Source organism: Lycium ferocissimum, chromosome 11, assembly GCF_029784015.1.
Source record: "Lycium ferocissimum isolate CSIRO_LF1 chromosome 11, AGI_CSIRO_Lferr_CH_V1, whole genome shotgun sequence".
NCBI lineage: Eukaryota > Viridiplantae > Streptophyta > Magnoliopsida > Solanales > Solanaceae > Lycium > Lycium ferocissimum.
This window is the reverse complement of record NC_081352.1, coordinates 44,461,533-44,533,621: the sequence shown is the minus strand read 5'-3', so window position 1 is coordinate 44,533,621 and position 72,089 is coordinate 44,461,533. Positions and strand designations below refer to the sequence as shown.

Sequence of the window (72,089 nt, the reverse complement as noted above, 5' to 3'; positions counted from 1 at the left end):
ACTATCCTGCTAATTTATTAAAATTCATCTGAGTTAAGTAAACAAAACAAAATAAAAGGTTAGTTGCGTGATATAAGTTAAGGACACACAATAGAAATAATAAAAAAAAAAAAAGGCAAATAATATCAAATGGACCAGCCCGTTTCGGGACTGCATGGATTTATTTGCTGTTGGGCTTCGGCCCAACAATAATGCTGCTGCTGATCTGTTACTGCAGATGGGCCTCGGCCCAGCAGAAGTTTTATGCCCAAAAGGCTACTGCGGATAGGCTGGATGCGGAGACGATTTCGTTGGGCTTTTAGCCCAACACCGAATATAGGAGACGAACGAGTCCCTCGGACTCGTATGCGGTGATCATGCAAAAATGAAAAGAAAAGGATTAGTACCTAATCAATGAAAAGTCAAATATATAAAATGTAAACTTAAGACAATTCAAAAGATTATGTACATATATCGTATATTCAAGTATACCTCATGTATATACATCCATAAGGATGTATAAAAGGTCAATATCGGAAAGCTTTTGCCCCCGTTTTCCAGATGTCGCACAAGTTCCAAGGGATTTCCTGAATCCCAGGCATGGCTAACACCGGGGAGGGCTCAAGCGTGATCCGTAATGACCAATCTGACCTCCCTATTAATGTATTCTCATGAATATACTTTAAAATGCACGGTTAGACAACCTCACTGCGTGCAAGATTTAAACATTTATAAGTGTATTGAAAATGTTACAACCAATCGACTATGCCAAACATAGAAATTCAATTCTGGAAACGTCGAAACGGTAACAGCTAGGCTTAACATTGCAGCATCTGTTATTAAAAAAACCGATGATTTCCTAAATATAGTCTCAACGTTACATTACAGCAACCCATGATTACAAAGGAGCAGGCACAATGTTCGAAACAGCACTGTAGCATAGGGAGTTCTTACAACATTAAACATGACTCCAAACAGACATAATAACCAAGCAGACAGGCAGCACAGCAAAATTCATACTCGTGTACTTTCCAGAATTCAAACACAACTTTGGAGCATAATAATGGCCTAAAGACACTTAAATAAAGCTATAAACAAGAAGAAATATCAGTTTGAATGAGAAGATGTCGCTAAACTAAAGAAGTGTGATTATGCTAAAATGAATCATTAATTAATAAGTCCATTATCTAGGCCACTTAAGGAATGATCGCGACCGGACCGATATGCATAGTTATTTTCGGCATACTGATCTTGACAAGTATTAGACTCAACAGTGCATGGGTTTTAACTCATTTTAACCTATTTAAGACGTAATTCATAGACATACCAGAAAGTAATCTACAAGAAGGTTGTCATGCCCAGCAAACAGCCAACCAACTGTCTTGGTGAATTCATATTAGGCATGATACACATTGGATAATCAGGAATGATAAAGACCACACCAGAAACAAGAAGCAGCACAATGGGAGGTGCATACAACAGTCAAGATTTCCAGTTAAAACAACAAGGATGAGAGGCCAATGGTCTTTAGTATACACTTAGAGAATAGAGGGTTTCACATTTTATATCCTAATATAAATATCGTACAGCCCCATCTAATGATGTTTTGACGTGGTTCAAACGATGACGTAGTAAGTCTAATGGGTTTTCAGGAGAACCAAATCGGATATCGACTTGTCGTTATAACTGAAGCAAACTGCCTAACTATACGTTCAAGTGTGAGAGAAGAACAAACAGAATTTAACCCCTTTAAGCATGTAGGAATATGAACTACTAGTTCCGAAATGAAGAATATTTAAGTTAGATGGCTTAACTCATTTAACAATTTTGACAGGATCATGAGGGATAAAATAGACAGAATTCCTTTTATTTCAGCTTCGCAAGCTTATTAGCCACTAGTTCGTACTTGAATCATTGATCAGACTAGACATACCAATGCACCAACGAAAAGTGAACCGTACAATATGACAAGTGACATCAGTTAAGCAAGAGTTAAACAAGACCCAACTGTAAACACATGGACAGCGTCTATGAACTCAGGGCTAAACAACAGTTCAAACTAAACAAATTTGTAAGCAGACCAACAATTAACAATTAACTGACTGATTTCGTGAAAACTAATAGATTGACCAGTTACTTGAACATATGGTAAATGACCAAACTAATTAGGCATATTCATGTGAACTAACACCAATCATCAGACAAACCAGTTAATCCACACCATGGTCAACAACCAACAATTTAACCACAATAATTAAGCCTAAAGCAGATTCATTGAGACTAATCGTAAACTAATCTAAACAGACACAACCAAAACATTAAACATGCCGACATAAACACTAAATTAAAGGCATTGTACTAAAAAGAGGAAAGTTTACCTTCTTTGGGTGCAGCGAAGTGAGGCTCGAGCTTCCGATATACCTCGAAACACTTCGAGGTTCGAATTTGTGTATGTTCGGACTCAAACGAACAACCAAAACTAAAACAGAACAGGATTTAGCACTTTAGGGCGATATTCAGAAAATTAACAACTAACATTTTCAAAGGGGATTTAAGCAGCTAGAGAAACTTGTTTTAGGGGGGTTTCAAACTTTGATTTATGGGGAATTCTTGCGGCTACAAAGACCTAATATTGGAGGATTCAAGGCGGCTCAAAAACAGATCCCTTTTCAACTAACTCGAAACGACTATTTATAGGAGGAACATCTAGGGTTTTGCTAGGTTTTAAAAATTGAAAATTGGGCGGGATCTGTGTCTCAGTTAACAACGTTCGATCAGAGACCCGAAGAAGAAGACAACACTCATAAAAGCTTTTGTACCCGAAAATAATTAAAAAAAACTGATAAAGCGAGATTTGCTTCACAACGGACGAAGCCCATTAAAAATCTTCAGATTTGAACGCAGATAGTCAGAGAAAAGAACAAGCGTCCAAACTGACCTCTGAATCGAGGGGTGTGAAACATTAATTGCCTTCCCCAAATCGACCATGCACGGTCTGGGGAAGGCGAAAATCGACTGTCAAATTGCCGTTTCAGGTTGAGGATCGTGGGAGAGAGAGAGACTGAGTAGAAGAGAGAAGAGGGAGAAAGAGGGAGGAGAGAGGAAGGAGGCGGATGAAAGGGGAAACGAAAAGGAAACCTAATGGTTTCCTTTAGACAAAGAAATGGGCCGGGGCGGGTTCTTTGATTTGAAAATATGGGCTGGTCATTAATGGACTGGTCCAAAACACTTGTAAATTGCTTGGGACGGATGGTCCCCAAAATATATTTCTTATACTGCTTTGGGCCTCTAATCTAAATAAAGATCCCTTTTAATTAACTCTATACTAACGTGTGCTAAAATATATAAACGTATGTAATTATTATTGCTCAGATGATAGAATTACATGACGTTGTAATAGCCGTGCAATAATACTAGTAAATGAGCGCTATTATTTAATTGCACGATCATAAATGCGATGCGTGTGCATAAGGTGGTAAAAATGCTGAAATGATAAAAAGCGTGAATTGTAATAATACTGGTAACAACAATAAATAATAATAATAATAATAATAATAATAATAATAAAAATAATAATAATAATAATAATAGTGGTAGTAGTAACGGTAATAAAATAACAGTAGTGACTATAACAGGATGATGAAACGTCGGTATCAATAAAAGCTAGTAAATATAAATAGCTAATAATTTTTTTTTTTTAAATGCCAAAAAATACTAGAAATGTAAATAAATATTTAGGGAAGGCGGGACAAAATTGGGTGTCAACAATAGATCCAAAACATCACTTTTCCAAATGAAACAAAATATACTTGAATTGCGTATTTTATTATTATATCTGTCCACGTTCTTTAATAGATTTGAATTCAAGATCCTCGTCACCATTTATAACGTTGAGCTCTACATTGTATCAACGATACCATCGACGGTCAGTTCACATCAGTTTCAATGCAACATAATTTATCGAGATCTCTTCACTTTTCATCATTTTTAGGTACCTGAACCTTTCCCAAGATTTTATGAAGTATTATGTCGTGGTGCTCTTTTAAAGCACTTGCCTCATTATTATGACCATCTTGATCATTTGCTCCTCTCCTTCTTCAAGGAGTTTTACCTTTGGAACCGATTGGTCTATCGCCATAGACTCATCCTTTAAGGACTTTAATTCTAATTGGAGCATTTGCAGCGAAAATATAATATTTACTTTTGGGTCAGCAAATGCGTATGGCAATTCACTTGAATTATCTTTTAAATGAGGATCATATCAGTGATATTTCATCAAGTAAAACATATTTTCCAGCTGCTTATCATCTCTTCCCCTAATGTTAGAAAATCTAACATTTACCTCCCAACCTTATTTGGGGACCCACCTTTGTGCGTTGTGGTGGACCAATATAATTAACTCATATACCACACATTCAAAATTTCAGATGGAAATTATTTGGTTCCTGACCCTGAACCAATTATGACTGGGGAACTTCATAACTTGTTGGCTTGATAAGTACAAGCGTGGCTTCATATTAAATAACATATCTCATCCCAAAAAAATTTTTTTGGGAGTTTTGTTCTCATAATCGTTTAGCTATAATTGGAGGCATATAATTTCTGCTAAACCAACTTTGATATAAATCAGCATTATCGACATAATTTCATAGTTTGAAACTGTGCTCTTAATAGAACAACTTGAGCAAACAATCTTGCAAAAACCAAATTGCAAGTTGATACCAAATGCACATGTGACCATAACATAGATGCATCTATTAAAACCATATAATAGTATGCTTGGTCCACATGGCGGTGGCGGGCCCATATATATATATATATATATATATATATATATATATATATATCACCTTTTATACGTTCCAAAAATCAGGGGATACAATCCCTACCGTTGCTGGTATAATAATCAATTTGGCATCACGAGAACAAGCAACACAAGAGAATTCGTGAAGAATTTTCTATTTCTTCAATATATAACCACATGAATTCTCAATAATTTTCACATCACATTTGAACCGGGATGGCCAACCGGTCAAGACAACTTGTATAGCATGTGATTCCATCATGCTTGTATTTATGTGGTACAAATTCAAAGGAAAAACGGGCAACATTTCACATACATTTTGTTTACCCGCGTAGTTGTAGTAACTATGAAGATATTAAACCTTCCCGTAATTTATAGTCTCAATATAATTCATATATTGTCAATGCCTTTGAAACTTAAAATGTTTCTTTTGAGACTTACTACAATACTAATATTATGAACAATTACATTCGTCCAGGTAGTAACAAAGTAGCTTTTCCAGAGCTCCCAATTATTATAAACTACCGCATATTTTATAATACCATTCATATGGTGAACATCTCCTTTTAGGGAGTAATTGTCATTATGATCATGGCCAAAACCTTTATAAGCAAGACTTATTTCTTACTTTTAACCTTTGGTAATTAATGATAAGACATACCACAATATTTGTGATGCACTAAAAGTACGTGACCAATGATCGTTTATGTCAAAATACAAATTTTCTTATTTCTCTCAAACCTCCCGTAGAGGTGAGTTGTGGTATTTATTCAACCATACATGAACACGTCCTTAGCCATAATTTTACATAATTCACTTTTACAATAGGCGAGCATTCACGCTGCTTATCACAAGTCACATTCTCTTCAAGGAATGGATTATAATCATATATAAGCGATTCATTAATTTTCATTATAAGCCATTGTCTTTATCATATTCATAGACCCACCTTGACATCACTTTGAAATTGTATTCCTTTCTTTTGATGGAGGATTTATAAAATTTTATCAAATTGGGTCGCACGACAATTGCATGCCCAATGAGCTGTCATACCATATTGATGGCAAAAATTACCTTCTTCTTTAGAAGAACCACTTTGAGAACCCATAATGTTCCTCATCTTATATTACCACAATGATGATTAACATTATTTTGTCATTTGTCACGCCCACTTTCATTCGTTTAACCACTTGTTCTCATTTAGAATTCTTATGCACTGCTACCACATTCCCCTCATGGAATGGAGCATATCAAGTGGGACAGGTTCAAGACTTTTCATCAGCAGCACTTTATTTTGCTTTAGTCATCATTATATCATCACTATGGTGCATTAGGACTTAAACCCAATGTCTTATCCATTTAAAGGCGTTTTAGGCCACAATGTGATGGGACATGAACCCAACATCTTATATTGTCATCATAGTGCACTGGGACTCAAACTCGATATCTTATCCTCTTAATGCGATGGAACTTCAATCCACTGTCTTACCCTCAACCAATGATATAATAGCCAAAATGTAATAGCGCTCGCCCTCGAACCATTGAAATATTACTACTTACGGTGGCCACAACTTTCTTAGTTAATGCATAATTTAAAGCAAGGCAATGGTTGTATTCTTCTGATAAGCTCATGTGCTAATCGAGAAAAAAATAAGGTTAGCAAAATCTTATTTTTCTCAAACCTCGAGGTTCTGGGTATGAACCCCCGCTCAGAAAAAAAAATTCGCAAGGCAAGACTTTGCTGCGGTAGACTTTTTGCAAAGTCTTGCCTTGCGAGTTTTTTTTTAAAATTTTTTTTTATGACTAGGCCAGGATTCGAACCCAGAACCTCGAGTATTTTAGGCGAAGAACAAAAATTAAAGACCAACAATTTGAGGGCAAAAATTAAAGACCATCCCCAACGAAGGACAATCGTGCAAATTGCCCAAAAACCAATACACGTGTTTTACGTAATACGGTGAGAAGTCATGAGGACACAAAGGGAAATCTATGAAATGATGAGGGTATTAAAGAAATGAAAAACTAGCTATATTCTTAATGCAACACATAGTATAATTTTTGCAGCATCCTTCAGAGGAAATGAGATCTCTTGGCATCTTACAATTTGAATAGAAAAAAATGACCTTTTCAAATCTCTTATATGTTTTTTTCAGATCTCTTATGTGTAAAAAATGAAGATCTCTTGTAAAAAATTCATAAAACTAAATAAAATTTGTAAAGTGCTAAAAAATCATTTCTCCTATAGTACTGTAGAAATATATCTGCTAAAAGAACCTCATCACAAAGGTCTGGCTTCATTTGTTTGCACTTAATGAATGTCTTAATTTAATTAGTCAGATCTAAGTCATCAAGTCTATTTGAATTTTAGGTCTGAATGTTAATCATTCGGATCTTATTCATTGAGTGTTTTTTTTAATGTTACAACCTCTTAATAGGTTTGGATAGATCTGAATGATTAAGATATGCAACAGTCTTAATACTATTAATATGTATATTCAAAGCAGTTCATCAATTTCATTCATTTGTTGCTACGGCCATCACTACAACTATTAACTATAGCCGTTGCTGCCCACAATATCAACTACCACCACACACCACCCACCACCCACAACCATCATCTTCAACCACAACTGCTATCAATTACTACAATCTTTCGTCACCACTGCACCACTAGCCGCGATTTACAATCATCACTATCAATCACCACTACTACAACGATCAACAATCACCACCATTAGTCATAACTATATCGGCAACCACCCTTATCATTCACCACCAATATTAGCTATCACTATCATCCACCACAACTATCAACCACTACTGCTAGTCACGACTACCACTAGCTACTACCCACAATACCTTTATTAGCCAACACAATCCCAAATCGACACGCCACCCACAACCACCATCGTTAGCCATCGCCACCACCAACCACCATGTAATTTTAAAAAATATTTATTAATATAATATTAGATTAATTTAGTATTTTATTGAACTTATATTTTTTAACTTTTGAATAAAGTAAATTTTATACATCAAAACCATGAAAAATTAAAAAAGCAGTCTTAATTATTTGCATTCGGATTTTAATATAATGTCTTAATATTCAGGTGTGTATTCAGATCCAGACATCTAAATTTTAATGTACATCTTAAAATGAAAATGTATATTACAATTCAGGCGTGTTAATAAAAAATAAATGTGGACTAAGTAGAGTAGACCATTTTGGATTCTCTTAGATCATTAATGAAATCCCTATGGTTGGACTTACTTGGGATTTTATTACAAAATTCAACCCCCCACCTCCACCCCCAAAAATGAAGGAACAAAAAAGGAAAATAAGGTAGAAACCAAGTAACCCCATCTCACTCCTAGATTGGAAGCTAAATTGACGACTCAATATGCAGACACGGTTTGTAAGATGAGAAGCTTTCTTTCTCCTCGTGGAACATGGTGTAATCCTAGTATACAATTCACTAGACTTATATTATTCAGTCATATCACACTTTAAATAACGCGTAAATTATTGGCACATTTAAGGTTGATAATTTAGCATAAGATAACTACCAGTACTAAAATAAGCTATCAACATATATTTGTTAAAAAGTTCGTCGAGTATCATATCAAAATATAAATTTGATCAATTTAATGAATTTGAACTCTTAAAATTCGTAAAAGGTATTAAAGTTCGTGAAAAGTAAAAACTATGTAACATTGTGTAACAGATAGATTTGTCAAATACTTTGAGAAGTTCCAAGTGACAGAAATTGTGTACGAATATATTTTGGGATTTAGGGAAAAACAAGTTTTTTTCTTAATCCTTATCATTAGGGGTGTACATGGACCGGGTTGGTTCGGATTTTTTAAACACCAAACCAAACCAATTGCATCGGGTTTTTAAATTTACACACCAAACCAAACCAATATAATTCGGGTTTTTCAACCTCGGGTTTTCTCGGGTTATTCGGTTTTCTCGGGTTTTTTCCGCTATAGTCTTGATACAAAACATATAACTTTTACTTCAAATATTTCTTTAGTCCTAGTAAGATACAACTATATAATTAAGGTGTTTCTTAAGAAAACACACAAAATGTGAGAAGAGCGATGACATTGTATTAAAATATTCAACAAAAGCTAATAAAATCGGTTAAAATAAATATTGCTAATTAACAAGCCATAAAGAAAATGACCATAATCTAAAAATATTAAGTCATGCTAAAATAAGTACGGCTAATAAGTATTAATTTCATGACAAAGAAAAAAAAACTTAAGTTATGTATTTTCACTCTCTAAATCAATTATGCAAAACTAAAGAATAGATATCCAACATTATTGTCATTCCTAGTGGTAAATTGGATTTCTTTTGTTAGCATTAGTGTTGAGTTAGTTTTGATTTGGACTTTATTTGAGTTCGTAACATCCATAGGATATAAAACTTATTGACATTCAAATTCTAAGTTCAAGCTTGAATAATATGATAATAGATTAAAAAACTACGAAAAAATTTAAGAAATATTTATAAATTACATTACAAATAAATATTTTTATGTATAAAATATTATAAAAATTGAATACAATGAATGTCGGGTTGGTTTGGTTCGGTTTGACTTTTTTTAGTTAAAACCAAACCAAACCAATTATAGTACGTTTTTTTTTTTTCAACACCAAACCTAAGTCAAACCAAACCACTAGTCGGGTTTTTTTCTCGGTTTGACTCGGTTTATCGGTTTGGTGCGGTTTGTCGGTTTACTTTGTACACCCCTACTTATCATTATGAGTGTCGCAATTCCTTTGTTTAAAATTTGTAATTCATATGTTCTATCTTATATAACACTATTTGCTTTTGGAGAGTCAAACGGTCTCTTCTTTATTTAATCTTTAAAATTTGTGAACTTTGTTGCATTTCTAAACATGTAAATATTTGTCGACAAAGAAAATTATACACAAATTTTAAATGATTCGATCCTCAAACACCAAATCCACCAGTACCGTTGGGACATGGGGAATATTAGCTAGCTAATACTTGTTTAACTGAAAAATATCATTGTATGTATTAACTGATTCTTGAGCCACAAATATGATGCTGAAATGTAGAAACTTAAATTCTACATTAAGCTATCGTTGTCGAATTAGAGAGATTTTTTATTTCTACAAAAATAATGGTGGTAAACATAGTTACTCCCTCGGCCTAAAGCAAAAAATATTACTTTCAAAAATATATGTATATAATTTAAACAAATGGAGTACTATAGGAGGTGGGTTAGGGGTAGGGATGTGGGGTGGTGGAGATGGGGGCTACTGAGATGGAGGTAAATATGAGGTGTTGGAGGGCAGAAAAGACACAATCAATGTGGAATGCTACTTGTAGAAATTGTCTTTCCTGCTTCTATTGGAAAGTTCATTTTCCTCATTTTGAATAAACTTATTTTCTTAATGAAAATGTTTTCCAAAAATTTTGACCAACTAAACATAAAAAAAATTGGAAGTTTTCCTCTATACCATTTACCAAATACACCCTTATTTTAAAACAAGTTTCAAAAGTTTTTATTTTTTATTAAATTTCGTGTCCGTTCAAACAAGACCATATAAATATGGATGGGGGGACTATCTCATGTGAACTTCATAGAAGTTGGGACAAGGTGCACTGGTTCTTAGGTAAAACATTAGTAGAAACAAGAGCAGAGGACTTTGGAAAAGAAATGAAGTTGAATACTGTCCTGGCTGTTGCACTAGTATTCTCATGTTCTTGCTTACCCCTTCTTGCAAGAGGAAATAGTATAAAAGCAGGCAAATCAATCACTGGTAATGAGAAATTGGTTTCAACGAGTGAAAGTTTTGCCTTAGGCTTCTTCACTCCAGGCAATTCTACAGATAGCTACCTAGAAATATGGTACAATACTATCCCTGAACAAGTTGTCATTTGGGTTGCTAATAGAGAATCTCCAATCCCTCAGAATTCTACTGCAGTTTTCACTATTGGTGTTGATGGGAATTTAGTGATATTTGATGAAAAGGGTAAACTCATTTGGTCATCAAATGTTTCATCCACAAGTACAGAGGAATTATTAACTTCAAATTCTACTGTTGGAGCATTGTTAGATAACGGAAATCTTGTTCTCAAACATGGCGAGTACTCCAACATATTGTGGGAGAGCTTTGAACATCCTACCGATACATTAATGCCAGGCATTGAACTTGCATATGTGAAGAAGTAAAGTTGATTTTTTGGAGGTACAAAAAATCCTAGATATTTAGTAAGAGGTCTAGAATAGTCTAGTGTAGGATCTTGGATAATTATCTTAAAGAAAAATCTAGATATTCTAGAGTAGTGTTAGAAGATAAGGCTAACTAGATATTTTGTAGATATACCTAGATAATTCTATCTAGAACCATCCCTAGACAAGTATAAATAGGGTGGCCTTAGTCATTTGTAACCAAGTCAAGTTAACCCAACACAAACTCAATTGAAAATCATTCAAGCCAATTCAATAGAGTCTTCTTCCATTAGCTTCCTCTTCTTTAGTTGAATCTTCCGATCTTAGTTAACGATCTTGGACTAGCAGAAGATTTCCCCGATTGACTTTTCTTCTGCTATATTTCTCTACAACATATAACAGAAAGACTAGCAAACAAATCGTGATCAATTCATGGGCGAGTAAAGATGATCCTCGGCCTGGAAATTTCTCCTTCGGAGTAGACCCTACTGAAGGGAGTACGCATTTTTACATTTGGAAACAGAACAGTAATTATTATAGATTTGACCATAGTGAATATTTCAGAGGGGGGAATACTGTACTAGGAGTTACATGGTATTATTCTTTAGTTTCTAATAGCGATGAAGTATTTCTTAGGTTTGGTCAAACTAAAGGCCCGTTAATAATAAGGATCGTTTTGGATCCTAGTGGGATCTATAAGGCGCTGAAAAGGATTCAGAATAATAGTAATTGGAGTATTAGATATCAGGAGCCAAAAGTTAAGTGTGCAGTTTATGCCTATTGTGGTCCATTTGGCAGTTGCGGGATCAAAAGTGGACAATGCAGCTGTTTAACTGGATTTGAACCAAGATTTCCCATATGTTTGGAAACTGAGAAGTGGAATGGAGTTTGTATGAGAAAAGTAGCATTGGAATGTGATGGTGGGGATGGGTTCTTGAGACGCGAGAATATGAAGTTGCCAGATCATGCTATCTCCTTAGGAATTATGAGCATTAAAGACTGCGAAACGCGGTGCATTAGGAACTGCTCCTGCTCAGCTTATGCTTATTCAGAAAAAGGCTGTTCAATATGGTTTGGTGATTTACTGGATCTTGCAGATCACCTCAATGATGGTAGAGCTCTCTATGTTCGAGTTCCTAGATCTGAGCTAAGTATGTTTACTTTTAATCTTATCAATTCTACTAACAGTCAGTGAACGATTGCTCTAATTAATGTATTTTGTATAGTAGACCAAATTTATTTACTTTTCGATCGTGTTGTAGATGCAGTTACTGGTGGTCTATCTGGAAATTCAGCCCAAAGATACAAAATTCTCATTGCAGAAATTGTATCTGCGTTATCTGCAACCTTGCTTCTTATAAGTATTTTCCTCTTTACCTTCAAAAGAAAGCTCTTGAGGAAAACAGGTGTGTCTAGTATTTTATTTTTTTTCTTATAAATTAGCACAAATTTAGTATGGATTACACTGGTTTGCTTTACTGATTGCTGTTTGAAAGTAGGCTGGAAGAATGGAACTAAAGCTCTCATTGGGTCGGTGTCTAGTTTATAGTCAGTTGAAAAAAGCGATATGAAGTTGCTGCATTACAACCTGCAGAAAATAAGAGAGGCTACTAACAACTTCCATGAAGATAGCAAACTTGGAGAAGGTGGTTTTGGCCCTGTGTTTAAGGTGCAAAATTCGAAGTTTTTATGTTCATATTTAATTTCATTAATATATAGAGAAATGTGGATTTGAATATTAATTCGTTTCAGGGGTTTTTGGCTGATTTCGGAGAAGTAGCCATCAAAAGGTTAAGCAGGAGGTCATCACAAGGACTGGAGGAGTTCATGAATGAGTTGAAGCTAATCGTAAAACTGCAGCACAAAAATCTTGTCAGCCTCTTAGGATGATGTGTTGAAGGGGACGAGAAGATACTTATCTATGAGTATATGCCCAATTGCAGCCTCGATAAATTTCTTTTTGGTTCATCTTCCAATCCTTAATACTCATTAGTATTATTATCTTTGTGAGAATCATAATTTTTGTTTTTGCATTTCCCTTGGCTAATTAGAAATCCATTTTTGTTTTAGACACTTCTCTGAAGGTTACACTAGATTGGAGTACACGTTTGGGGATAATAGAAGGAATTGCTCAAGGAATGCTTTACCTACATAAGTACTCAAGATTAAAAGTCATTCACAGGGACCTAAAAGTAAGCAACATTCTGCTAGATCAAGAGATGATTCCTAAAATATCAGACTTTAATTTGGAATGGCAAGGATTTTCGGGATTGATCAAACACAGGCCAGTACAAACCGAGTGGTCGGAACATAGTAAGTATAGCCCCTAGTGATCTGTAACTAGTTATTACTATGCTGTTGCCTTTTGCGTATCGCTACTGATTTATGCCAATATGGCGTAGTGTTTATATGTCTCCAGAATACGTAGTATATGGCCAATTTTCGGAGAAATCAGATGTATTCAGCTTTGGAGTGTTGCTGTTGGAAATTCTGACTGGAGGACGAAACTCGGACTTCTCCATGCAAGAAATCTCTGTGTCCCTCTTAGGATGGGTCCAATTTGTTGTCCATCTTTGAAAACTGATGAGTCCAATTTGTTCTTTCTTTCTTTATCTTTTTTTCATTTATCTTGCAAATCACGTGGCTTTTTAGGCATACAATAAGTGGAAAGAAGGAAGAATGTTGGAGTTGATTGATCCATCAATTAGGGAAACCTGTGACAGTAACATAGCAACAAGGTCAATTTTGGTTGCTCTTCTTTGCGTTCAAGAAATTCCAACAGATCGGCCAACAATGTCTGATATAGTTGCGATGTTAAGCAACGAAACAGTATCAATCCCTGATCCAAAAGAACCTGCCTTTCGCAGTAGCTGGCAACGTCAAAAGTTAAATGATTCTTCCAAAAATGAGATCACAATTAGTTTGCCCGAACCTCGATAGGAGGAATACGTCCCTATTTCTTATAGTCGGAGGTGGAGCTAACTTTTTAGTTCGTGAGTTTTGGATTTTCGACAAGTCAGCTTATTGGCTTCTGGATAGCTAATGCTATTGAGTTCTGCCGAACGACTAAGCAGAACTATAGCTGCGCCATTGCTTAGAGTAATAAGTTTTCTTGGTCAATAAAGGAGATACACTAGGAGTCCCTTTCTGGAAGGACTTTAATTGTAAGGTAGAGCGTTTTACTTTAATACACTTCAAGTAATTTTACGACTTTCTTACTACACTGTCTGTAGGCTTCGGAAAGACGGACGGACCTTATTTGTCCAATCTCTTAATTAATTCATAATTAAAGATCTTATCCTAAATTGCTAATATAATTTGAAAGGTAAAAACTTATCTTCCCTCGGTATTTATATTATACCAGTGAATGCATGATATGTGTCTTTTATGCACATATTATTCACTTAACTATAGTTAAATGTTGAAACTAAACCAAGATTAGTAATTCAAAATTGTCTAAAATTTGATATTTGCTGGTTTATTTAATTTATCTAAATAGGATTTGTAGGCAAAATCATGTAGAAATAGATTTTCCAGTTCCTAGTCAAATTTGTTTTGTCCTACTATAAATTAGGGTGTTGCTACATATTTTTTTAGGTTGAGAGGTAGCTCAGATGTAGTGAAATTTATGAGCTTATGAGTTATAGATTAATGCCTCTTACCCGTTCTTTCTCTAGTTTGATAAATCTCTTCTATATAGCCATTGTTAAATTATTCTCTTGTGCCTAAATTATTTGGTTGAATATTTTATTTTCTTTCATTAAAATATATACATTTTTATTTTAATTTTTAACTTCTAAGATTAAATTACATGGTTTGATATAAAAATCGGGTGCGAATTTTTATTTACCTAACTAGATATCATAGAATTTAGAACATGTGTGTATAGCTAGTAAAACAGAATCGTCGCACCGGCCAGAAATTCGAACTCTTCGGTCGTAAATATTCATATTACTTAACAGCTTGTTTGGATGGTTATTACCTATTGTATTGTACTGTGTTGTTAGTTTAACTATGATGTTTGTTACTTAAATTTTAATGTATCGTATCGTTAAATTCATCGTTACGTAACGACGAAAAATCCCATTTTATATAAAAACCGATTTTGTGTTATCGCGTCGTTACCTTATCTTTTTCCTCATTTTTATTATCTAATAATTTTATTTTATCATTTATCCTACTTTTTTATGGTAGTTTTATCCCGTACTCTATTTTTTGTAGATTTATTCTTCATATCGCTGATGTGTAAGATTGTGTAACAATGGAAAACAATACAATCTATCCAAACATTATATTAATTAAAACAATACAATACGATACAATCAGCACATTACACTACATTACGATATATTATGAAACAATATATAACAACCATCCAAACAAAGTGTAAGTCTTAGAATCAAGAGAATTTCCAACAAGGCCAGTAGGCCACTTTAAAGACAAGTGATGAATACTCAATTTGTTTTTACATTTAAAGAAAGTTGAATTTTTCTTCGTCTCATTTTGGACTTTTGTAAGCTGATTTTGACTTTTCTTTTGTCTCATTTTGATGCTGAATTTATGTCCGCTAATTAATTCGTTGGACTTGCAAATCATCACCTAAGGGAAAAAACAGTGAAAAGTTCCGCGAGAGACTAATGAAGTTCGTGACATGTGACACACGTGCCTTGTTGTTTGGGTTCTGATTAGTGTTATGCAGGTATCAGAAATGGAGGATTAGTTATATAGTGTTGTAAAGTGGATGCCCATCACATGAACTTGGGCACCAAGACTACTTGGGCACCAAGGATATTTGCCCACCAAATATGTGTGACCACCAAGTTGTTGTCTTATTTCCGCCGATAAATAGGAGTTTACTTGTAGAAATTATAGAGACAATAAAATCTCTCTCTCCCAACTTCTTTGGCTATATCTCTTGTGTCGTATAGTTTTAATATTAGTTCATAACACGTTATCAGCACGAGACTCTGCCTTTTTGAGTATTTAATTTGAAGAGATAATATCCTCTCGCCTCTCGGTATCAATGATTAGATGAACCTGATATTGATTCTATAAAATAATTGTAACCTCGCCACATCAGGTATATTTATCACTTGACTTTGGAAAGGTAAGAAAATTCTATTTCAAGACTTTTGATTTATCTTATTATTGTCGGCAAAGGTGAGCAACATTATTTCCTTATCTCTATCTTAACAAAGTGGGTTCCTTATTGAAGAGCTTTGTTACCAAGCTAATAGGTGCTTATGATTACGTGCCAATTTGTTCATATATCTATTTGCTGGCTCACTTTTAAAAGAAGCAAATTTTGGTTACGTTAAAAGAATTGATGTGATCTTGAGAGTTGTATGGTAAGAAGACACAACCATTCAAGTATTTGGTTTAAAACTATACAATGAAGACGGTATGTCAAGGTGGCTGGAGGTAAAATAATCCAAGCCTTCTTACTGGACAACTATATTTGAAGTAGACCGTGGACACCTGGACCATTATCCAGGTAAGTATAGTGAATTACAGAGTTTGTTCTGTGGCAGTAACATATGGTTAGTAATAAGGATGGCCCACAAGGAAGATATGGCTATCACGAGTTTGCTACTAATAGTACGACTCGTTGGTTCGTTTGATCCACGAGAAACTAATTGGTTCTGGACCATTCATGCCTTAAAGTTGTTCCTGAAGAACAATATTATTACGAGGGATCATGATGTTAAGTTCACATCCCTTAATGGCTAAATGAGAGTTTGTAAGAAATGTATGATTACCAGCTGTGACAATATTCGCTACGTATTATTGTGGCTACAATTGAAGATTTGTTAGAGAAAAATTCTTTACATCATATGTATGCCTCGATTTACTCCTAAAGTAGCAATACCTTAAAAGAGATTGTAAGCTATTACAGTTTGATATAAGGGTGTCAAGTGGGCCGGGCCGGCCTAATAAAGCCGACCCACCACCGGCCCGGCCCAGACCCCACTAAGAGGTGAAAGGGGCTGGGCTAGGTGGGCTTTTTATTGGGGGGGGCCGGACAAGGTGGACGACCCACCGCCCGCCCACCGAGCCCGCGGTGATGGCCCACCGGGCACGCCGGCCCCGCCGATTTCAAATAAATAAATAAATAAATAAAAGATAAGTACTACATTTATTACTAATAATAAGTATTTTAAAAACATTGTATCCCAGTAAATTAGGAGTCTCTTTTTACGGAGCACTTTAGTTTTCTTTAAAATTGTATTTTAAAGCTAGACAATCTTGTTTTCTCAACAAATATACCTTTGATACATTTTCAAGATATAGTATATATTAGATTGTGATAGTACTTATCTCAACAAATATACCTTTGATAAATCATTCGATTCAATTTCATGCCTTTTCACAAGTGTCTACGCAACACACCGGTACCCCCCCCCCCCCCCCCCCCCTAATAGGCTAATACCCGACGCTTCGGACTTGTGGAGATATATGTCACCACAATGTTGACATTTAACATGTTCCTCATTTACTCGCTCAAAATGCATCCACACCGTACTTGAAGTTGATCTTCGAACTCGAGGAGAAGGTGGAGGTGAAGTAATGTACACTAGTTGAATAACAAATTTAGATAAAGAGAGAATTGTGGAAGAATTGTGTGAAAATGAAGAAAATGGAGGGGTATTTATAATTTGAAAATATGACCAAAGTGAAGTTATTCATAAATTTAGGGTTCAATAAAATTAGCAACGACTAGCTTTTTAAATTTACAACGGCCAGCTTTTTGAATTTGACGACGACTAAACTTTTTTTTAGTTTAGCAATTTTATTATTAGATGTAAATGTTAATTTTATTATTATTAGTAAATGTAAATGTCTATTTTTGTATTAGAACTTATAAAAAAAAAAAAAAAAAAAAAAAAAGCCCGGCCCGGTCCGGTTAGCCTGAGGTGTAGCCCCTATCCGGGATGGGCTGGGCCGGACACTCTTTTCCCTCTCCAAGCCCGCCCCCAGCCTGGCCCCCTAACTTACGGCCCGGCCCGGCCGACCCGGCCCACTTGACACCCTTAGTTTGATATGCTTAAGGCACGTTCAAAAAGTTATGTTTTATTCTTGAAGAATGAGAACTTTTAGTAAATATTATAAATATAGATCCATTTCCTGAAGTAAATGTGATAGTATGTAGTAAAGCTTATAAATACGGACGTGCATTTGGTTGTGAAGTTATCACGACTCATCTCGAGAAGAGTTAAAAATAATTGAGAAGAAATATTATTAATATTCTATGTTTTACTCCCGAAGTAGCAAAACTTTGAACTCTACTCCCAAAGTAGTAAATATTCTAAATTCTACTTTCGAAGTAGTAGAACTCTAAAATTTATTCTTGAAGTAGTAACACCTTGAAATTTACTCTCGAAGTAGTAAATCTTTAAACTTTACTCCCGAAGTAGTAAACCTTTAAACTTTACTCCCGAAGTAGTAAACCTTTAAACTTTACTCCCGAAGTGGTATTTTTACTCCCGAAGCGGTAAAACTCTGAGACTTTACTCCTAAAGTAGAAAGAATTGGTAAAATATTTGAAAAATATTCTGAAGCAATGCCTTCTTATGCTTGAGCAAACTAATGACCTATAGATGAACGTGGTATTTCAAGCACATCTGCATAATCAGGTTCCGTTTCCCGAAGTGAATGAATAAATACCACAACCTATCTCCTGGAGAGATACAGTACAAAGAATATACATGTTATTTTTGTGGTATGAAATTAAGGCATTGAAACACGTAACTGTCGTACGTAGAAACATCTTGAATTATTTTATTAAATTATCACTTTAAAGCAAAAGGAAGCATAGTAAAATGCTTTCTACTATAACCACATTGATACATTACAGTTAGTTATATTGATTTCCTTGAAGGAAATAAACATTGATGTATCCCTTCCTGAAGGAGGTAATTACTATGTGGTTGCCGCTTTGATATAAAATATTCAGATGTTAATAGTTAATCTCCTTGAAGGAGATATTTTAAATACTGAAGTTTAGAGCTTAAAGTTTTCTTTTTCGTAATAGATAGTTTGTGTTTAAACTTTCATTTGGTTATTGTTTTCTTTCATGACACCAGTAATGTCGAAATTTGCTTTCATGGTACCAGCAGTATTTAAAAAATATTTGATAATAAAAATTAATGATCAAAGGCTCCAGAAAAGCTAATTATTTATTTACAAGTATCATGACACTAGCAGTGTCCAAATAGTATCTTATTATGATAAATAAATTGAAGTCTCTTGAAAATGTTATATATGATAATACCATTCATCGTAGATCGTAATTGGTACGATCGGCACACTGTAATAGACCTGAAGTTTACTAACAATAAAAATGGTTATCATATTGAGACTACAAATGATCGGAATATTAAATATCTTCAAGTTACTACGGGTAAGCAATACACATGTGAAATGTTACCCGAGCATGATGAGATCACATACCACGATAAACCAGAAGTTTATTGATATACCATTTCATGCAATAGTAAGCTAGATGTCTATTAAAATAAATAGCACTCGTCATGGTAAACTTGAAGTTTACGGGTACACATAATTTTATCAATAGACAGATCATTTTTTATCGTCCTGATTTAAATCTGATATGATAATTGAGTATTAAAAACATATTGAAGAACCAGAAGATTCTTCAAGAATTTGTTTGTGTTGCTTGTTCTTATGATAAGTTGATTACACCAGATAATGTTGGGACTGAATCCCCGAAATTCTGAAAAATATAAAAGGTGAATGTGGGCCCCTTCACCTACAATGTGATGTCTTAAATAGATGCATCTATGAGACGGTCACATGTATGTTTATTGTCAACTGGCAGTTTGACATTTACGAACTTGCTTGCTCAAAATAATTGAGTTGGAAGCACAATTTTCAGAATATGTAATCAAGACAATCATCTTGATGATCTTTGGTTTATATCTAAAATTTGGTTTGGCATTAGATGCCTCCATAATAGAGCTAAACCATTGCTTATGAGAACAGAGATTCAGATGTTGGTCTGAGATATGATATATTGCATACAACAACACTTGTATGCTTCAGATCAATAATTTTTGATAAATTCTCCCCTCATCTTTGGTTCAGGGTCAGGAACTAGATATTTCCATCTTATAGCGTTTGATGTGCGGTATATGATTAATGGATATACCATGATGCACACAGATGGATTTTCCCAAAGAAAATGGGGACATATGTCACTAAAATAAGGGGGAGATAATAAGCAGCTAAGAAATATGTTGTGAATTATCATCAGTATGATCCTCAGATAATTCAAGTCAAATGCTGGAAGCATTTGCTAACCCAACTATTTCATATTTCATCTGCAAAATGCTCTTAATGTCCCTGAAGGACAGAGTCTCTGAGAATGCATGGAGCATGGTAGACCAATCGGTTCGGAATATAATAATCCTTGAAAAAGGGAGGAAAAAATGATCATAATAAGGAGGCAACGTGCTCTTGAAGAGCAACGACATAACACTTCATAAACCTTATGAGAGGTTCGGGTACCTGAAAATAATGAAGTGATGAGCTCTCAGTAAGTTATGTCGAATTGCGAATCGATACGAGACGATATCTCATCGGCGGCATCTTTGATACGGTATGGCGTGCAATATTGTATAAGATTCTGAGGATATGAGTTCTACGTCTCTTAAAGCATCTTTGACGTAGAAATAATTACCAAGTGATATGATGCACCTTGGTAAGCGATTGAACCTGTAGTCCAGACATTAGAAGATGTCACAATTTATAATGATGGAAGTTATCACAACCTATATGGCTTACTTGACAAAATTTATACGAAAATCTCTGAAGGATCCAAAATGCTTGAAGCATATACAAATTCTTGGGAAACTGGTTTATAATCCTTAACTGGATTAAATGAATCAAGGTTGATGTACTGAAATCGCCTTAATGTATACTATGCTTACCCTTGTCTCTTTATGACAGTCAGAACCTTTCATATGAATATTATTGGAGCTCTTGAAGAGTTTACAAAAGCAATACATTATCTCTTTGAAAGAAGTTGAAATAAGAAAATTGAATTGGTCCTGAAGTACTATATCTTTATGCAATTGATGCACTTATATATCTTGCTATAACTACGAGCATGATATAATTTACTCCTATATGGAGATATTGAAATAAGATCAATTGCATACCACTAATGAAAGTATGGCATGAATGTGTTTGTCCTAACAAATATTGTCAAGTGTTTTGGATATACAGGGCATTCATCTGATTGACATAAGAGTTCGATCCAAATATGTTATCTCTTTCCATGAAGGATTTCTGTCAAACCATGTTATTATACATGATAGTCAAACCATAGAATGATAACATCAGATAGATTATGAAGCAAGTCAAGAATGTACTTGACGTGATTTTAACAATATTATATGGTGATGATGCAACTCTATCTAAGGAATGAAGATGCAAATTATCAGCCAGGTCGTTTGACAGATCTGATCACAAACACAGTACCAACCTCAAGATATGATAAGTTGGTAGATACAAGATCGGAGTACATCATCTTCAAGAATTATGTGTATTATTATCAGGGGGAGTTAAATACGCGTTGTACTCTTTTTTTCTTAACCAAGGTTTTGTCCCATTTGGGTTTTCTTGGTAAGGTTTTTAATGAGGCAGCTCTCAAAGCGTATTACTAGATATGTGTACTCTTTTTCCTTCATTTAGGACTTTTTCCCACAGGGTTTTTTTTCTTAAATAAGGTTTTAACGAGGCACATCATCTAATTAGTGGACATCCAAGGGGGGTGTTGTAAAGTGGATGCCCATCACATGAACTTGGGCACCAAGACTACTTGGCCACCAAGGACACCTGCCCACCAAGTATGTGTGGCCACGAAGTTGTTGCCTTATTTCCTCCTATAAATAGGAGTTTACTTGTAAAAATTATAGAGACAATAAAATCTCTCTCTCTCTCTCTCCCAACTTCTATGGCTATATCTCTTGTGTCGTGTAGTTTTAATATTATTTCCTAACACATAGGGATTAGTTAGAGAGTTTATTTATGCACAGATACGTATACTCCCTCCGTCTCAAATTAGTTGTCCACATTACTATAAATATATGTCCAAAATACTTGTTCATTTACAAAATCAAGAGAGAATTAATTAAGTTTTTTCTACTTTGCCCTTAACATTAATTGTTATTTAAAGTAAACAATATTGATTAGAGTACAATTAATTGGAGAGAGATAAGGGTAATGTAGTCAAAATACATTTTTATTTATGATTTCTTAAAGGGCGTGTAAAGAAGAACGTGAACAAGTAATATGGGACGGAGAGAGTATATTATTTAGTTATTTCATATTTTATGTTGCATAAAATAATACATTAATTATCTCATAATTTATACCTATTTTTATTTATTTATATGAGATCGTAAAATGACAATCCATGACCGTACTTTGCCTGCTAATTTCACGTAACATAACTAAAAAGCTACTAACATGATATTAACTATGCTAATTTTACTACATGAACAACTCCTTTCCAATCAAATTCCTAACGAGTTATTCATTTCCAACCACACAACTCCTAATGAAAAAGGGATATTGAATTGGTTTATGAAAAGATGTGGAAATGATGAACATTACATTTTTTTTTTTTTGTCGTTTGCAAAGCGTTCAACTAAAAGAGCAAGAGAGATTGCATATATTTTCAAAATCAATTAAACATACTAGCCTCTCTACCTTTTCAAGGTAAGTGTAAGGCCAACATACACTCTACCCTCTTCAAGGTCCCCATGTAGAATTAAATTAAATTTCTTGTTGTTGTTGTTATTGTTTTTAAATCAAACAAATTGAAAACTACTTTTTATGTATAACACGTATGAAAATTCGGCATGAATGTTATACTTTCAGAATCTACTTGTTTAGGGCTTTCCGTTGATATAGCCCATTAAAAACGAATGAGACGTGATTTTTTGAAATTATGTTGAAATTGTTACAGTTTTTTGAACAATTGTGCACTATAATATAATTTCTGGGATTTTCCTATTCAAATTTACAAAGTGTGATATAGCATTTCAGAATCTACTCATGTAGGGCTTTTCGTTGATATATTATCCATGCAAAATGAATTTAAAACGAGTGAAATATGAATTTTTTAAGTTATCTTTGAAATTGTTACAATCTTCTGAGAAACTGCGACTGTTTTTGTTTCTGGGCATTACACAATTGAGATTACAATGTGTGATATACTTTTCCAGAGTCTCGTTAAAGGCTTTCCATTGATATATTATTCACGTTAAACAGATTAAAAACGAGTGTGTTATGAAGTTCTGTTAATTAAGTTTAGTTATTTTTCTTTTAAAAAAAAAAAATTGCATGTTTTTTGATGTCCCAACAGCCACATCATTACAATGGAATATGACTCTTGAACTTAATTCTCTTCTACGATATAAAGTGGCAAATGTTGTCACATTGAACGGTATAGCCATGCTCTCTATTTTCTTGTTCATGTTTTAGACATGGCTGGATAGAGATAAGCTCGAACTACTCCAAGCAGAAGTTCTCCAAATCAAGCAAGGAGGCACTACAAAAGTGTATGTCATCATATGACATATTCCTGAGGACCTGAAGTCATAGGGAATGATGTCCCGAGAGCGATGCAAAATTTGTTAAGGGATCAAAGTATTGTACGAAGGAAGGAGAGAAGAAATTTAGAGAGTTTTAAACTTTCAAAATGTCTCCTAATGCTTCAGTACCTGAACATGTTGACATTTTTCAGTTAAAACGAGATGAACTGGCTAATTATATTATAATTATGGATTAGGAAGCTTTAGCAATTTTAGAAAATTCTCTCCAAGAATCTTGGGGTGATAAATTAATTGATATTTATCATGAGGTTTGGTAAAATCAATCTTTTTGGGTGTTGTTCGAATACTTGAAGCCAAGTGGAAGAATTATGTCTTGCAAATTTGTTATTGTGGATTTCTTTTCAATATATGAAATTACGTTGTTGTCTCCTTTTACGTATCCTGGTTATTTCGAGTTGAAACTTAATTGGAAGTCACAAATATAATACACACGAAGAAATGTTTTTCACACTTGATTAAACGTTTGGACTATAGATAATGATCAGATACTACGTGACATTTCAATTCTACACTAAATGTGAAATCATTATGAAAATTAATTTGCTTGAGTGTGTATATCAGATGCACAGTCGGCTCAATACACGAGCCACTAAGGCAAAAGCTTTAGGCTCCTAAATTTTGGTGGCCCATTTTTCAGAAGTTACTAATGTAAAGTTAGGTATATAGATCTTTTTTTCTTTAATAATATAAATTAAGCTAGAAAATAGTTCATAATATTTGTCTCCTACCCTCAGCAAACTATTCCAAGAAACAATCATACCAAGTTTAAACAATGTCCAATAATTTTGAGTTTAAGTATTTTTTATTTTTTTGGGGGTTTCCCACCTGGTGTCCGATACCCGCATTGGAGCCTGACTATATCCGGATTCACGCCGCGTAGGGCCCTATTCGGGAGAAGCGCTCCCTGCCAATAATTTTTCATACCCAGGGCTCGAACCCGAGACCTCTTGTTAAGGGAGGAGCAACCCCATCCGCTGCATCACATCCTTTGGTGTTGAGTTTAACGATCACGTTTGCTGAAATAGGATCATCCTTAATCATTTTGAGTTTGCACTAATTTTCTTTTACTTTAGATGTATACCTTATCAACGTGTTTAACAACAATATATATGTGATTTTAAATTATTTTTACTAATTGACAGGGGATGCAAGTGCGGCTCACAAGATGCATGTGTGACACACGCAGAGGCTAGTTTTATTAAATATACTTGAGACCTCTTATTAATACTTGACTTTAGGTAACCAATTCCATTGAGCCGCCCCTGATCACATGCATTATTGATGAGTAAAACTTGCTTAATTGTCTCATATAACAGACATGGAATCTAAAAGCATCATTGCTGGCTTAAACAAGGGTGTGAAACTAAACAGTGAGAATGACGACATCTGGAGTCATAAGATGTGGTATGTATTGGAAGAACAAGATGCTCTTGAAGGTATTAACCATATTTTGAGTCACCCTTAAGAAGGTAACACTGCCTAACACAAAACAGATCTTGAAGCTTACAATTGGGAGAGAAAAAAAATTCACTGCACTTGGAATTATTGTGAGTTCTGTTGTTGGTGATCTCCTTCATGAATATGAGGAATACTCTACTGCTCATGTCATGTGGACACACTTATGAGAGACATATTTGGGTATTACTGTGAGTAATGCTTTCAGCTTTGATTTGGAGAGTAATGATATATACAAATCTAAAACTTGGTTTTACACATTAGATTGGATACCTCCTTGGTGAAAAGGAGTTTTTAGCCAAAATGATCCCTCTTGTTTCACCCCAACTTCCACTACGTTCTTATAATATTTCACTTAATAAAAAACACCCTTTAAGTTTCCCGAAGTTAATCAAAAACTTCCCCCTATTAACTTTTCCATCCATATTTAACGGATTCTTCATTATGCATCGTAATTTGTTGCATTCTGCGCTTTTATATGCATTATGTGCACATTTTCCTGTTTCGCACACATTTTTCAATTCCTGCACTATGTTTTTCTTGATTCTGCACTTAAAATTCAGTTTTACGCACGCATTTTTCAATTTTTGCACAATATTTTTCTTGATTCTGCACTTAAATTTCAATTTGTGCACCATAAATATCTTGCATTCTCCACATATTTTTTTGCGTTCTGTACACAACTTCTAATTTGTACACACATTTTTCAGTTTCTGCACACTAATATCTGCATTTTTTAAAAAGTTTATGTAGACAAAAATCTGCTTATTTTTTCAGTTTCTACACATGATTTTCTACCCAAATACAGAAAAAGACAATGAATTCAATTCAAAAATTCACATTCTGCAAAAAAGAAAATGTAAGAAAAAGAAATAAGAAGTTTTATTGATCAGTAATAGAAAATTTGCAATAGAAAAGGGAAAGAGAAAAAAAAACTATTTTTAATCGATTCGTGAGAAAGAGATTGGAAAAAACCAAAGATGAAAAACGGTGCAACATTCTTTCGTTAATAATGAAGAGCTCGCTGAAGTTGATGGCTCTTCCTTCTGGAAAAAAGAAAAAATCACATGAGAATGAAGAATCCGTTAAATATGGATGAAAAAGTGAACACAGGGATGTTTTTGGTTAACTTTGGGATACTTAAAGGATGTTTTCGGTTAAGTGAAATATTATAAGGATGTAGTGAAAGTTGGGGTGAAACAAGAGGAATGATTTTGGTTAAAAGCTTAAAAAGAAGAACAAAACTCATGATTTTGGTTAAAAGCTCGAAAAGAAGAATAAAACTTGGTATTATTTCACTATATGTATACTTTCTTGATGTCTCATTGTGTGGTTATACACAAATTAACTGCTAAAATTCCTATTCTGGAACAGCAGTTAGGTGCCAACCATCTCTGCTTTATACAAACAAAATAAAAAACTCTCTCTCATAAAGAAAAGACCATACCACAATTGCAGATATTGATTTCGACAAGATGGTTATTTTCTTAACAAGATTACTTCCATAAGAAATATGGAGGCAAAATCCTCTCATCGAGGTCCTGGCAAACTAAATGTCATCTCATTTATGGAAAAGTCTTTTAACTTCTGAGGTCGCCAGCTGCTGCGGAAAGCTGGTTCTTTTGGCTCAGGGATGGCTAACGTTTCGTTGCTTAACATGGTAACTATATCAGACATTGTTGGCCGATCTGTTGGATTTTCTTGAACGCAAAGAAGAGCAACCAACATTGACCTTGTTGCTTTGTTACTGTCGCAGGTTTCCCTTATTGATGGATCAATCAACTCCGATACTCTTCCTTCTTTCCACTTTTTCCATGCCTAAGATTCCAAATGATTTGAAACATTAGTGAACAAGTACAACGAAAGAAGGAAAACAAATTTGGGCTAAGTTTCCAAATGTCCGATTAAACTTACCCATCCTAATAGAGACATAGAAATATCAGTCATGAAGAAGTCTGAGTTTCGTTCACCAGTCAGAATTTCCAACAGCAATACTCCAAAGCTGAATACATCTGATTTTTCCGAAAACTGGCCATATACTACGTATTCTGGAGATATATAGCCACTATGCCACATTGGTCTTCGTTAGATATACACAAGATACAATGACATAAAAGCAAGCACAGCCCAGAAACCACAAATCATAAGGGGTCATCACTTACTATGTACCAACCACTCGTTTTGTATTGGCCTGTGTTTGACCAGTCCCGAAAATCCTTGCCATTCCAAAGTCTGATATTTTAGGAATCATCTCTTGATCTAGCAGAATGTTGCTTACCTTCAAGTCCCTGTGAATGACTTTTAGTCTTGAGTATTTGTGTAGGTAAAGCATTCCTTGTGCAATTCCTTCTATTATCCCAAAACGTGTACCCCAATCGAGTGTAACCTTCAGCGAAGGGTCTAAAAAAGAAAAATGAATATTCAATTAGCCAAGGGAAATGAGAAAGACAAAGTTATATTTCTCACAAAGATAATACTAATGAGTATAACCAAATAGAAATTTGTCCAGGCTGCAATTCAGCATATACTCATAGATCAGTATCTTCTCCTCTCCTTCAACACAGCATCCTAAGAGGCTGACGAGATTTTTGTGCTGCAATTTCGCGATTAGCTTCAACTCATTCATGAACTCCTCCAGTCCTTGTGATGACCTCCTGCTTAGCCGTTTGATGGCTACATATCCGAGCTCATCCAGGAACCCCTAAAACAATATGTTTAAATCCACATCCTCCATATTCATAAAAGGAAATGAAACAGATATCTCAAAGTAGCATTAGTTAAATATTAACAATGAATTTAGCACCTTAAACACAGGGCCAAAACCACCTTCTCCAAGTTTGTTATCTTTGTGGAAGTTGTTTGTAGCATCTCTTACATTCTGCAGGCTGTATTGTACCAACTTCATATTGTCTTTCGCAACTAAAGATCCACTAGGCACGGAGCTAACTAGAGAAGAATTTCTGTTCATCCTATCTAGTATCAAACAACAAATTAGTAAGGCAAAGCACGGTGTCAAATGGGCTGAATGATTGCCCAAAAGTTATTTGGACTGAAACGATTTGGGTTAAAATGGGCTAGAAAGCTTCAATTATTACTAAGTTTTAATTTCCTTATTTGTTCTTTCATAATTTTTTAAGTGCCTGATAAATTGTTTTTTTCTTTATTATGGCTATACATAACATGTCAAGCAAAAAGAAATGCCTTTTTCAATATATTTTGACCTCATGGATCAATTTGAGCTATATATCAGCCCAATTTTTCGATGGGCTGAAATGGTAAGCTAATAAATGAGCAGGTCAATAAGCTATACGAAATATGAAATCCTTACTACTGCATATACCTGGTCTTTTCAAGTGCTTTCTTTTGAAGATAAAGGCGAAGATACTAATAAGAAGCAAGATAACAAAAATTGTAGAAACAACTTCTGCAATGATAATTTTGTATGTTTGAGCTGAATTCCCAGATAAATCATCAGTTACTGCATTCAGAGCACAAAAATTTTAGCAGTCTTTCACTTGTTGTTATTAGAATCAATAAATATAGAAGTAAACATACTTAGCTCGGAGCCATGAACTCGAACATAGAGAGCTCTGCTGCTGGTAATGTCATCAGCAAGATCCAGTAAATCTCCAAGCCATATAAAACAGGCGTTTTTCGAACAAGCATATGCTGAGCAGGAGCAGTTCCTAATGCACTGAGTTGCACACTTTTTAATACTCATATTTCCTAAGAAAATAGCATGATCAGGTAACTTCATATTCTCATGTTTCAAAAACCTATCTCCACCGTCACATCCCAACGCTATTTTTCTCACACAACCTTCATTCCATTTCCCGTTTACCCAATCTTTGAGAAACTTTGGTTCAAATCCTGTTAAACATCTGCATAATCCTCTTGATCTGATCCCACAACTGCCAAATGGACCACAGTGTGCATAAAGTTCACACTTAACTTGTGGTAGTTGAAATTCAATATTCCACTTATTACTACCATTCTGATTCCACACCATCACCTGAAGGTACCCGATAGGATTCAAAACGACTCTTAATCTTAACGGGCTTTTGTAGTAAGCTAAAATAAGAAATACATTTTCATTATCAGTAATAACAGAGAAATACCACGCGATTCGTAGCATATACCCTTTGCTACTATCGTCAAATCTATAATGAATACCGTTCTGCTTCCAAGTGTAAAAATGCATACGCCCGTCTATTCCAAAAGAGAAATTTCCAGGCCGAGGATCTTCATTACTTGTCCACGAATTAATCACGGTTCTTAGGCCACTAATTTTATTGAAACCGATTCTCATATCGCGTATTAATGTATCAGTAGGATGTTCAAAACTATCCCACAATATGTTGGACTCACCGTGTTTGAGAACAAGATTTCCGTTATCTAACAATGCTCCCACGGTAGAATTTGAAGTTAATAACTCCCCTTTAACATTTGATGACCAAATGAGTTTATCCTTTTCATAAAAAATCACTAAATTTCCATCATCTCCAATAGTGAAAACTGGAAAAGAATTCTGAGGGATTGGAGATTCTCTATTAGCAACCCAAATAACTGTTTGTTCAGGGATAGTATTGTACCATATGCCAAGGTAGATAAAAGTAGAATTGGCTGGGGTGAAAAATCCTAAGGCAAAACTACCACCAGCTGAAACTAATTTGTGATTAGCAGTGATTGATTCACCTGTTTTAACAGTGTTTTGGCTAGGGAAAAGAGGTAACCACGAACAAGAAAATACTAGAACAAGAACAAGGATAGTATCCAACTCCATGATTTTCTGAAGGATTCTGTTTCATTCTTTTACTCTACTTTTTTATATGATGTTGCACGTAAGTGGATTGGGCAAGTTTCTCAAGGTCAAAGTTGAGGTGTTCAGGACAAGTTTTTAGTAGGTGTTTGGTTATAGGATTTGGGAGCAGGACTTCATATTTTGATTTTAAGTCTGTGTTTGTTTATGAAATCTGCGCAAAATTCCAAGTTCAACTTTAAATCAGGATTTCAAGTACCAAATTCTTCAAAAAGTGGGATTTGGAATTCCAAGTGCTTTCAATTTTTTTTAAACGTAAAACTTGACTCATAAATTTATCTTGTAAAAAAAAGATCCATCATTTTATATTTTGTAAAAAAAAGACTCATGCTTCACGTGAAGAGATTGTCCGTACATGTGAAAAAATTATATTAAAAAATAGTTAGTTACTACTGTTGTTAACTTTTTGAACCAGTGGATCTTTGAAAAATTATGTGTATTTGAAAGTTTGTAATAGCATGTAATCACGAGCATTTATTTATAAAAGAAATATGGAGATATGCAATTTATTAATATAACGTCTTAGGATATTTCGATACCTTCTTTATGAAATATGATTTGCTCATTTGGTGAGATTGCATAAGAGTTGGGAAGTTTTGATAGTTTTCACAAATTATGAATTTTTCATATTTATGAGAAAAATTACAACTTAAAAAGATCCAAACTGCAAGTCCAAACAACATTTCAACTTCAAATCAACATGATTTCAAATCATGATGTGAAATCATGTCCAAAAAAGCCCTTAGGAGAAAAAAAAAAAGTGCTTTTGGGTATTTGTTTTTGAGGAGCTGAAAAGTAGTTTCCCCCAAAAGTTTTTTTTTTTTTTTTATATAAAAAACACTTTTGAGAAAATATATCTAGCAGCACTATTTAAAAATTTAGTCAAACAGTAATTGCTGCTCAAGTCTATTTCAAGTTGATTAGTCAAACACAAACTGATTCTCATCAAAAGTACTTTTTGATAAGCGCTTTAAAAAAAACACACTTTTCAAAATAAGTTTATTTTAAAAGCTTAGACAAACAAGCTATGAGTTGGGCTATACCCAACTTATTTTTAGCTTATAATTTATTTTGTTTTATAAGTTACTTTAGATAATAAACTAAACCGGCCCGATTATTTTTTTGCTTATTTTAAGACAAAATGATTTTTTTAAAAAACACCAAACAAAAAAGCGAAAACGATTTATAAGTTGTTTTCAACAACTTATAAGCCAATCCAAACGGGCTCTATAACATTTTTAGATCTAATTTTTTAGAGTTTTACCCCTAATATATTGTGTATTTGAAATTATACGCCTAAATTTAATATTTAAGGGTTTTAATGTGTGTGTGTATAAAATATACTCTTTTTGTTCCAACTCACATGTCATATTTTTCTTTATAGTATGTCAAATATGACGAAAAAGAATATTATTTTATATTTAAAATTATTTTTACTTTCAATTTTCATTTTTATCCCTAATAATAGTCACAAATATCTATTCATTTATTTTGAACCACAGATTTTTCTATATATTATAAGTTCGTATCAAGTATTGAGATTAGTTTAACCATAAAAAGTGGTTGCATCTGCTGAGACTAGAAACAGTGCACCTTGTCGGCAAACTTCAGGTCCTTAACGAATGGAATTAAATTGGAGAACTCTCTCTATTGATGTCTTGATATCAATATAAGTTTCTGGGGATATGTGATTTGAGAATATATTTTTCCAGTAAAAAGTTACTCCTTCCGATTCAAAAATATTTCCACTCAGCCTTTATTTTTTTGTTCAAAAAGAATGTTTACTTAATAAATCAAGAAAAAATTAATCTTATTTTTTCGAATTTAGCCTTATTAAGTGTTAAGTAATCAAATCTCAATACCTATTTAATTATGAGTAGTTTAAACAAATTACCTATTTTGGCCTAAAAATTAGTATTTTCTTAAAGAAGAGAATGCAAATGGCTAGGTGGACACTCTTTTCGATCGAGTATAATTCAAGAATTACTCAACTAATATGATATTTTCGGTTAAGAAAAGGAAGTTAGTTAGTCCTTCTGTTTCAACATGATGACGAAATTGGAGTTTGAGGGTCACATCATCTGATTTTGTGTGATTTCAGACGTTAATTTAAGTTTTAAATTCAATTACATTATATTTGGTAATTGTTGTCATATACGTTGTGAAGAAGGAAATAAAACTTTTTAATTTTGTGCTATTAGTTGCATCGTTTTTCACCGGGACAAAATTTATAATCTTACATCAAAATATTCCAACGAACTCTATCTGGATGTTGAGTGGTCAATTTAATTTACAGTGAGGTTCAGTCAATTCAAGGTTTGTTGATGTCTACATTTGTTTCGTCCTGCTGTTGTTCCCTATTTTTGGGTTCAATAATACCGTTCACTTTTACGTATTCACTACTCCCTCCGATCTAAGTTTTTGTCTATCAAGAAGATATTTTATTCTTTTTTTAAATTTACCCTTGACACATTCTTAATTCAATGAACAAATTTGATGATTGTTATAGTTTTAAAGCCCCTCTTAATTTTTTTAGTCAATCCTCCTCTTAACTTTTATGAGTAAGTGAATTCCTTAATCCATGTATCTAAGTCTAAAACCTCAATTATTTTGGACCAGAGAAATAAATAAAAAGAAATTAATACTTTTACTTGTCCCACTTTAACATATTAAGAAAAAACATATTTTTTTTCTTCATATTTTACACTAAATATTAGTTATTATTTATTCCCCAAAATCATTTCTCAAGACTTAAGACTATACACCAATTAATATGAGTATTATGATAAAATATATACTTTATTTATCACTCCCTCCATGCAATTTAAGTGTCTTATTAGTTTAAATAGGCACGACATTTAAGATGTGTATGAGGTACTAAAATGTCGTTTAAATCTTGTGGTTATAAAGTTGTCATGTAGGATATTTGAATTATCAACTTACTAAATATAGAAAGAGACACTCTTTTTAAGACAACGGAGGGCGTATCATTTAAAGGGAGTGTAAAGTGTATTGCAGACAAGTAAAAGAGAACGGAGAAAGTAATAAAATAAAGGAAAACTTACGTAAATATAGCCTTCGGCCAACTAGTTTACCAACATGGTCGAAATACACATTACCTATATCCTTTTGCTATATACGTTGTGTATATGTGTGTATGTTATATGTGTAGTATGTATATATATATAGTATCAACTATACATTATTTATACACGGAGTACATATTTTATAAACTAGACGAACGGGTGATATTTCGCTGTAGTTTTTCTTATAATAATACCCCAAGATAAGTCCAAAATACTAGCGTCTGTTTACTAATGAACGAGAAAAGGCCATTTTTTTTGGCTGGACAGACAGTTGTTGGAAAATGTAGTTTGGGCGTTTCGTATTTGGGTATCAAACTGACGCTATGCTATTAATGTCTTGTGAATACGTGGAGCCTAAAGAATATATCATGACGAGAGAAGTTTATTTAAATTGCAAGTAGATAAGGAGGTTGAAGGAAAAAAATTCACTCAAAATTTCATACATATCTTACTATTTTTCATGTAAAAAAAGTCATAAAACCCCTATTTATAATAGCACAAAATCCACTTTACCTAAAAATTAGAAAAAAAATCATATGTAATTTTAACTGTAAATTCTATTTAGACATGATTTAAAAAACTAGCAAATACTAAAATTCCAGACAACTTTAATTTCCTACTCCAACTTTAAATAAATCTTCTAAGAGGAGTACTAAAATCTCAAAGTCCCAAGCATGAATGGACACGTGCTAAATAATTCTGATTTTTTCAGAATCTAATAATTGGATTAATTCATGCTCTATTTCATCCTCTTCACGAGGTACTAAACTGAAAATGAGTAGAGATTTTTTTTTGTTTTTGGCGTTTTTTGTTTCTCATGTATATTCTTTATTGTGATTTATACTCCATCTTATTTTTCAAAAAAAATATGTGCACTCTTTTTATTATTTCCTTGCAAAAATAATAAAGGAAGTTATTCAAAAATATACAACACTATATATATATATATATATTTTTTTTTTTTTTTTTTTTTTGCAGTAGGGTTTATAAACACAGTGTAAAATATTATACACTTACTGTAACTAATATATCAACCTTTGATAAAAGTGTATAATAGCGTATAAGAGGGGTGACTATGCACACTTTTACACTGTTATACAAAATTATACAATATTATACAACTTTATACAAAAAATAGGTTTCGTGTCCTACGAACTTCAACCACGAAACTCCATCCGAAATGGATCAAATCTTCATCGAATAGTTTCAAATTCTAACCACAATTCAAAATTACATCCCCAACAATCCCCAATCATTATAAAAAAATTCAACAAATCATAAAACTTGTTTGTGAGTTTTCAAGCTTTTAAAAATCTCAACAATGGAATTTTACTTTTTCACTTTAATTCACCCAACAATAATGTTTAAATCTGTGAAGATAAACATAAATATCACTCTCAATCAATTTTCATAATCACAAATAAAGAAATTATTCTTTCCCCTAAGAATTTTAAAGGAAACATTACTTGTCATAGCTACCTCTAAGGGGTAATTATTGATAATAACTACTATTTAAATTATTTATATTTCATAGCTACAACGATTTTGTAAATTACACTTCGTAGCTATACTAAAACATAGAGTTATTCCACTGTATCAAACTTTTCCCTTACATGTCTCTCTACGTCACCCCTCTCTCTCTCTCTCTCTCCGGTGCCATCTGGTGGAGGAAGTCCATCACAGCCGGCGTAGTCACCTCCGGTCACTACACCAAAAGAGGCTTTTAGCGGCAATATATTTTCCTTTTAGCGGCAATAGTTAGTGCCATAAAAACATTTACCAGCAATTGGTTAATGCTATTAGATCCAAGGTCGGTAAAGCCTTTAGCGGCATTTATTGTTAGGGCTAAAGTTTGATATTGCCGGTAATAATTGATTCTATAATATAATTAGCGGCAATTAAGTTATTGCCACAAATTAATTGCCGCTAAAGATAATTTTGTTGTAGTGGGTGCCCTCCGTCGACCGCTCCATATCCTCCTTCTGGTTCTTCACCGTCACCGTGGGCCTTCTGTCAACTCTTTCGCTGCCATCGACCACTCCATCTCCTCATTTTGGTTCTTCGTCGCCATCGACCAAATCTAAACTCCTTCGTAGCCATCGACCAGATCTAAAAGAGTCAAACCCTATAGATCTCTCTTTATGCATTTTTTTTTCCAGATCTGTATGAAGAAGAATGTATCTTTTGAGCGTATTCTTCATTTTCTTAAGGTAAATATAGTGTGAATACATTATTCAACAAGTTCTCATTTGTATGATCTCCAGTGGAGTTGTTGCAGATATGTACGAATACAGTGTTATCTTGATTTTTTTTTAGTAAAGACAGTGTATTTTTAAAAGGATTTGAATGTATTCCCCATTTTCTTGAGTGTGGTGGTATTTTGTATTTCGCCGGAGATCCTACTGGTTTTGATTGTATTCTTCCTTTTTTAAATATAGTTTATTTTTTATTTTCACCGGAGATTTGATTGTATTCTTCATTTCGTCATTTTGTGAGCGTCAATACATTTAAACACCGTCGAATACATTCAACCTTGCGACGTCTGGTGACAACCTTACTGATCAGAGCTCGAATGCATTCAAATACAGCCAAAACAAAAGGATACATCAAGATATAAATACACTAAAATACACAACTCAGTCGTGTCTTTAAATGCACTGGAATACAATCATTTTGAATACACATGTATTCAAAGAAATTAAGGTTGCATGTATTCAAATACAGTCAAATACACGCGACATCAGATAATGTTAGATACAACTGAACAGTGTATTCAAATACAGCGAATTGCCCTAAACTAGCTACGAAATGTAGTTACAGATTGTTAAAAGTTCTTAAAAAGTAGTAGTTCTGGTAAGTTATCCTATTTTAAATTATATACAAAATGAACTAAATGGGATAATATCTGAAAATATGGGTTCATTTTGATTATAAGCTTGGGCCAAGTGATATAGGTTATAAATTTTGTTGGGAGTGTGGACAAAGTCACACATTAGTAGCTGAAAAGAAAGAGGAGCTACTTATAAGCTATTGGATGCTCTTAATGGTGTGATAACTTTATAGGAAAACCGTGTGGATTTGGTCCAAAGCGGACAATATCGATCACACGGTATTAAGAGCATTCTTAGACACTTTTAGCCCAACAACTAGCATCAGATCCAAAGATTTTGCAAGACGGGTATGAAGATGCTGCGGGGCTAGGCTTTGTGTCTTTGCCCGTCTATGGGCCTGTTTACGACATTTATCCATAGCTTTGAAGACACATACACATCCTTTGGACTTGGGTGATCATAAATATTCCAACGATGTGGGTGCATACAAAACACCTTGAACCTCTGACCTGTGAATCATGGTAATGAGCCTTGTTGAGCTTAGTTTGAGGGAGAGATTGTTGGGTATGCGAACAAAGTCCCACGTTGGTAGTTGAAAAAAAAAAAAAGGAGCTACTCATAAGATGTTGGATATACTTTTAATGGTGTGAGGCTTTTTGGAAAAAAACGTGCAAGCTTGATCCAAAACCGACAATGTCACACCGTATTAAGAGTAATCTTGAATCGACAATGTCACACCGTATTAAGAGTACTTTTGAACCGTTTTGGCCCAACAAACTTTTCATGGGGACAAAATAGGAAAAAAAGCAAATAAAATAAAAGAAATGGAGTAAAATTTAAATGAGTATTGAATTAAAGGATATTACAAATAGATAATTCAAAAGACACAATTTATGAAAATTGATATAACTACGTAGACATAATAATACATGCACTTAATGATCTTCTAATCCATCAAATTATTGATCATTCAACCTCATATTATATAAGTTATTTCTATATCTTTACAACTAAAATTTAAAAAGGCAAAATTTTAAGGAAATTTATGTGGTGTAGAGAACATATAAGAGGTATTTACATTTAGTAACTACACTTTACTTTAATTACATCTGATAGCCAAATTTTATATTTCAATTATACAAGGTAACTAATAGAGCAACAAACGGTTCCTTTCCCTTCATCAAAATTCAAAACCCATCTTCCCCAATTCCTCCACTCTTCTTCGACCGCCGCAGGCGCTTCTGCCTCTTCCTCCTCCACCATCTTCGCCACTTCTGCCTCTAAATGTATTTCTCGAATCTGCGTGTATACGAAATTGAAGAAAAAATACAGATCCCCAAATTGATCTAATTTTGTGAAATGGACTTAGTCTAAATTTCATCCGAACCTGGAGAGATCATAGCCAGCAGAGTGGGGGCAAAACAGCCTTACCCGTGGGCTTTTTGACACGGAAGAAGGAAGTGATGCCATTTGCAGCCATTTTTGGGAGTGGAAAGCTCGACAGGGTTATCAAAAGTTGTTGTTGCTTGAAATTTATTTGTATTTGTGTTGAATACATAGAACGAAATGGTTTCTGGTTGGATCCTTACCGGACGACAGCGTGGTTGCCGATGGTGGAAAAATCTTCGGCGGTGTATTTTAGATCTGAGTATATTTTATTAATTCTTCTATCTCAAATCTGAGTGTATCTTTTTCTTGTATCTCAGATCTGAGTATATTTCAGTATATTCGTTATTTTTTTAAGTGTAAAATACAGTGTTTCTTTATGTATTTTTCACATATATTTCGAAGGAGATCTTTTTGTATACAAATGAATACAGTGAATTTGAATACAGCAGAATATCCCTATATTTTTTTGCACTTATATTGTTTGAATACGACCGAATTTAAATACAATACAGTGTGAAAGTAGCTACGAATGAATACATCCGAATTGAATACAATGAAATACAGCCGAATTTGAATACATGTTGCTGTAGCTACGAAATGTAATTAGCAAAAGTGTAACTTTGACTAAAAAAACCCATATTGTAGTCATTTGTGAAAATGCGCCAAAATTTTATTGGGCATATACGGGAAGGACAATCAAATTGTGAAGCCCACACAGACTATTCTTGGACATGGTTGACTCAAAGCGTTTAGAGACTGTTTTTCTCCCAGGCGAGTCTCAAATAACTTTACTTTTTAAACTATTAATAATGTTTCATTACATATTCTTTTTGAATTTTAAGGAGGAGTGGAGATGTGATAAAGGTAAGGAAGAAAAAGTCTTGGATGATATTTACGGTTGGTGATCTAGTGAGACTTGTCTCTCCTCTCATCTCTCATTTTCTCTCTCCTCTCATAAGTAACGGTAAGTTACCTCCTCCCCCCCCCCCAATGCCCACCCCACCCACCCCCCAAACCAGGCCACCCCAACCGGCGACCACCACCACTGGTTTCCGGCCGGCCAGATCTCTTTCTCTCTCCTCTGTTCTCTCTTTTCTCTCCTTCTTCCTTTCTTGTTTTTTTTTCTCTTCTCTCTCTCTCTATCGCGATCGCACCGGTAGGTTTTCGAGTAATTTACGCACCGGACGGTGAACAGTGATTCCGGTCGGTGAAAAGTGATTCGGTCGATGAACGTATTTTTCGGCCAGGAGAACGATGTTTCCGTGGCAAATACGTAGATTTCTCGGTGGTGAACAGGTTTTACTTACTTGGAGTTGGTACCTCCAATAGTCCATTTCCCGCCATTTAGCTTTATAAATCTTGCCTGCTTGCCTAATTGAATACCTATTTCTTTGCTTATAGACTATTACTAACTTGTGCTCTATTATTGATCCTTCGTTTGTCTTAGATTAAACTTTCACTAGCGTATATTTGCTTTACTGGCTTTGGTGAGGGATGGTAGACTAGGTCATGTTCTCGGTTGGGATCGGGGGACTAGGGTTGGGGGGCTAAGGGTTGAGGGGCCACTAGATTGAGTAGGGTCTTGGAATATTGGAACTTTATCGGGAAAGTCCATAGTAGTTAGTTAAAATTCTTAAAAAAGAGAATTAATATACTTGTGTCAAGAGACTAAATGGGTAGGACAAAAAGCTAAGGATGTGGACGGGTACAAGCTTTAGTTCTCGGGCAAGTCGAGGTATAGGAATGGGGTAGGGATCTTAGTAGATAGTGAGCTTAGAGATCAGGTGGTAGAGGTTAGAAGGATCAACGACAGGATGATGGCGATTAAGTTAGTAGTTGGAGGGTTCACCTTGAACATTATTAGTGCCTACGCGCCACAAGTGGGTTTGGACGAGAAGGGTGGTGGTTAGTATACCGCCTACTGAGAAGTTATTCATAGGAGGAGATTTTAATGGGCACATTGGGTCTGTTTCGAGGGGTTATGACGAGGTGCATGGAGGATTTGGCTTCGGGGACAGGAATGGTGGAGGAGTCTCACTCCTGGATTTCGCAAAAGCTTTTGGATTGGTGGTAGCCAACTCGTGTTTTTCGGAGAAAGAGGAGCACTTGGTAACCTTTCGTAGCTCGGTGGGCTGCGTGACACGCAAATAGACTTCTTGCTTCTTAGAAAAGATGATAAAGGCCCTCTGTAAGGGCGCAAGGTCATCTGGAAGTGAGAATCTTACGACCCGACATAATTTCTTGGTGATGGATTTGGAGGTAAGAAGGAAGAAGAAGAAGAAGAAGGTTGTGGATAACCGACCGAGGATTAGGTGGGGGAGTTTGACTCCGTCTAGTGCCCTAGAGATGGGGGAGAAGTTAATGGCTATGGGAGTGTGGGATAGTAGGGGGATGCGAGCGGTATGTGGGATAGGACGGCGGTTTGCATTCGGGAAGCAGTGAGAGGTATTGGGGTCTCGCGAGGCGAAAGTGGTGGCACAGGGGATTGGTGGTGGAATGGAGAAGTCGAGGAAGGTAGAAGCAAAGAAGCAGGCATATATGAAGGCGGTAGATATCAAGGATGATGAAGAGAAGCGGACGAATAGGGAAAAGTATAAGATGGCGAGAAAGGAGGCGAAGTTGGCGGTTTCGGCTAAAACGGCGACCTTTGAACGCCTTTATGCAGAACTAGAGGACAGAGGTGGGGATAAGAAGCTATTTAAGCTCGCCAAGGTGAGAGAGAGGAAGGCACGCGACTTGGATCAAGTGAAGTGCATCAAGGACGAGATGGCCGAGTGTTGGTACGGGAAGCTCGCATTAGACGAGAGATGGCGGTCATACTTTCATGAACTCTTGAACGAAGGAGCGGACGGAGAGACATTGTGTTGGGGGAGAATTGGAGCACTCGATAGGCGTCGCGACTTTGGTTATTGTAGAAGTATAAAGGTTGAGGAGGTTAAGGGAGCTATTCGTAGGATGCGCGGGGAAGAGCGGCCAGGACGACGAGATTCGGAGAATTTTGGAAGAATGCGGCGAGGGTAGGCTTGGAGTGGTGACTAGATTGTTTAATGTCATTTTCAAGACAGCGAAGATCGAAAAAATGGAGATGGAGTACAATGATTCCGTGTACAAGAACAAGGGAGACATTCAAAGCCGCAACAACTATAGAGGTATGTTGCTAAGTCACACTATGAAAGTGTGGGAAAGGGTGGTGGAAATGAGGGTGAGGAGAGGTGTGTCTATTTCGGAGAAAGTTTGGTTTCATGCGGGCGCTCGACTACGAAGCCATTCATATTGTAAGGAGATTGGTGGAGCGGTATAGAGAGCGGAAGAGGGACTTGCGCATACGTATTCGTTGACCCAGAAAAGGCTGCGACAAGGTGCACGAGAGGTCCTATGGAGATGCTTGGAGGCTAAAGGTGTACTGTGGTGTACATTAGAGCGATAAAGGACATGTATGATGGAGTTAAGACCGGGTAACGACGGTAGGAGGAGACTCGGAGCACTTCCGTTACGATGGGGTTGCGTCGGGGATCGGCTCTTGCCGTTTATTCGCCTTGGTGATGGATGAATTGACGCGACAAATACAAGGTGAGGTGCCTTGGTGTATGTTGTTCGCAAATGACATAGTCCGATTGACGAGACGCAACGGAGTAAACGATAGGCGGGAGGGCGGGAGACGGACGTTGGAGTCTAAAGGATTTAAATTGAGTAGGACAAGACGGAGAATACTTGGAGTCGGTTCGGTGGCGTACCGCGTGAGGGGGATGAGGAAGTGAGGCTTGGTACCGGGCCATTCAAAGAAAGGAAGTTTCAAGTACCTTAGGTCTATTATACGGGGAAGATGGGGATATCGACGACGATGTTTCACATCGTATTGGTGCAAAAGGTGGATGAAATGGAGACTCGCCTCAGTCTTTGTGTGATAAGAAAGTGCCTCAAAACTTAAAGGCAAGTTATACAAAGTGGTGGTTAGACCGACTTTATTGTACGGAGCGGAGTGTTGGCCAGCCAAGAAATGCCACATTCAGAAGATGAAAGTCGCAGAAATGCGAATGTTGCGGTGGATGTGTGGCCACACTAGGAGAGATAGAATTAGGAATGAAGATATCCGAGACAAAGTGGGAGTGGCATCGGTGGAGGACAAGATACGGGAAGCAAGGCTGAGATGGTTTGGGCATGTGAAGAGGAGAGACGGAATCTTTGTAGTGCGGAGGTGTGAGAGGTTGGCTATGGATGGTTTGAGGGCGAGGTAAAGGGAGGCCGAAGAAGTATTGGGGAGAGGTGATTAGACGGGATATGGCACGGTTCAACTACCGAGGACATGACCTTAGATAGGAGGTTGTGGAGGACTCGATTAGGATAGAAGGCTAGGTGGCTTACCCTTTCACCATAGTAGTTGCGGTTTCGCTCATTTGTTTATTACCTTTGGTTTATGCATCCGATTGCTTGCTTATATTTGTTGGCCGTTGGTACTTTGATTATTTTATTTATCTATAGTAGTTAATGCTCCTTTATTCCGGTTGTTCTACCATGACTTTCTCGCTTTTGGTATTCGTGTTATCATATTGTTTTCGATATGCTTGGCCCTATCTCGACCTTTTGTCTTGTTTTCCTCTTATCTCCTCTCTCTTCTCGCTCTCTTGGCCGAGGGTCTTTCGGAAAACGTGCCTTACCTTTCAAGGTGGGGGTTAGATGCTCGCGTACCTCTGCCACCCTCCCGGACCCGCGTGGTGGGATTATCTTTTGGGCTTCTTGTTGTTGTTGTTGTTGTTGTTGATCTAGTGAGACTTGTACATACGCATAACCGTGCGTGTTTTCCCATTCTGTATGGATTTCAATATATGTCATATGATTCTGGTTGTAACTCAGGTAAATGGATCAAAATAGTTCTATTTGATTTCCAGGTCCATTGATTTTTGTAGCTCTTTACTAACTTGTTTTTAGTTTTACGTCTTTTTTTAGAGATATATATTGTGTATAATAAGTATATAAATAGTATATAGCGCTGAAGGTTTCAAACTCATTCAGAGTTGGAAAACGAAAAAAAAAAAAAAAAAAAAGAGATTCTCAAGAGAAATGTTTCATATTCCTCTGACATTACGACCTTTACTACAACGATAAAATGGGAGTATATTGGTTGCAGCTTTACCTTGTACTCAAGTGGTAAAGGGTTCAAATCTTATCAAAGCATTTCCTATTGCTTAGTTTCTCAGGTAAAATATACAAATAGCCAATTGCCAGTTAATGTAATTGAAAAATAACTATAGTCGTGAAGTTTCAAATTCCACATGTAAAACTCTAACGTGGTCATGAAGTTATACTTGTGGAATTTAAAACTCTATAACAATAGCTATTTTTTAAAGACAAGACCGAGAGGTGGCTAGTGAACTTTATTTCTACTTAGGTTCCCTACTCCCCGCTCACGGGCTCATGTCTGTCCCTAAATATAAACGTAAAAAATAAAGGAAATTTGACACTACATCACAACCTAATAAAGTCCGTAATAAATAAATAAAAAAGACAAAATACATAGATAGACACTTAAACTTGATCCCAATTATCAGTTTGACAATTAAACTTTTCCGAATGACAAAGTAGATACTTACCCTATGACCTATGTGAGTAAGTATTTACCATGCACGCATGCTATCCCTACAAAGCTTTTTATTTTTTATTTTTAAAAAAGATATAAACACCGGCCTTAAAAAGAGACACCCGAATCATAGGTGGGAATGGACTTCAGCGGAATAGTTAAACCAATAACATTTTATATTTTTCAGATTAGTCTTCATTAATTAATTCATTAAGGGCTTATTATACCAATATAATGTGACATCATAGGATTGAGGTCAAACCATTAATTAAAACATGTGTGTAGCTTTTGAAACATGATCTTCGCACCAGAAATTCGAAGTCGTCAGTCGTAAATATTCATGTTCACTTTAGTCTTTGCTATAACCGACTGGTGAATACTCAAATTCCTTTTACATTTAAAGAAAGTTTATTTTTTTGTTCTTCGTCCATTTTAGATTTTCGTAGGCAGATTTTGTCTTTTTTCTTGGACGAATTCCCTTTTTCTTTACATGCCGAATGGTTTATGTCCGCTAATTTAATCTTATCCATTCTATTGTAAGTGCTTGGTTTAATAATCACAAAGTTTAAAAATAATAAAGAGCTTACGATTTTTTATGGTCCTAAATTAAAGATGTGTGTAATTTACTAAAATCCTAAATTAAAGATGTGTGTAATTTAATATTTGAATTGTCAACTTACTAATATAGAAAAAATACTCTTTTTGAAACTGATCAAAATGGAAAGTAAGACACTTAAATTGAGACGTAGGAAGTAGTTGAACTTGCACATATAAGGTGAAAGAAAAAAAAATCATAAGCGAAACTTTGCCATGATAAGCGTACTAAAGTTCGCTTTTATAAGACAAAATACATAAAAAAATAAACTTTTTGCAAAGCCTTGTTTTGCGAATTTTTTATTTTTTATTTTTATGACTAAGCCGGGATTCGAACCCAGAATCTCGAGATATTTTATGCGAAGGACAAAAATTAAAGACCAGCACTTTGAGAGATAAAAAGTAAAGACCACCCCCAACGAAGGACAATCGTGCAAATTGCCCTTTTGAAATTGCTGGTTAACATTTTTGTTGAGTTTGAATGGAAAATATAAAATAACCTTTATCTAGTATCATAGAAATATAAATTCGGAGTGTCTGATTCTTAAATCTTTTAGCTAACGTATGCAAGTGATCGTCCTCCTACATATGCTATCACTTAAAATTAATTTGGTTATCCGGTGGAAAACATACTTTTACTATTTTAATATTTCCAGTAGTTTTAAATAGAGTACTCAAATCTAAATATATATTTATCTAAAATTTCCAAAACACAGAATAATATATAGGTACTTTTCAAATTTTAAGATGAAATTTTGCAAAACAATGTTGTTAGAAAGAATAAAATAACGTTATATAAATCATACAAAATAATAAAGTATGTTTATATTATTGCTAATGAACTAAAACTAAAAGTGGATAATTAATACGTTGGAAATTGTTTTTATGCTGAAAACCATTTAAGGGATTATGTTTACAACTAAATCTAACAGTGGATTATGTTTAGAAGTTCCATTTCTTGAAAGATTCGCAAATTGGAAGCCTAGTTTCCCAAACATAAGTAGATTACAAACGAGAATGAGAAATGCAAGGAAAGTAAAATAAAAAAAGGAAAGGCGAAAAAATAAAGCCATTTTAAGGACATGCTCAAAGCCATTTAAGGGCATGCCACATGGCAATAAACAACACGATAATCTATATCTATATATAAAAGAGAGACATAGGCCCGTTGACATGGCGCTCTCATAACACTGAAAATACATTTATCTTTTTTCTCTTTTTTTTTAATTTTCCTTCGATTTAAATTATTTATCTCAGTAATTATATCACAAAACATAGAATTCTTATTGAAAAGGCACCTCCTCACTTATTAAGACTTGGGAAAATAATTGTTCCCTCTTACTTATTAGAACTCCTATAGAAATAAAACGTTCAGTGCTGCAAAAAGTCACCATTACGACGCAAACGTTCTTTTCTACGGTAAAAATAGTACTTATTTTGAAGTCCCCAAGAATTCACTTTCTATTACGGAAAAAGAAGTCATCAATGGCCTTCAATTTTACATTCTACATCAAAGTACAGTATAATTTTTCACAACTGGTTCACAATTACGAAAAAAGGTGTGTTAATTTTTTATCCTCTTGTTTTATCAATTTCCATTACATTTTAATTGTTCCTTCTATAATACCTTCGTCTTTCACAATGAAATATGATGTTGTCATATATCGACTACGTGTCTTTGAACTTTTTTGAGATACTCTATTTTCTTCTGCTTTTTTGAAACTTGCATATATCTCTATCTTTCGGAGAGTTACTTGTCTCTATTTATACAACAAGACGAGTGACAAAAATATTGAAATAGAAGTAAAACTTGTTGTATATTTTATCAGTGAATTAGGGGGAAAAATAGAGATTTATAATTGTAAGTTACCCGACCATGCCCAATAGAAACAAAAACATGCAAACTTAACATCTTGGTTGTCAAATGGCAGTATTTCTAAGAAGAAAACGCTAATCTATTGAATTTGGAAAAGCCCCATAAAATTGTTATTCATCCTTTCTTGGAACTAATTATGCAAAAAAGAAGAAACATATCTTAAATGCTCTTGGTGAGAAATATTGTGATAAATTACGCAACAAATAAGTTATTTTCTTTTGCTTTTTCAGTTGTTTGCTTTTCTGGAACTTGGATATATCTCTCCCTTTCAGAGAATTACTTTTCTCTATTTATAAGACGAGTGACAAAAATATTACTTAAAACAAAAGGAAAATTTATTGAATATTTTAGGGTGAATTAGGGAGAAGAAAATAGAGATTTCTAGTTGTAGGTATAAACAAGTAACAAGTTTAGAAGTAACCGTAGGAGAGACAGAGAAAAGATTAAAAAAAAAAAAAAAAAGAGATAAAAATAATAAAGGAAGTGGCAGATTAATAGGGTGAAAAAGAGAAAAGGAAATAGAAAAGATTACAAAGGATAGGGAGGAAGTCAATTGAGTGGACAAGATGGGTTTGCTCTGATGGTAAGCACTCTCTACCTCCGATCCGAAAGTTGTGAATTCGAATCACTAAAGGGGGAGGGGTTAAAAAAAGAAAAAGAAAAAAGAAGTTAATGGAGTGTGAGATTATGGAAGAGAAAGAGAAAGAAAAAGGAGAATAATGAAAGAAAAAAATATAATTAAAAGGAAAGGGAATTGAGAGTTTTCTTTTCTCTTTTCCTTCCTATTTTTGGTTTCATTACTTTTTTTTTTTTTTAATCTTTCTCTTTTACTTGAATAGAAGAAAGTGGACTGCACAAAAGTTATACAATCTAATTAAAGCATAAAAAGTTAATCGAGTCCTTAGGTACATAAATAATTATATTAGACTAAGAGAATAGTGTTTTGACGCAAAATATATGAATTTTTTTTCCTACAAATGATCATTTCATTTTTAAAGAATATTTGACAATAAAAATGTAATTTATTTAAGCTCTAATTATCTTAAAATATTTATATTGTGATTTTATCAATATATACAATTTAATTTCTTAATCATATAGTTGATTTTCTTTTTTGAATAAATTTAAAAATAATCATATTTTAGTTTATTGGTGTTTCTCGAAACTGCGCGAAGCACAGCAAATTCCCTAGTTGTTGACGTAAAGCAGTAATTGACACAAAGTAAAAGAAACAAATATGTCAGAATGACACAACCATGACATATTCCTAAGCATGTCAACGAAGATCTTATATAGGAGGAGAAAAAGAGATATTGGCTTATCAAAATGAGATGTGGAAATGACGAACATCGTATTTTGTTATCATTTCCTAATTGAGTAAAGCGTTAAACTAAAACTAGTCATGAGCGTATATGATTACTAATACAACTTCTCGTTTTCTCACATTCATATTGAGTAGTCTAGATCTCTTTTTCTTTTTTGTCATAATGAAATTAGCATGTAAAATCAATAGCTTAAAACTAGTCATGAGCGAATATGAATTGATTGGGGTCTTTGAAACTAGTCATAATGAAATTACAAACGTGTCTAGAACGTAAGTCGAAACAGTCAAAAATAACCAAACCTAGGATTTTTTTTTCTGAGTGGGGTCTTTGAAAAATCCGAAATACTAGGAAACAATCCAGACACAATGGTTGGACAGTATGTTCAATGTAGTTTAGGTTGCTATGTGGACTGTGGTAGAAATTAGAAGTACATCGACTAGCGATTCACATTTGCGACCGTCCAAGCTTTGTTATCTTTTTATCAAAAAAAAATTACAGTTTTTCTCGCTTTTAATCAGGCATCTACTTAATTCTGTCATTTGTTTCATTGCAATGATTTTATGATCAAATTAGATACATTAGTAAACTGCACTCTGCGTACACAAAAATTGTTTTACTTCAGTAATTTATTTTAATCTAACCAAGTTATAGTCCAAGTGGACATTATAAGTATATCAGCAAGTCGGGTGATAAGTATTCTTTCATCCTTAACCAGAGGTTTAAGATTCAGCCCTGAGAATGAAGTCATTTTTGGTACGAAGCGCTTTTCTGCTAAAGGTGGGCTGAAGATGTGAATACGGATTAGTCGGGCCCCAAAGCGGATCCCAAACACTAGGTGAAAATTAAAAACAACCATGAACAAGTGCTTATAGTGGAGTAACTGATTTGGTTCGAGTGATTTCAGATGATCAACTCACAAGTTTACTATTGGGAGCCCAGAAAACAAATGAAAAAGCATTGGACAAAGAAGTTCCGTTTGTCTTTCCATAGTCTACACTATTATAAGAAAATCGTAAAGCTAGAAGTGTCTTAAAGTAAAACTCTCTACGTTACAAGTGAAGTTCTTCAGAAACTGACGCCTTGTATATCTCCTTTGAAAGAATACAAATGAATAACCGCTTCATTATTTGAAGCAATGAAGGAAGCTACATTTCTGTTTACGGGTTTGACAGAACTTAATAACTTTGATTTTTCAACACCAGTAAGCTGCCTTCTCAAAAATTAAAACTTATAAAAAACTAACTCTGCCTCTAACTGTAAGAAATAGTGACATAATTTTCTCCTATCGAGGTTCTGGCAAACTAATTGTCATCTCATTTTTGGAAGAACCATTTAACTCATGTTGAGGTTGCCAGCTACTGCGAAAGGCAGGTTCTTTTGGCTCGGGGATTGATAACGTTTCGTTGCTTAACATGGCAACTATATTAGACATTGTTGGCCGATCTTTTGGAATTTCTTGAACACAAAGAAGGGCAACCAAAATTGACCTTGTGGCCTTGTTAGCGTCGCAGGTTTCCCTTATTGATGGATCAATCAGCTCCAACATTCTTCCTTCTTTCCACTTATTGTATGCCTAAAAAGCCAGATGATTTGAAAGATAAGTTACAAAAAGATAAACGAAGAAAGAAAGACAACAAATTGGACTGATCGGTTTTAAAATATTCAGATTATACTTACCCATCCTAAGAGGGATAAAGAAATTTCCGTCATGGAAAAGTTCGAGTTCCGTTCACCAGTCAGAATTTCCAAGAGCAACACTCCAAAGCTGAATACATCTGATTTCTCCGAAAATTGGCCATATATTACATATTCTGGAGACATATAGCCACTATGACACGTTGGCATAAGTTAGTCTTCAGTAGCAATACATCAGGGGTAATAACATAAGAACTAGTTACAGATCACCAAGGGCTATACTTACTATGTTCCGACCACTCGGTTCGTATTGGCCTGTGTTTGATCAGTCCCGAAAATCCTTGCCATTCCAAAATCTGATATTTTAGGAATCATCTCTTGATCTAGCAGAATGTTGCTTACTTTTAAGTCCCTGTGAATGACTTTTAATCTTGAATACTTATGTAGATAAAGCATTCCTTGAGCAATTCCTTCTATTATCCCAAAACGTATACTCCCGTCTAGCATAACCTTCAATGAAGGGTCTAAGAAAAAATGATATGTCTAATTAGCCAAGGGAAATGGGAAAAAAAGTAATGATTCTATTTAGAAGTAGAAGACGAACCAAAAAGAAATTTGTCCAGGCTGCGATTTGGCATATACTCATAGATAAGTATCTTCTCCTCGCCTTCAACACAGCATCCTAACAGGCTGACTAGATTTTTGTGCTGCAAATTCGCGATTAGCTTCAACTCATTCATGAACTCCTCCAGTCCTTGTGATGACCTCCTGCATAGCCTTTTGATGGCTACGTCTCCAAACTCAGCCAAAAACCCCTGAAACAGAATGTTTAAGTCCTGTATATTCATGAAAGGAAGTATGAACATCAAAACATTGAATTTTTGCACCTTAAACACAGGGCCAAAACCGCCTTCTCCAAGTTTGTTATCTTCATGGAAGTTGTTAGTAGCCTCTCTTATTTTCTGCAGACTGTACTTTCCCAACTTCATATCGTCTTTCCCAACTAAAGATGCACTTGACATGAAGCTAACGAGAGCAGAATCTCCATCCTTCCAGCCTTGTTTCAAACAGCAATCAGTTAGGCTAAGCAGTGTAAACTATAAAAAACTTGGAAGCATTAATACCACTAATTTACAATTGAGAAATTAGTACTACTAGACACACCTGTTCTCTTCAAAAGCTTTCCTTTGAAGATAAAGACTAAAATACTTATAAGAAGCAAGGTTGCAGCAACCGCAGAAACAATTTTTGCAATGAGAATTTTGTTTCTTTGAGCTGAGTTCCCATATAGACCATCAGTAACAGCATCTACAACACGGTCGAAAAGTAAATAAATTTGGTTAATTTACTATACCAAATACATTAATTAGAACGATCTTTCACTCGTTGTTCGTACAAAGTGATAAGGTTAGAAGTAAACATACTTAGCAAAGAGCCATGAACTCGAACATAGAGAGCTCTACTGTCATTGAAGTTATCTGCAAGATCCAGTAAATCTCCAAACCAAATTAAACAGTTACTATTTGAATAAGCATAAGCTGAGCAGGAGCAGTTCCTAATGCACCGAGTTTCACAGTCTTTACTGCTCATATTTCCTATGGAGATAGCATGATCTGGCAACTTCATATTCTCACGTTTCAAAAACCCGTCTCCACCATCACATTCCAATGCTACTTTTCTCATACAAACTTCATTCCACTTCTCATTTTCCGAATATTCAGAAAATCTGGGTTCAAATCCAGGTAAACAGTTGCATTGTCCACTTAAGATCCCACAGCTGCCAAATGGACCACAATAGGCATAAACTGCACACTCAACTTGTGGCTCCCGAATTGTAGTAACCCAATTACTATTATTCTGAATAGTTAGCTGCACCAGGAAATGCCCACTAGGATCCAAAACGACTCTTATTATTAATGGGCCTTTATTTTGATCGAAAGTAAGAGATATTTCATCGCGATTAGAAACATAATCAGCATGCCATGTAACTCCTAGTAGAGTCCTCCGAGGGAATTCGTCTTCACGGCCAAATCTATAATAAATACTGCTGTGATTCCAAATGAAATAATGGTCATGCCCTTCAGGATCTACTCCAAAAGAGAAATTTCCAGGCCGGGGATCTTCTTTACTCGTCCATGAATTGATCACGGTTTGTTTGCCTGTCTTTCTGTTATATCTAATTTTCATCCTGGGCATTAATGTATTGGTAGGATGCTCAAAGCTCGCCCATATGTTGGATTCACCGTGTTTAAGAACAAGGTTTCCGTTATCTAACAACGCTCCCACGGTAGAATTTGAAGTTTCTAATTCCCCTGTGGTGGATGTAACATTTGATGACCAAATAAGTTTACCCTTTTCATCAACAATCACGAAATTCCCATCAATACCTATAGTGAAAACTACAGTAGAATTCTGAGGGATTGGAGATTCTCTGTTGGCAACCCAAATGACATTTTGTTCAGGGATAGTATTGTACCATATGCCAAGGTAGCTGTTTGTAGAATTACCAGGAGTGAAGAAGCCTAAGGCAAAACTTTCACCAGTTGAAACCAGTGTCTCATTACCAGTGATTGATTTCCCTGCCTTTATACTGTTTCCTCTTGCAAAAAGGGGTAAGCAAGAACATGAGAATACTAGTAAAAAAACAGCTACTACAGTATTCAATTCCATCTATTTTCTAAAGTTCAGCTCCTCCTCTGCTCTTATTTATTTTGTTTTGCCAAGAAACTGTTCACCTTGTCCCAACTTCTAGGAAGTCAACATGAGTTAACTTTCTTTACCATCATCATTTTTGTAGGAAATTAAAAAGACTAGGCCAACTATATAGACAGTCTCTTAGAGTTGACATTTTTAAGAATGTTTCCTTTTACAGTATTAAACATCTTATCTACATTTAAAATGTGTCTATTGAACGCAAAGCACTGACATGGACTGCGAATTGCCCTTCTTTTTGGCTGGTCTTTAAGTTTTGCCCCTCAAATTGCTGGTCTTTAAGTTTTGTCCTTCGTCTAAAATTTATGGGTTTCGAGTTTCAAATCCCGCTCATTCAAAAATTTTAAAAAAAGTTCGCAAGGTAAAGTTTGAATTTCGCTCTGCCGGAGGGGCAGACTTTGCCTTGAGGCATATATTTTATTTTATTTTACTTTTCAAGACAAACTTTTAGTTATGCCTTAAGAAAAAGTTTCGCCTTATGGTGCATACTTTTAATTATGCATTAAAAGTGTGCCTATAAACATGCTAAAAAGTATCTGCATGGCCCCAAAGGCGACTTTTTCCTTAAGGCATAACTAAAAGTTTGCGCTTATAAGGCAAAGTCTATGCCTTGAGGAAAAGGATCTTTATTAAATCTTTGGTTTATGCCTTAACTAAAAGTCTGTCCCATAAAGCATAACTAAACTATGCTTTAAACTAAACTATGCTTTAAGGAAAAGTTCTGCCTTATGGGACAAACTTTTAGTTATGTCGGATCCGACATAACTTTAGTTTTTCCTTAAGGAGTGTATGTCGGATCCGGCATACACGCCCCCAGCCTTGTTGCGAAATTATTTTTTTATTTTATGCCTGAGCGGGAGTTCGAACCCAGAACCTCAGGTATTCGCCCACCTTTTTAAGCGAAGGGCAAAACTTAAAGACCACAAATATGAGGGATAAAATTTAAAGACCACAAATATGAGGGGTAAAATTTAAAGACCACCCCAAAAGAACGGCAATCCGCGTAAAAAAATGACATGGACTAGAGTGTGTTTCTCAACTTGTTTTTTCAGCCATTGGAGCAATTTTAATTTTTTGTTTTACAACGTGTAACAGGGCCCAAAGACACATGTAATTAGGAGAAAATGAAAAGATACATAGCTAATTACTACTATTTCATTTTATTTTGTTTCTTTCTCCTTTTTGTTTCTATTCTCCACCGTCCTGATGCTTCACAATGTCACAACCCTTTCATCAATGACATACCCTTTTTCTTTTTTTCATTATTGATCCTCTCTCTCTTTTTCTTTTTTCTTTTTTTTTTTTTAAAAAAAATTATTGTCCTCCTCTTCAAAATATATATATATGAATCTTCAACTATTATAATTTAGAGCCTGTTCGGATGGGCTTAAAAAAAAAGCAGCTTATAAGCTGTTTTCAGCTTATAAGGTGCTTTAGATAAGCTAAGCCAAACGGACTCAATTAATTTTTTTGGCTTATTTTAAGCACAAAATGGCTTTAATTTGTCACCAAACACTCAAAAATTTCACTGAAAACGAAATTTTTTATAAATTATATCGACAAGAACTTATAAGCCAATCCAAACGGGCTCTTAGTCTAACTCTTCACTTTCAATCAATGTTCGATCCTCTAGAAGTAGCAGACCAAATAGCTAATCAGTACTCCCTTCATCCATTTTTACTTGTCATGTATTGACTGGGCACACCCTCAGGAGCCATAATTAGAATGATAAATGTATTAAATCATCCCTAATTATTATTAAGTCATCTAATGGTTGAAATCAATCAAACATACTTTAAAAATTGTGCAACTACTAACATTTCCTTGAAGTTTCCAACTCAATAATCAATAATTAGTAATAAGGGTAAAATAGGTATGAAATGGTAAATTATCTTTTGATTTTTTAAACTGGACAAGTAAAAGTGGACATCTGTTTTTAATATACAGGACAAGTAAAAATGGACGGATGGAATATTTACCAAGGGTCTTCTGTTGGGATGAAGCCACAAGGAAGCTTTCCAATTTTCTAAATACCATTCTTAGCTTTCAACGCAGATAGTTTCACCGAAAATCGCCTTAAGGGCAATAATGGTGTCTCTTTTTTCTTTTTCTTGTTTGGTGATTTGTATTATTTTTTAGGAGTTCAAGTTCACTAATTAAATTGATGAAATGTATGTTTTGGTATGACACTCCGCTAGACCAACTTTTTAACAAATTTGTGGATAACTGCTAATCTTATGCAAGTTAAATTAACAACCTTAAAATTTGTGTGCGCCAATAATTTACGCGTTATTTAAAGAATGACAGACTAAATGATATAAGTCTTTTGAATTGTGTATATATATATAGATATACTAGGATTACACCATTTTCCACTAGGGGAAAGAACACTTATCATCTTACAAACCGTGTGTGGATGTTGAGTAGTCAATTTTGTTTACCCCGAATTTAGATGAGAATCGAATTTGTAAATAAGGTATAGGATATGTGGATAAATTTTAATATACTTTTGGCTGATATGAAATATATATGGATTCGTATGCTATAATGTGTATATATGGATATATGTGTAAATACCTTGAATGAGTATGTTGATATTGGTGATTAAACTAAATATATATATGAACGTATATTTATGGCAATATATTGTATCGAGTGGATAAACAAAGCCAAAGAACATCACAGATTCAGACTAAAATCAGAGAGAGAGCTTCAATATAATTTACTATTACAATGTTTTAGATCCCAAAAAACTAACCCCTGAAAGTAGGGAAATGTCCTCTATTTATAGGTTTGCCTCATGGGCCTTGAATACAATACAAAGTCTTTTAGAATAAAGAAACCCTAAAAGGATAAGATAGGACCGTACGGTCTGACACCCATACAGTCGTCAGTACAAAATGACAGAACGGCTTTGATGCGTGGCAGCACCGCAACTGGTCAACCGGACCAACGGCCACATTCAATTTGGACTTGAAGTAACCGGACTAACGGCCACGTGAGCTTGACTTAGAGAAACCGAACTAACGGCCACGTTGAGTTTGGTTTGGAGACACCGGATCAACGGATACACTTCTCTTATCTCTGGTCAGCCGCATTCGGTGCAATCCCACCGGTCTAAAGAAAAGACCGAACATACTCGTGCTCATTTGGACCTACCATCGGCACCCGGTCTCACCGGTCTTACATTGACCCGCTTTTTACCTTATACAGATAGTCCCCACACTTTCCGGACCGTAGCTTTACCGGAGTAACGGGAAGTGGATAAGTCACAAAACCGGCAGTTCCATAAGCTCGTTCTTATCTTGTAATTTGGCGGGAACAGTTATGTCACGTCCTTCTGACGTGGGCCACGTGTCCCGTTCTGAATGGCCGACCGCGGGAACCGCTGTAACGCATGTCGCTTCGTATCACGTCTCATTAACTGCTGTAGTTCCATGCCTGTATAAGGCCCTTAGCCATTTCATTTTTCCATTTTCACTTCTTCACTTCATTTGTTGCTCATTAGATCGTCTCAATTCTTCATTTCTTTGCTCATTTGATAAGAAACCAACTTGCCATGTTCTCCATTGGCTATATTTTGATCAAAAGTGCATCTTTGCTACCCCTTTCCTTTGTCATTTTGCCTCCAACCGCTTCTCCATTCTTCTTACATTTCCTCCATTGTTTCCTTTTCTGAATTTTACCTCTGCCACCAAAAATTCTCAAATCTTCTCTTTCACACCTTCCAAATGTCTGCCAACACCGAAATTACTTCCCAGGACGTTCCCTCGATTTCTTCTCAGGGAGCCGAGCCAACCTCAAAACCCAAGGAAAAAACTTTCGTTGAGCCGACTGCTTTGGACATAGTGCTGACCAGACCCAACTACAACAAAGAATTTGACGTCGAGAAGCTATCCCCCGTCGCGGATAGGGGTTTCGACGTAAGGCGATACCCTTCGTCTATTATGGAGGATATCCTTGACCTGGTCCAAGCCGACTGCGGCTGGGATAACCGTCCGGTGCAAGTTTTCGCCCCCGGGCCCAACGAGTCTATCACCGATCATAGAGAAGGTTTCTTGTATGTTTACATCTATCCATTTAGGCTCAAACTCAACCCTCTAATCGACCCGGTTATCTTGGAGATGTGTCGGACGTACAATATGATCTTGGCCCAAATTGGTCCGATTATCTGGAGGATCGTGGCCTGTATCCGGTTATTAGCTAATAACATCAACAGAGAATTCAGGATGGCGCACTTCATCCGGTTATATTCCCGAGACTCTTCCGAGAGGGCGTGATAAAGCTCGAAAAGTGAGGTCGGAACTCGATCTTCTCCAAATTCGACGAGGACAGAGATTGAGGGTGGTTGGAACATTATGTCCGGGTAAGAACCGCAGACATTATTCCGGTCGAGTACATGCCCTTCCCGGAGAGGTAGAACGACAGGCGTAAGTTTCTCAGTTCTCCCTTCTATAATTATTCTTCCTCCACGCTTTGTCAACACTTGCTCCCTTGCGTACATGTGATTTCTCCCCTTTGTTCTTTTTATCAGCCGAGGCATGGATACCTCCGGCCGTCCGGAACATGACCAAATGGGTTGGAACAATCATCGGTCAACATACTCATGAACAACGGACATGGAGGGACTTGTCGCGTGGCTGATGGGTTGCCCAAAATCACGGTAATCTTCTCCTTGATTTGGTATATACTGCATCCTCTCCTTTTTCCTTTTCTTTTTATAACCCCTTCGGTATTCAGGTTTACCCAAGGGCTCGGTGGAGCCAAGGCCGAAACCAGCAACCGAGGCTGCTGCACCAATTCCTGAATTTGATACGACAGGGTCATCTCGGCCCATTGCTGCTGTCCGTAAGAGACGGAGAAAGCCCTCGGACAAAGGACAGAAATTGAAGAAAAGGGCAAGGAGTATTGTTCGAACTCTGAGGGATGAAGCAGAGCCCGACTTTCTTATTAGAAGGGTCGGTGAGGGCCCCTCCGTCACCTCTGTTTCGGAGGAGAAAGCCACCATTCCGCCCTTCCTTACAACTGAAGAAGGATCTTCCGTTTCGGCTCACCACACAGGTGGGGAAGAAGTTCTTTTTCCAACTTCTCTAAGATCAATTGAATTCATTGACATTTCAGGTGTCGCTTCACCTGAGGAAATTCCCCTGCAAAGGCCTAGAAGATCCGGGCCATCTTCAAATATTGAGGCCGAATAAAGAGCAGAGTCGGCCCCTAATACCGAGGCTCCAATGGATACCAGCCCACTACCCGGTGGTGACCCAGTTGCAACATCCGAGGCACCTGCTTTTACCAAGACTGCTGGGGCTGCTCCAACTTCTCCTATTCCTACGCCGAGGTCTGATAACCTCGATGACATATTCTCGGATACTCCTCCAGCAACCGGGGAAGCTGCCGGCTTCGGACATCTCCCTATCCCTCGGGCCACAAGGGCAGCTAACTGTGCCATCGAAACGGGCTCAAGAGATAGTCTAGGAAGTATCTTTCCGGCCCCTAGCATGGAACCGAGAAGGACAAGGTCGGCCATGGTCACCGTCCCTGAGGATTGCAGCTTTTTGTCCCGTCCTGTGGGGTAGCAAGCTATCTGAGGCCTCTCATTTCGGACTCGGATAAGAGAAAGATGGCTAGAGTCCCCTGGCAGTCCCTCATTAATGAGGGCATGCACGCAGGCAACCGGGTAAGCCTATCATCCAATCTTTCCATAATTCAATGTGATCCTCAGCTCTAGCTTTATCCAAGTTTAACTTTATTTGTTTCTTCTACAGAGTGTTATGCTCATCAATGAGGCCTTTATTCGTGCTCAACACGAGGTTGACAACCTAAAGGGCCAGCTGGATGCTCCGGGTCGTGAAACGGAGAAGTTCCAGCACCTTCTGCGAGAAAAAAGAAGATCAATTGAGCCGGGCCGCTGCCCTTTCCAACCTTCAACCCGAGCTCGAAGCAACGAAGGCCGAAAATCTTCATTTGAAGACCGAGTTGGCCGGAATGGTTGAAAAGAATCGGCTCCTGGAAGCAGATAAGGCCGGCCTTAGCCAAGACAATGCCCGTTTTACTTCGAGTCTCGGGGAACTCGAGGCCACTATCTCCCAACTTCGAAGTGAACTTGATTCGGTCAAGGCCGATGCTGTGAAGATGGCAGAGAGGCATCAGCTGCTTGAATTCGAAAATGCTAGAGACAAGGAGAAGTTGAGGGTGGTCGAACAGAAGGCCGAGGATCGAGCCCGAATTAGTGATGATCTCAAGAGCAAGTTCGAGGAGGCAGCCGAGGCCAATGACGTGCTTCAGGCCGAGCTCGAGTCGGCTACCCAATTTCAAAGAATTCTTGAATAAGAGAAATCCGAACTGGCGGCTACATTGGCAAAAGCCGAGGCCGACTTAGAAGATGCTCTTAAGGATCAGGAGGCTGCCGTTGCCCGTACTACCATTGTGGTTGAGTATGAGCGGTGGAAATCCCGAAGGGTTACCCTGGAACAGGCTCAACAAGGATTAGGGACCTCCCGGCTCAGATACTCGAGGCCAAAGCAATCGAGGAGGAGGCTAAGAAAGCCCTTGACACTGAGTCTGAGGATTCGAGCCGAACGTTTTCGAAATTCGGCTCCGGTGGTGCGGGTAGATCAGGACCTGCACTAGCCTTTATTTTGTTTTTGCTTTTTAGTTTGTTTTTGCTTTTTGACTTTGTGGAAAGTTCAAATGTAAAAAGCCCTTCGTATATGGAATGTGCATTTTCCCTTTGATTATTTCTTCATTCTTTTATCCGAATGCTTATTATGACATTTGCCTTAATCTCTTATCCCGTTAGGAATAATCAAAGGTTCGGAGTCATTTCTTTTTCCAAGCTGTGCCTAAGTGTTGGCTTTTTTCTTCGTTCGGTAAATTTTTGTCCGAGGATTTGATCGAGTGATTTGACCGCGGGGCTAATTTATGCTTCGTAAATTCAGACGTCTCCGAATCACGTTGGACATTTCGGGCCGAGGTTTTTATATTGTTCGAGCCTTTTTCGACCGTTTAATTATAATAGATTAGGTTCGAATACTTGAATCTCTGCCTTGTCAAATTTCGAGATAGCAGTCACCATTCGAGGGTGTTAAAAGATTTTGGCTCGGTTTAACGTGACCTTGTTGCCTTTGCCCAATTTGGATGGCAGTCCCCGGTATAGAGTATTTAATAAAAAGACATGTCCGAGACGAGACGACTTTTCCATAACTTTTTCTTTATTCCAAGTATTTGCAAGTACATAATAAAGATTTGCCGTAGCAAAATAATAAAGATTTGCTAAGTGGACATGATTCGTTTTTGATCGTTTGGTCCTTACACCGAAGCCCAATATAAAAGGTCTGGGATTAGGCAAAAATGAGAAACAAAATTTCGAGGACCTATGCGGGGTAGCATTTTACAGTGTCTTCATCTTCTTTAGTGAGTTGAACTGATTCTGCCTTTCCGGGGTAAACCTCGATGTGGGCATGATAGTCCCCTAGTGTTTATCCGAGCGCAGGATCGGGTAAGCACTATCAAGTCCCCACCCGGTGGGTAGACCCTTCGTTCCCGCGCACCTTGCCTCATTTTCATAAAGTAACCGTTGTACTCATTTTCATAAAGTAACACGTTGTACTTGTTGCCTCATTAAAAACCTTGTCAGAAAATCCACTTGGGGACAAAACCGAACTAAGGAAAAGAGTGCAACACGTGTTTTCAATCCTAACTCCGTTCGGTATTCTACTTCTGCAAAAAGGAAGACAGGTTAAATAAAGATGATCACCAAGATGGGCATTCATACCTTAGCAGTAGTATCTCTTTAAATGAGCCATATTCCAGTTATTGCGCAACCGTTATCCATCCATGGATTTTAGCTGGTACGATCCTTTGGGCGTTATTCCCGTTATCTTGTACGGCTCTTCCCAGTTCGGACCCAATTTCCTGTCATTGGGATTTTTGGCGTTCAAAGTAACTGTTATATCCTGTGTTTTTGCATATTCGGAAGTTTCGAAATAATTGTGACTTGTAAGGAGTAAGGCCATATTTTGGTTTTATTTAGCATCTAAGTTGTTTATGAGAAGTATTGACGCGAAAATATCGAGGAAGGTTAAGGGCAAAAATTGGAATTTCGAAAATTAGTTTAGAACTACCAATTAGTTAACCAAGTAATTGGGCCAAAAAAAAAAAATAAAGGGAATAAGGCCCAAAAATGTGGAGGTGGCCGGCCAACATAAGTCCAAGCCCATGGAAATTTAATCCATGTGATTAAATTGTATAAAGTGAACTAGCCTTCAAGAAATTTCAAGAAACTTAAAGCAAAAATAAGAACAAGAAGAGAAAGGAGCAATCGGCCAAGAAAAAAAAAAGAAGAGGAGAAGGAAAAAATTCTTGGAGCCTCAATATTTGATCCAAAAATCTTGTCCTTCTTGAATTATTAACAAGTTCAAGGCGCTCTTCGACGTGGTATAATTAGTTTAGCAAAAGAACCACGTTTGTGACAAGTTGGAATTTGAAGAAAAGGTAAGAATTCTATGTTTTTAAGTTATGGAATAAATTTATATGTTATGATGATTAGAATTAGACGAGAATTATGAAAGTGTGACGTGTGTATGCATGGCATGTGTGTGTGAATGATGGATGTGGCCGTGAGCCTTGTGTTGTGTACAAGAAGTGAATTTGATTTTACTTAACTTGTTAATTGTGTTGTTGTGACCTTTGTGACGTAAGTAAAGGCTTAGCGACTCAAGTTGGCGTTGAAATGGCATGTATGCCGTTATGGGAAATTATATGAATTCTATATGATTTTTATATAATTGTGGCAGTAATGGTCTAAGGTGTGAATTAATGTTGTTGTGGAGGAAATTGGAAGATGACAATGCAATTTTGTAATTTTGTTGCAATTGTAGGAAGTTGGGATGGATTGTGGTTTGATGAAAAACTTGTGTATTTTGAGAAATAATGAGGAATGTGTTTGAAATGTATTTGAATGGTCTCGAATTAGTAGATAAATATGAAAACGTCGATATTGGATGAAAAATGTGAAGTTAGAACGGAAGTTGAGGTACTATGTTGAAAGAAAGACTATTTATGTTAGTATGTGTTTTGTAGCGCTTATTGGTGTTGTTGATGTTGTTGATGTTGTTGTTGGGCTGATTGTTGTCATTTAAGCCGAGTTTAACTCTCGGGGATGTTAGATTTATAGAGGAGATGCTGCCCAAATTTTTGTAGACAAATTCGGGCTAAAAATAAGCTCTTAAAGGTATATGATTTATATTCGGTAACTTTGACCATTTGCAGATTCTGGACGAAACGAGATTTGAATTTAAGCGAGCGTAAGACACCCGTAAGGTATGTAAGGCTATCCCTCTCCTTCTCTTGGCATGTCCTAGGTGTACTAGGTTTGGATTTGAGCCTCGGGGGTCATTCTGTTCATAGAAATTCGATTACGAGATTTGAGTACTATTCGTTCGGTGCGGCGAATTAAGATCCTTATATCTTGTCGAGAAAAATGCTCAACCGTACTTAACTTACATAAATGTAATAGAATTGCCTTGAAACTTTCATAAGTGACCCCGTTAAAGCATATGTAATTCGCGTACGCCGCCTCCGTTGACCGGGCGGGCCTATTCCCAGATCCCCTATCGTTTTATTTGACTTATTTACGGGCCCACAATTGAAGAAAAACTTTTGGCTATTGTCCTAACTACTAAGCAATATCTTACTATATAAGACTTTTCAAAACCACTCCGAAGGGGGGAGTGCGATATTTATTATTTAAGACTTCTTGAAAACCACTCGAAGGGGGTGCGGGATTTTACTATTTTGTTCCACCTACGACTTATGTCTACGTTCAACGTTATTATTATTATTATTATTATTATGCCGAAGGAGCTAGTATTAGTATTTATGTCACGAGTGGCATGCACTCGAAAGGGCCGGGGGTAGCCGTATGTCACGAGGGGCATGCCCGAAGGAGCTAGGAACGTATGTTGGGGCCGGCATGTCCGAAGGGGCCGGGATGACGTATGCTTTGGACCGGCGTGCCGAAGGGGCCATAATTCTGTTCGGGACCGGCGTGCCGGGGGCCGGGATAGACGGATGTCGGGACCGGCACGCCGAAGGGGATTATTATCATTAATATCATTGTTGTTATCATTATTATTGCTATCATTATTATTATTAGGCGGAAGCGGCCGTCCGGAAGGACTATTTTACTTAAACATTGAATTAAATACGGGTATCCTAAACTTGCTTCTTGTCGTACCTTTCGATTCATACTTCGGTGACGCTTTTACATATTCGGTACATATTATGTGCGTACCGACCCCCTTTCTTCGGGGGGCGTTTCATGCCCGCGAGTTCGGGGACGCAACCCGGGGACCCGGCTTCTTAGGGGAGTTGGGGAGTCGAGCCGGCTCCGTTTGCTCGGAGGGGGGGGGGGGGCTGTTCCTGTTTTGGTATAGTTTTATATATTGTGCAGGTCATACTCTGTAGAAGTATGCGAACAGCGTGGGAGTTGTGGTTACTGTTTGGCCTTGTCGGCCACTATTTTGTTGTACAGAAATGGCAGAGGCCTTTTGGCTCGCCTTGTTCTACGTCGTATGTATATATATAACATGTTTTGAGATGCCTTGAGCCACGTGTCGATTTTGGTTTTTCATCTAAAATTTTCAATTCTTGTTTTAAAAAAAAAAATTTGGGTTGACGTTTAAGGGTTCGCTCGACCCTGATGAGAATCGGGTGCCCGTCACGCCTTGATGAAGATTGGGGTGTGACAGTAACTTTCCGAAGCACCAAGTCCCCAACTTGAAAGTGCCTAAAATTGGCTCTCTGGTTGTAGTACCTCTCCATTCTCTGTTTCTGAGCCGTTATACGGACCAATGCATTTCGCGCAGTTCGTCCGCTAGGTCTAGTTTTATGGCCATGGCCTCCTCATTTGAACCACCGGTGGCGTATTTGAATCGGAGGCTCGGTTCGCCAACTTCTACGAAAATCAGAGCTTCGGCCCCGTAGACCAACGAGAAAGGTGTTTCTCCCGTGCTTGATTTTGACGTCATCCGGTAAGCCTATAATACCTCCGGCAGCACTTCCTTCCATTTATGTTTCGACGTCTCAAGTCTTTTCCTTAGATTTTGAATGATTGTTTTGTTTGTGGATTCAGCTTGTCCGTTTGCACTAGGGTGATACGGAGTTGATACAATTTTTTTGATCTTCAACCCTTCGAGAAAATTACTGACCTTGTTGCAGATGAACTGAGGGTCGTTATCATAAGTTATTTCGGCCGGGATGCCGAAACGGCGGATATGGTCCATGAAGTCAATAACCTCCTTTTCTCTAATCTTTTTGAAGGCACAACGCTTCAACCCATTTTGAGAAATAGTCGGTCATAAATAAAATGAAACGGGCCTTACCTGGTGCCCATGGCAAAGGACCAACGATGTCAATTCCCCACTTCATGAAAGGTCGAGGTGATATCACCGGATTTAGTAACTCCCCGAGTTGATGGATCAGTGGAGCATGCCTTTGACACCCATCACATTTTCGGATAAAATTCTTCGCATCATCCTCCATCCGGTTCCAGTAATAACTGGCTCTGATAATTTTTCGAACCAAGGCTTCGTCCCCAGAGTGATTTCCGCAGGTACTCTCGTGGACTTCTCTCATCACATAATCGATTTCTCTGGGACCCAAACACTTGGCCAGGGGTCCGAAGAAGGACCGTCGGTACAGTTGACTGTCTATTAAGCAGAACCGTCTTTGCCTTGGTCCTGAGTGATCGTGATTCTTTTGGGTCACTCGGGAGCTTTCCATCTTGCAAGTAGTTGATGTATTTGTTGCGCCAATCCCAAGTTAGACCCATCGCATTTATCTCGGCATGCCCATTTTCTACCGTCGAATTCATCAATTGCACTATGGTACCGGGGTTGATTTCCTCTACTTCGACTGAAGAGCCCAAATTGGCCAATGCGTCAACTTCGTTATTCTGTTCCCTGGGTACATGCTGCATGGTCTACTTTTTAAACCGGTGTAGTATCACCTGGGTTTTCTCCAAATATCTCGGCATACGTTCATCCTTGACCTCGAAGACACCATTTACTTGGTTAACAACCAAAAGAGAGTCGTATTTTGCTTCGATTATTTCGGCCCCCAGACTCCGAGCCAATTCCAAACCTGCCATCAGAGCCTCATACTCGGCTTCATTGTTAGTTAATTTAATAGTAATGGCATCACCGGCGGGAGTTTTAAGGACAATGCCCAACCTGGAACCTTTTTGGTTCGAGGCCCCGTCCGTGTATAGAGACCAGATACCCGAAGCCTTTTCCGAGGTTAGCAAAAGTTCCTTCTCGACCTCGGGAACCATGGCGGGGGTAAAATCTGCCACAAAATCGGCCAAGATTTGAGACTTAATTGCCGTCCTAGGTTTATATTCAATATCATATCCGCTAATCTCTACGACCCATTTGGTCAGCCTACCCGATAATTCTGGTTTATGCATGACATTTTTCAGCGGGTAAGTAATTACTACACATATCGGATGGCATCGAAAGTATGGTTTCAACTTTCTGGATGCACTTACCAATGCCAAGGCCAATTTTTTGAGGTGCGGATAACGAGTCTCCGCATCCTATAAAGTCCTACTTACATAATATATTGGAAATTGCATACTTGCTTCTTCTCGGACCAAAACACCGCTTACCGCTACCTCGGATACGGCAAGGTATAGAAACAGCTGCTCGTCTGCCTTCGACGTGTGCAGCAGAGGCGGGCTCGATAAGTATCTTTTTAATTCCTGCAAAGCCCTTTGGAATTCCAGTGTCCACACGAAGTCATTCTTCTTCCTCAGTAATGAGAAGAAATGATGACTTTTATCCGAAGACCTCGAAATGAAACGGCTTAGTGTTGCTATCCTTCTGGTGAGCCTTTGCACTCCCTTGACATTGTTCACCACCTCAATATCCTCGATGCCTTTGATCTTATCTAAGTTAATTTCAATTCTCCGGTTGGACACTATGAAACCCAAAAATTTGCCTGATCGGACACCGAAGGCACACTTCTCCGGGTTAAGCTTCATGTTGTATTTGCGAAGTACATCAAAGGTTTCCTGCAAATGTTTTAAATAGTCCTCTGTTTCCAGGGACTTGACTACCATGTCATCAATATAAACTTCCATTGTTTTCCCTATCTGTTTTTCGAACATTCCATTAACTAGGCATTGGTAAGTTGCTCCGGCATTTTTTAATCCGAATAGCATGACATTGTAACAATAAGTCCCGTATCGGGTAATAAAAGAGGTTTTCTCTTGATCCTCCTGGTGCATTCGGATCTGATTGTACCCAGAGTAAGTATCGAGAAAACTTAACATCTCATGCTCGGCCGTTGAGTCGATCATTCGATCGATATGGGGCATCGACAACGAATCCTTCGGGCATGCTTTGTTTATATCTTTATAATCAACACACATTCTAAACTTATTACCTTTCTTAGGCACCACAACTACATTAGCAAGCCAATCCGGGTATTTTACCTCTCGGATAGAGCTTATTTTTAAAAGCTTTGTTACCGCATCTTTTACGAAAGCATGTTTTGACTCGGCCATTGGCCTCCTTTTCTGCTTTACCGGGGGAAACTTTCTATCGAGGCAGAGCTTATGAGTTGTGACTTCTGGTGGTACACCTGTTATGTCTATATGGGACCACGCAAAACAATCGGCATTAGCTTGAAGAAATTTAATTAACTTGTTCCTGAGCTCCGAGGTTAACCCCGTGCCCAGGTATACCTTTCTATCTGGTAGATATTCGAACAAGATGACTTGTTCCAGCTCATCCACGGTAGATTTAGTTGCATCTGAGTCTTCCGGTAATACGAACGATCTGGGTACGTCGAAATCGTCCTCTCCACTAACCGGGTCCGATCCCTTCTGCTCCGCTTTCGAACCCGTATCCTTTAATTGCTATTTGGTGTTCTTGCCTCCGTTTGATTCATCATCTCTTTGTTCCGGCTTATTTGGCAAAAGGGGCGCTTCCTCGATCGGGAACATTTCTCTTGCTGCGGGCTGTTCACCTTGGATAGTTTTTATCCCCTCCAGAGTCGGAAACTTCAGCAACTGATGTAGTGTTGACGGTATTGCTTTCATGCTATGAACCCACGATCTGCCGAGCAAAGCATTATACTTCATATCTCCCTCGATGACATAGAATACCATTTGTTGTATGGTGCCGTTGATGTTGATCGACAAAGAAATCTCTAACTTTGGTTTTTCGTCATATCAACCAGCTGAGTACTCGGGCTACCGACACAATCTGGTCGAGTAGCCTTAGCTGTTATACCACTCTCCACCGGATGATGTTGGCCGAGCTACCTGGGTCAATCAAAATGCATTTAACCTGTGATTTGAAAATAAGAATAGAAATTACCAATGCATCATTGTGCGGTTGAATGATGCCTTCTGCATCCTCGTTACTGAAGGAGATGGAACCCTCGGGTAAATAGTCCCGGCTGCGCTTCTCTCATACAATGGAAACCTTTGTTCATTTTATCACGGGCTCTCGTGGAGCATCCGTTCCCCCAATTATCATATTGATTACATGTTGAGGTTCTACCGGCTCAGCACGCTTTTGATTCTCCCTTTCTTTGTAGTGATTTTTGGCTCGTTCACTCAGAAATTCTCGAAGGTGGCCATTCTTCAATAAATGAGCCACCTCTTCCCTTAACTGTCCCGAAGCCTTCGGGCAGTTATGCCTATGAGTCTCATAATACTCACACATCATGCTCGGGTCCCGTTGACCCGGGTCTGACTTCAATGGCCTCGGCTATCTGGCCTTTATGATATGGCCGATAGCCGAGACGAGGTCCGAGGTGTTGATATTGAAGTTGTACTCCAATATCCTCGGCAAGTCTTTGTTGCTAGCCGAGCTTCCGGCATCGCTCCTAAATGAGAGGCCCCGACTGTTTGACGGGTGTTCTGCCCGCTTATCGCTCCTACCCGAGAAGTGACTGGGACCAACCCTTGATTTTTTCGACCTGAAGCTCGGCTTTTCCAAATGAGAGTATGGCCGATACCTTTCTCTCGATGGTTGCGTCTCCGGCTCGTAAATTTTTCTCGACCTCTCAGAGCTTTTGCTCATATTTATGGGTCCCGGGGGAAGTTCGAGTTGGTCATCCTCTACCCGAATCTTTGATTCGTATCTGTTATGAACATCCGCCCAGGTCACAGCCTCATATTCCAACAATTTTTCTTTTAGTTTGAATGAGGTCAAGTCGAGCTCCGAGGATTAAGCCTTTTGGTGAAAGCTTGCGCAGCCCATTCTTCCGGAACCGGAGGGAGCTCCATCCGTTCCCTTTGGAAGGGGTTCACAAATTCTCGTAACAACTCATTATCCCTTGGGCCATACGAAGATGTCCGCCTTCCGCGCCGCACCTTTAGCTCCCACGGGCCTTTGGCGAACGCATCCGTGAGCGTTTCGAAAAGAAGTAATTGAATGTCAGCGGGATGGTCGTACTGTGTCAATGCTCCTTTCGATAGAGTTTCCCCAAACTTTTTCAACAACACGGACTCAATTTCATCCTCTTCGATGTCATTGCCTTTTATGGCACAGTGTACGAAGTAACGTGCTCCTGTGGATCCGTTGTGCCGTCATATTTTTGGATATCAGGTATTTTGAACCTCTTCGGGATCAACTTCGAGCCGCATTGGGAAAGGCTCCTCAATGTACCTCTTCGAACCGCCCTGGGACCGGCGGAGCCCCGGGATCCGATCCACCCGAGAGTGAGCACGTTTCCACCCTCTTCTCTGTTGAATCTATCGGCTTTGCTAAGGTCTCGAGCATCTTCAGAACTTCGGTGGATGAACCAGCTCCCGATCCATTACTCTCGACTCTCCTTGTTTCATCCCTCCTAGGCTCAGTGAGCCCTTTTGATCTTTCCGGAGCTGTCTTATCATTTTTGCTCTGCAGCTGAGCTATTGTAATTCCCTGTTCGGCTATGGCAGTCCCCTGTTCCTGCAACATTTCAAAAATTAAACGTAAATTAATCTCATCTGGAGTATCCGATGCCTTCCGGCCTTGGGCCCAGGACAATGTAATTGAGTTATGGGTATTCAAGGGATCGGTGGCCGGAAGGGCGGCATTCTCCTGATTGACAGTATTTTGCCGATCGAGGCCCTCTCTCGAGTCCACAACATTGGGGTCGGCTGGATCCGTAGGTGGATTTCGTAACCCACTATTATTCTCGTTTTCAGCCACAATTTCGTTATTGTTGACATGACTAGACTGTCCGCTGTTTGCCATTTTGTCTTTTTTTTGCGGAGACTAGCAGATTCCTCAATCAACGGGTGAAAGAAGGAAGAAGCAAAGATTAAAAAACCACTATTATCCTTGCCCCACGGTGGACGCCAAACTGTTTACCCCGGATTTAGGTAATAATTGAATTTGTAAATGAGATGTAGGATATGTGGATAAATTTTAATCTACTTTTGGTTGATATGAAATATATATGGATTCATATGCTATAATGTGTATATATGGATATATGTGTTAATGCCTTGAATGAGTATGTTGATATTGGTGATTAAGCTAAATATATATATATATATATATATATATATATATGAATGTATATTTATGGCAATATATTATGTCGAGTGGATAAACAAAGCCAAAGAACATCACAGATTCGGACTAAAATCAGAGAGAGAGAGAGAGAGAGAGAGAGAGAGAGAGAGCTTCAATATAATTTACTATTACAATATTCTAGATCCCAAAAAACCAACCCCGAAAGTAGTGGAAATGTCCCTCTATTTATGTGTCCGCCTACGGGTTTCGAATACAATACAAACCTTTTAGAATAAAGAAACCCTAAAAGGATAAGATAGGATCGCACGGTTCGACCCGTATGGTCGTCGGACAAATGACAGAACGGCTTTTGATGCGTGGCAAGACACTGAATCGGTCAACCGACCAACCGCCACGTTCAATTCTGGATTACGTGAAGTAACAGGACTAACGGCCACGTGAGCTTGACTTGGAGAAACCGGACTAACGGCCACGTCGAGTTTGGTTCGAGACACCGGATCAACGGATACACTCTCTCTTATCTCGGCCGCCCGCATTCGGTGCAATCCCGGCCTAAAGAAAAGACCGAACATACTCGTGCTCATTGGACTCAACCTCTAAGCATCTTGTCTCACCGGTCTTACATTGACCCGGTTTTTACCGTATACAAATTTAGTTTCCAATTATGTAGGAGTGAGATGGCCTTGCTTGGTTTCTAACTTTTTTTTTTTTCAAGTCCAATTATAAGAGGGCAATTTGCAGGATTGTCCTTCGCTAGCGTGGTCTTTAATTTTTGTCCCTCAAAATGGTGGTTTTTGACTTTTGCCCATTCTGTCTTAAGGCTCAAATTTTGCCTTGCGATTTTTTATTTTTTTTACTGAGCTGCCATTCGAACCCATAATCTCGGGATATTAGGTAAGGGGCAAAACTTAAAGACCACCAATTTAAAGGCCAAAAATTAAAGACCACCCCAAATGAAGGACAATCCGTGCAAAAAAAAAGATTATAAGAGTCTCATCATCGGTTAAAGTATGAAACCAAGCTGGTCTACTTAATAGGCCGTTATAATGGGGTTCACTCTCTCCATCCTTATTTACGTGGCCTGTGGCGTTGTTTCACCAAATGTGAAGTTTAAGGAAATAAGGAATAATTTTTTAAATTTATGATTTAAAATAAATATAAGCGTCTGTGAGGCTATAAATTATAAAATATTATTTTTTTCGGAGCAAATTAAAAAGAAAAGTGTGTCGCATTAATTGAAATAAAATGAACATGACTACAAAAAGTGTACTATGTGCTGCATTAAGAATATCAACCAGTTTTTTATTACTTCTACGCTCGCATTGTTTCATAGATTTTCCTGTTAGTTTCCTCATGCCTTTTCATTAATAAGGTACATTTGGAATTCTGAATTAGGACATTTATTTCCATACAGAGACGTGTATTATGTAAACCACACGCGTTGCTTTCCAGCAAACCTTCGTTCCAATTCCAAATATGCTTAGCCCAAAAGAAGAAAAACATGCTAGCCCAGAAGTCAAAAAGAACTACTACTACATAATTGGTCATTTTCTGATTAAGACAACTGATTAGAGAGCTTACTAGGAGATGAGAGAATTCACACGACTTCAATGTTTTAGGCCGAGCTTTTCCGATATATCCAAGCTAATACAAGAGACACCCCATTATTATTATTATTATTATTATTATTATTATTATTCACATAAGCAACAGAAAAAATGTACCAAAAAAGAAAATGACATAAGAAACGGAAAAAATGTACCCAAAACGAATACGTAAAACATAAGTAACGGAGAAAAATAGACATCTTCTTATACTAAAATATAAGGAAAATGGAGTTTGGGAATTTTTGTATTTGATCTTCAAGCTGGAATAATATATAATGACTAGGGATGTTTAGTTAGTTGAAAATCGTAAGTCCATAAGGATCTACTAATAAAATCTAAATGTCCAGAAAATTATTATATGTGCTAAATGGTATAGGGTTTTATAGAATGTAACTGAATTAATACACCCTTTATTTCATTCCCAAAGTACTCAACTTAAAAAAGTATCAATTCCAAGCCCCCTTTTTATTTTTGAGATCTTAGCATTTTTAGCCAGACGGGTGAAAAAAATCTCACCCGCCTAGTTGTAATCGTTTGTAATCATCTCCGATATATACCTGGTATATAGCAAGTGTATAATAAGTATATAACTAGTGTATATACACACTGATTTGATGAATTCGTTATCAAAATAGCTACTACATCCACCACTAACTTTAATATGTCACTAGTTACCACTTCCGTCTTGGATACCTTAGTAATTCTTCTCACGTTATCCTAAATTCGATAGAACAATTCTCTAGAAACTACCACCTTTTACTGCACAAAATCAATTTTTTCAAATCAACACGTATAGAACAAACTAAAAACAAAATTTTAAGAATTTTTCTTCGTCGTTCTTCCTTTACCCTTTGTCACATGTCCACTCCTTAAAATTCAAAAAAAAGAAAAAGAGTATGTGCTGAACATTAATTGAAGGTTTAAAAAGTAATGTTGAGGCTTGTGTTGAAGCAAAACAGCCTGTAAATGCTTTGAGGCAACCATGTCCATGGGAGAGTAAAGGTTCACAGGACTAATGCTATGATAGTCCCATTTGCACTTTAAGGCCTGGGCATGCTTTTTTTATTTTTTTAAATTGGCAGCTAGGGAAAGGGATTACAAATTGGGGAATCGAACCCTTACCAACAAGGTGAAAATTTTGATAGTCAACCAACTGAGCTACTAAAGTTCCCCCTGAGCATGCAAATTACCTCGTACACTCCAAAAATATTCTATGTGCGCTTCACAATTTGATTGTCCTTCCCGTACGTATGCACAATTTGAGTGCAATTTACCTTTGAAATTTTATTGTAAAGATATAAGAATAACTATATAATCAGAGGTTATATGATCAATATTATGATGAATTGGAAGATCATTAATTATTATGTGTAGTTATATCAATTTTCATATATAATTTAAGTATATTTACTTGTAATATCCTTCAATTCAATGCCCATTTAAATTTTACTTCATTTTTTATTTGTCTTTTTCCTATTTTGTCCTTGCGAAAATATAAAAAGAGAGTGCTTTCATTATTATACAAGAAAATAATAAGAAGAGGTGCAAATCACAAAAAGGAACATATATGAGACGCACAAAACAAACACACAAAAAAAAAAAAAAAAAAAGATCGTTATTTTCGACAGAGCACCTAATGAATAACTAAGGACCCATTTGGCCATGAGAATTATTTACTTTTTCCTAATTTTTTTTTTCACTTTATTTGAAAATCAATGTTTTGCCATAAAAATTTCAAATTTTGGGAAACACCTAAAGTCATATTTTCATTTTTTTCACTTTCAGTTTGAACCATTGCATTTAAATTTTATTTTTCAAATTTTAGCCTAATTTTTTTGTTTTTATAAAAAGGACCCCATTTATATCAGCCACCAAACAGTTGCATGCCGTACTACCCGTTACCCAACATTCTAAACTTCATAGAAAAAAACCTAACACTTATTGAGAGTTGATCAATTTGAAAAAAAAAATAAGAATTAAAGTTAACGAATGTCGTTTTTATATATTGAATAAATTAATAAGGATTAAGTTAACGAATTTGCTTAGAGGAAGAAAATTAAATAATAAGGATGACAAATTCGAGTAAATTAGTCAAGTTAGATGGCTTTGCTAGTTTTTAGAAATTGAGAAACATAAATCATATTTCATATTTTTTAAGTAAAGTACATTCAAACAACCAAATATTATTTACAAAGACTATAACCATACACAATTTATAGCTATATCTTCAACTCCACTTTCAAAAATTCAAATAAAGTGAAAACGTATTTGGTTTCTAAAGCCAAATGCTTACTAGAAGTGCAGGCATAGATTTCAATTAGATGCTGTAAAAATTAGAATCGTTTGACACATCCATTTATGTTGGGACTTTGAGAGTTTAGCTCCTTAGATATAATAACATATCCAGTGAAATTTTACGATGTGAGTTTGGGAGGCTAAAGTGTAAGCAGATACTTACAATTAATTTTCCTCCTCATCATGTATTCTTTTGGTTCCACGTCTTCTCACGAAATTAATGGCTGTAACGTCAGTTTGATACCCAAATACAAAGGGCCCCAATTATATCTCAACACCTCGTTTATAGTAACGAGACTCTAGTATTTTGGACTTATATTTAGATTTTATCATACTATTATTGATGACCCCCCAAAAAAGAGAAAAAAGGACAAGACGAAACAAAATGTAGAAATCAACAATATCTTGAATTGACTGCATAAGAATATATTCACTGGAAATTAAATTGTCCGTTCAACTTCCAGATACAGTTGATATATTTTGCTGTAAGATTAGATATTCTCTACTGCTGTACACAATTGAAACGAACTGTTTCCTTCCTTACAATACAATGTATATGACATCAATTATTGGCAAAGAAAATTCGGTGTTAGTTTAACTTACGTACAAGGTAAAATAATAGTTTAGAACTTAATTTGATGGACTATTATATTTAAAATATAAATTTGATTAGTAAAATGATTTATCCTTAAACTTATGAAAAA

The 72,089-nt window shown here is 36.6% G+C and overlaps 3 protein-coding genes and 1 pseudogene across 3 annotated transcripts; 1 reads left to right on the top strand and 3 right to left on the bottom strand.

Moving 5' to 3' along the window:
- The first annotated feature begins 10,374 nt into the window (after positions 1 to 10,374).
- Positions 10,375 to 13,951, top strand: LOC132038387 (G-type lectin S-receptor-like serine/threonine-protein kinase At4g27290; annotated as a pseudogene).
- A 12,417-nt stretch (positions 13,952 to 26,368) lies between these two features.
- Positions 26,369 to 30,037, bottom strand: LOC132038677 (receptor-like serine/threonine-protein kinase SD1-7). Its single transcript, XM_059429365.1, has 7 exons — positions 28,653 to 30,037; positions 28,438 to 28,575; positions 27,901 to 28,070; positions 27,588 to 27,798; positions 27,260 to 27,497; positions 27,012 to 27,162; positions 26,369 to 26,915 (listed from the first exon to the last, which is right to left on the bottom strand). Exons 1-7 carry the CDS (start codon positions 29,878 to 29,880, stop codon positions 26,628 to 26,630), a joined length of 2,424 nt encoding a protein of 807 aa, XP_059285348.1. The 5' UTR covers positions 29,881 to 30,037; the 3' UTR covers positions 26,369 to 26,627.
- A 17,556-nt stretch (positions 30,038 to 47,593) lies between these two features.
- Positions 47,594 to 49,547, bottom strand: LOC132038679 (cysteine-rich receptor-like protein kinase 10). Its single transcript, XM_059429367.1, has 6 exons — positions 49,392 to 49,547; positions 49,115 to 49,284; positions 48,832 to 49,042; positions 48,514 to 48,751; positions 48,270 to 48,420; positions 47,594 to 48,165 (listed from the first exon to the last, which is right to left on the bottom strand). Exons 2-6 carry the CDS (start codon positions 49,247 to 49,249, stop codon positions 47,875 to 47,877), a joined length of 1,026 nt encoding a protein of 341 aa, XP_059285350.1. The 5' UTR covers positions 49,250 to 49,284; positions 49,392 to 49,547; the 3' UTR covers positions 47,594 to 47,874.
- Positions 49,548 to 49,589: 42 nt separating this feature from the next.
- Positions 49,590 to 51,154, bottom strand: LOC132038678 (receptor-like serine/threonine-protein kinase SD1-8). The gene has a single exon (XM_059429366.1). The coding sequence runs from the start codon at positions 50,895 to 50,897 to the stop codon at positions 49,590 to 49,592; it is 1,308 nt and encodes a 435-aa protein (XP_059285349.1). The 5' UTR covers positions 50,898 to 51,154.
- Positions 51,155 to 72,089: the final 20,935 nt, after the last annotated feature.

Bases quoted from the DNA above. Each gene is read 5' to 3' on its own strand.
- LOC132038678 (XM_059429366.1), bottom strand. From the start codon at position 50,897: ATGGAATTGAATACTGTAGTAGCTGTTTTTTTACTAGTATTCTCATGT.
- LOC132038677 (XM_059429365.1), bottom strand. From the start codon at position 29,880: ATGGAGTTGGATACTATCCTTGTTCTTGTTCTAGTATTTTCTTGTTCG. The intron at 28,576-28,652 runs GTATGTTTACTT...CTCTGAATGCAG, and splicing joins AGTTCATGGCTCCGAGCTAA to TAACTGATGATTTATCTGGG. The intron at 28,071-28,437 runs GTATATGCAGTA...GTTTGATACTAG, and splicing joins AAAGCACTTGAAAAGACCAG to ATAGGATGAACAGAAATTCT.
- LOC132038679 (XM_059429367.1), bottom strand. From the start codon at position 49,249: ATGTCAAGTGCATCTTTAGTTGGGAAAGACGATATGAAGTTGGGAAAG. The intron at 48,752-48,831 runs GTTCGTCTTCTA...ATTTTTTCTTAG, and splicing joins CCTGGACAAATTTCTTTTTG to ACCCTTCATTGAAGGTTATG. The intron at 48,421-48,513 runs GTAAGTATAGCC...AACGTGTCATAG, and splicing joins AACCGAGTGGTCGGAACATA to TGGCTATATGTCTCCAGAAT.